This window comes from Thalia democratica, chromosome 8, assembly GCF_965202585.1.
Source record: "Thalia democratica chromosome 8, ktThaDemo2.hap1.1, whole genome shotgun sequence".
Lineage (NCBI taxonomy): Eukaryota > Metazoa > Chordata > Thaliacea > Salpida > Salpidae > Thalia > Thalia democratica.
The window spans coordinates 16,335,083-16,407,171 of record NC_139172.1 but is presented as its reverse complement, the minus strand read 5'-3'; the positions used below and the strand labels follow the sequence as shown (position 1 = coordinate 16,407,171).

The following is a 72,089-nucleotide window of genomic DNA, read 5'->3' as shown; positions in this document are numbered from 1 at the left end:
TTTTAAACAAAAATTTTAGTCAATTTTAGTAATGCCTATCCTTTTTAAGTTTACATACACAATACAAACATAAGTTCAGTAAATATTATTAATAAACTGCATTAGTAAAACTATATGTTTTATTTGTATGAAATAAGATAACTTATTTAGATTTACACTAAATTTAAAACAAAATTATTTTAAAGCAAAAGGAGACTACTTTTTTTACTGATGTATCTGTTATTGTGATTATTTATAGTTTCATTTATTTTCAGTTTTAACATAAACCTCTTAATTTTTACAAAATACAATTTATATGTTTTTTTTTGTGCCAGAGTTCTAATAAAAGCGTAGATAATTATAGATTAAAATTTTTTGAATCTTATATTATGAAATATTTTTTTAGAATAAACAAAAGTTTGAAACCTTTGTAATAGCTTCTGGTGTGCCATACGGATTGGGTGAATCAAGTTTTCATTTTCTTTTTAAAGTAAGTTTTTAGACAAACAAAATTGTACTAATAATTCTGAAAATTAAACGTAAATCATTTTCTTCTTGTTATAGTTCCTAAGTTGTTAACAAAATTAATAAATGTTTAGATTTAATGTTTTATTCTAACTTAAATGTTAAAATAAATCATAAAGCAAATTACGAGAACAATTTTTCCTTCTTAAATTTACGTCATGTGAATTTAATAAACATGTAACATTTTAACAGTTAAGTATTAAATATAATTTAAAACATTATAGCTTAAATTTGTAATAATAGGAAGCTTGGTTGGGAAACAAAAAGACTTTACCAGTTTTCGGAAAAGGAAGAAACATAATTCCTACTATTCATGTGAAAGATTTAGCAAGGTTATTTAGTTTATTTATTAAGGGTATAATAAAAGAAAAAAGTAGTAAAAAACAGAAAAGTTAAACAAATTTTTATGTTATAATCACTAGTTATATTACAATATTATCAATTGTTTTTTTTTACAATATTATAACATTTTTACTTGACACGTTTAAAACGAAGAAGAGTTTTGTCAAATTTTTATTAGCTCATAAATCTCACAATTTATATTTGTTTTGTACTTTAAGTAACTACTTTAAAAAAGTTCCTAATAACAAAATAGTTGTATTAACAGCGTAGTTTTAAATGTGTTGGATACAAGACCTCCAACAAACTACTTGGTTGCTGTTGATGATTCACAAACTTCACTTAAAAGACTTACGAAAGTAATTTTGTGTTATATTAATTTAATTGACCTTTATAACTACTCTCAGAGTTTTAAATCAACTTGAGTAAGAACTTACAACTTAAGATTTATCAAAATATTTAAGGTTACGCAAAAGACAATGAAAAAAGATTCAATTTAAAATGTTTGACTAACAATGAAACAATGTATTTACAAAAATAGAGAAAAACAATCTTTGATACCATGTTAAAAAACATATAATAAAATAATATTTATTACAGGCCATAAGTAAAAATCTTGGTAGTGGTGATATTGAAGTACTAGCAAAAAGCGATGCTCTTCTAGTTAAAGATCTACCAGTTAGCTAATTTTCTTTAGTTTCAAACAAAAGTTTTCTTTTCTTTTTTAAAATTATAGATAATTTTTAAACTTGTTTATCTAAGATAGGTAAAACTGTAGTAATTTTGGTTTTATGACCTGTGTAATTAGTTTATTTTCATTATTACTTAAAAGTTAATACATCTTTAAAAGTATGGGTCATAGTTTATCAGTATATGTGTTAACAATTCGTTTAAAAAGTTTAAGCTGATTAAAAAAATAGATTAAACGTTAATTTGAAAGTATTTTACATGACAAACAGTAAACTAGTTTAAATTTTTCTAATGAATAATCTAGTATTAGAAGTTTTATGATTATTTTGTATTACTTTTAAATATTAAAATAAACAGTATTAGTCAATGTAGTTGAAAATTCAACTATGTAACAACATTCTTTAAAACAGCAAAGTGTTTTGGACTCTTATTTGATGGATCTCCGCATTGAAGGCGTTTATGTGAAAGATAACATGAACATAAACTGGGTTTGTGAAACAGGAATTATTGACAACATAGGTACTGTCATTAAAGAATACAAAGAAACTAGAAAGCTTTTGGTATGGTTTCTGTTTTTGCTAAGTACAAGTCTTTATATTCTTAATAGTAGTGATTATTTGCTTTGTCATATACAATAGTACATATAATAGTAGCTTTAATAAATATTTTCTCATTCAATATTTATTCCTTCGGAAGTATAAGTTCTTTTTAGTTTTTAGTATTATATTTTAATTATGATCTTTTTCCTATCAGCCAATGAGAATAATGGTCGTAGGAGCACCGGCCAGTGGAAAAACAGCATTAAGCAAATTACTGTGCGAAAAATACAAACTGCATCATTTACATGTTAAAAAAATTATTGATGACACATTCACGAGATTAGAAGCTAGTCAGGCTAAACTTGATAGTGTTAGTTTGTGTTTTTACCGTTACAAATTGTAAAGTTTTCAACATATTTTATATAAATAATCTAAAAATAGTTATATGCACTAAACTCAGCTGAATCTTAAAATATAAAAACAAGCAACAGAATAGAAAAAAAAAACTGTTTTTTGTTTAATCTAGTTAAGTTCAAAAATTAGCAAAAGTTTAAAGTTTTTGCTACAAATATATATTGTAAAAATACTGTCGTTTATTGAGTTAACACTTAGAATATTTTGCCGGGGTTAAATTATTAAAGTAATTGAAAATTAAATCTAATTTAGTTTTTAAGATTAAGCATTTAAAATATACTAATTAAAACGTCCGTTTTTATAATATAAGATTTTAAAGAATCCAGCGTCTATAGTATAAAACATTTTTATTTGATTTTTTTGTCAAATAAAGTTATATTTGCCTAAATAGTAAACATAAATAAATTTAATTAACCATGGCTTCCAATTTTTGACCTACACAAAAATTTTTGAGGAAATAAGTTTGAGAGCATGTGTATTTCAGCCTATACAAACTAAAGTTACACTTAGTAGTGACTTTGAAATTAGTTCGGCATCCTCTAGTTTTATTTTGTACTATGTAAACTGTTTTGTACTAATTTTAACTACAAGGTAATTTTATTATGTTAAGCTTTCTTTTACGTACCATATGCTTATATACATACAAAATATATTTATGTTAATATTATTGTGGCAAAGGGTTATTTTTAAGATAGTGACAATTAGATGTGAAGTTGTGCATGTTTTAATGCAGGAAGCAGCGGGAGAGGGTGCTGAAAAATATGGAGAAGAAGAAGAGGAAGAGGAAGAAGATGTAGAAGACGACGGAGACAAGCTCCAAGAAGATGTTGAACTTCTTGAACAACTCGTTGAAAGCAAAAAAGATGGCAGAATTGATGATCAGCTTCTTATAAGAATATACAAAGACTATCTCAAGTCTATGAAATGTCAAAACCAGGGCTATGTTCTAGACGGATTTCCTAAAACTTATGAGCAAGCCAAAGAGTTATTTTCCCGTTCGTATAAATTTTTTCCTTGTTTTCAATAGATTATACATTTGAAATAAGTTTTTAATTAATCTTAATTCTTATATGTTGACACTCTAAGTTAGTGGTGGGCAACATTTTTAATCGGCAGGCCCGTTGCTCAAAAATTTAGTTTTTGGCGGGCCGGAGCATTTTAAATTAGTAATTTACCAGATGCGATTTTATAAAGGAGCATAATGCCTTTTTAGATCCGGATCCGGCCAGATCCTAGTTTGAAAATATTATCCGGATCCGAATGAATACTAATTTCTAATCGAGATCCGGATCCGGTCGGATTCTAATTTAAATAAAAGTTTTGGATTTGGCCGAAATATAATTTTATGGATACGGTTGATCACTTTTCTGAATCCTTCTAATTCACAAAAATTTGTTAAGTGTGATAAACTTAAAATGTATATTGAGATATGTCAGATGTTTATATAATGACTACAAATAGAGTTGACATGGTAATTGACAAAGGTAGGTATGTAAAATATCTGATTTTAACAAACACTTTGCTTGAGGTAATTTGATAGAAAGATATTTCAACTAACTTAGAACAACACAAAATATTAGAACAAAATGGTGTTTTTATCAGTAGACATTAAATTCAAAAGCCATTTTTAAACATGTTTTCTTAAGTTTTCAAAGTCATTTTGTTTTGTAAAAGTATGATACAAAGTTTTGTGAATATTTGATAATATTGACCTTTGCGGGCCGGTCATTTTCATCTCTGGGCCGGATTCCATTGAAAATTAAAAAACGGTCGGGGCTGTTATTTTAACTCCGTTCGTTGCCCACCCTTACTCTAAATGAAATTCAACCTGCTAATCTGAGATATTTAGATAATCTAAGATGCTAATTTGAGTTTTTATGAATATTTTTTTATATTTTTGTATTTTATTTTTTCTTCTGCCAATATCTGACAGTTAGTTTTAAGCTTATTGAGTTGATATATTAAAAAGATGAAACTGTCTCAGGTATTTAGATTTTTTTTAGAAAGATATATTTAAAAGCTTACAAGCTGTTATATCTTATGTTAATGTTATTAATAAAAACAGCTCCTCTTTCAAATAAAACTTAAAGAAAATTTAGTTTTTGTAAAACAATTTTCTACAACTTTATCATTTAAATATTAACCAACAATAAACTGTGGAAGTATACACCAATTAAGTAATTTTGTATTTAAGTTTGCTCTTTTTATAAGATTTATTTAACTTTTAGTTTTTATGCATTCAAAGACTATTTCAAGTTTTTTAATGTGTGTAAAGTAAAAAAGCTGTAAAATATAGCTAGTAGCTAATGTAAAGTCTAATTAAGATCAATTTGTAAAATATCATTATGAATTCCCTCCAATGTAACATTAAAAACACATACAAGTTTAACTTGTTAAAAACTAGATAGGCTACCCTTCTCCTTTTGATTCATGTTCCTTAAGATGACATTGAGAGTACTTATTCGTATTCCTTCTACTATTTATTTTTCGTGGATGTAATCTTTTGTAATTATTTACTATGTATTAATTGTAATCTTACTATAACAGATTTAAAACAAAACTAAAAGTCGACAGCTAAACTAAAAGCTCTAATTTTTACAATATTGCTTAGTACTTATTTCATAGTATTCTATAGTTTTTCCATTTATTTAAGTGGGTAAAACACAATAGCATAAATGTCTGCAATAAATTGTTTATTTTTCCGCTATGTGCAGCATAAAAGTTAGAAAACTTTAAAAACGTTGTTATTTTTATTTGTTAAATTATGACGTCACAGCAGCCGAAGGCGAAGAAGAGGAGGACGGAACTGATGGAGGAGAAACGAGATTCGACAAATCAATAATGCCGGAAGTTGTTCTCACTCTTCAAGCTACCAACGAGTTCCTCAAAGATCGTATTATGAATCTACCCGAGGAAAAAGTACAGGTTTAAGACTGAGAATATATGTGATAGTTTATAGTCTTTTTACTTTTCATTCACTTTTTCACTTACGTTAAAACACAAAGTTTAATAATTTAGGGTTTTTGAAATTCACTTTAACTATACTCTGTGTATTGATCTCTAACAGAAAATGATTTCTTTTGACTAAGATTTTTGAAGAAAATTATAAAGTCATTTCTTTTTGAAATAATTGCAAGTTTAAAAGTATAAACTTGTCAAAGCTGACATGTACTTTGATAATAAATACTTACTGTTAAGAAACTAGTTTTTATCAATTTAAAGACAGTTTTAGTTTTAACAAACTGCTATACTGAGTCAGAATTTATTTTATATTCATGAAACAATTTAAAGCAGTTAAAGAAAGGCAGTTAATGAAGTTTCAAACATAAACTTTTTATTTTAATATTTATTTTTCTTGTTTTAATATGCTACTTTTATTGATTAATAAGTTTCTAAATAGTATTTTGTTGTATTTAAATCACAGAAAATATTTAAAAAAATAAAGGAATACAAGCAGAATTATATATCAAAAAATATAGTAGATAACTATTAAACTTTATATATTTACATATTGGTCTAGATAAGAATGTTGGTTTAGATCAGGGATTTCTAAACCTTTTTTCAAAACGCCCCCTTTTAAAGAAATTAAAAAAATCTGTGTCCCCATCCAACAAAATTTCTCAAAAAACTATTATTAAAACCGCCTAAAACCTTTTTTTTTTTTGCTTTTCATCATCAACTCCAGAATAACTAGTGTAAGTTCAAATTATGACCTCATGGCCCTCTAAATTTCTGTAATGGCCCCAAGGGGGCCAATTGGCCCAGTTTTGGAAACCCTGTTTAGATCTTATTAATTTAACTATTGATTAATAAGTTTGGAAAAATTTTAAACTTAAGGTCATTATTTATTGAATAATTTTTTTTTGTAATATTTGGCAAATTTACTTTTCTCATAGAATTAGTTACTAAGTATACTTTTTTTTTGCATAATCAGTTTAGAAAAAGTTGAGAGTTATATATAATTTTTTTTTCTCTCTTAAACAATTTTTTTATTTTCTACCAGATTTCCTTTTTTTATCTTGTTCATACAATATTTTACTGATCAATAGGGAACCCATAATACTGAAGAAGAATTTACTCGAAGATTACAGGAATTTCGAACGATCAATGTTGAAGACGAGACTGTACTGAATTACTATGATGAGCTTGAAGTACACCCTATAACTATTAGTTGGTTTTATTTTTCCAGTTTATGAAAAGTCTTGCAAATTAAACTGAATTCATTTATAGTCCTAAGCTAAAACTAATATTTTATTTGATTCAAAATCTAATTAATGTGCTAAGTATAAACTTTAATTTTGCTTACAAGACTTATTTGTTATTACATATTTAGTTATACGCGCTTTTAATTTGCAAATAGATTCTATTTACTTGATTGGAAACATTACTCCACAAAACTAGAGCATTTTTCACACTTTAATTGTTTGTTTCATATTTGAATGGTGAGAACTTAAACCAAAAGACTAACATGCTTCTACTCGCTTTGTTATATACAGCTTTGATGTCACCGAGTCAGCTAGCTCTAAACTAGCTAATCTTGAAAATTTACTTTGAGTATTTCCGTTTAAATTTTTAAGTTTTTTTTTAAGCCTCTTCCATTTTTTAATTGAATTATTTAAAAAATAATCGATAGTGATACTAGTTGTATCCATTAGCTTGTTTTGTAATTCTTTAAGAACGTAAAACTCTAATAAGAAGCGTTTGAAAGTTTTTCGAAACTAAAACACAATACTTCACACGAACAGACATAAACGAGGCGATGGACGAGTCGTACTCCTCCGTCCTCACCCACGTCGGACACATCGTCGGAAGCCCCAGGAACTACGGGCCCACCAAGGAGGAGCTGGAAGAGGAGGAGATGCGCAGGTGCGAGGAGAAGATTCAGCGGGATATGGAGGAGAGCGCGAAGAGGGAGCAGATGATGAGGGAGGAAGAAGACAAGCTGAGAAAGAGAAAGTTGGAATGGGTGCGTTGTGTTGAATATACAAGATAACTTGTATTACTTGATTGTTTATGCTGATTTAAATGATGTTAGTCATTTTAAAACAATTTTTTTGTTACAAACTCTATCCTTCTACACCTCAGCACTTCATAATAAATAATATATTTAAAAGGCGGTGAAGTTGGAGGAAGTGAAGAGGCAGGAAAGGGAACAGTTGGAGGAGCAGTCGCTGCCGATGAGGAACTACCTGATGAGGCACGTCATGCCGACACTCACCTCCGCCCTCATCGACGTCTGCAAAGTTCGGCCCCAGGACCCCGTCGACTATCTTGTTCGTTTGTATTTATTAATATGAGCTTTAAATTTTTGTGTTTAGATAAAGTTTGTTTAGTTACAAATTAAAGCTTTTATGTTGAATTTTCAGAAGCTGTAATTAAAATTGTTTTTGTAAAATTTAACAGAATGTAATTTAAAAAAAGATTTATTAAAACCAATTGACAATCACAAGTTAATAATAGTTTTTTAAACCTATTTAATTAATCTATTTTTAAACATTACAACATTTAGTTAATTATTTTTAGTTTTCTAGATACAATGCTCTTAAATATTTTCATTAAACACGTATTGGAATTTACTAAACTCTCACATAGTTTATCAACTAATCCAAATAATTTAAATACTTATATGTTGACTTTAAGTGAGATGCGAATTTTAAAAAAATGCACATGATTTAGTATTATAATAAACGAAGCTAAAGTATATCAGTTTTAGATACTTTTATTATTTTTAAACTATTATTTTACAAAATTATCGTTTACAGGCGGAATTCTTATTTCAAAACAATCCAGACATAGAATAACTCAAATGAATGGTCGATGAAAATAAAATCTTAAAAACATACTTTTTCAAGAACTGCATTGATTTCAACTTACCACTGTAAACTGTCTTTTACTGTCTGTCTTTAGTTGTGCAAATTTTTCTACTTTTAATAAATTTACGCAAAAGCTTCATTAGTTTATTATGTTTGATAAAAAATTAAAGCACAAAATTATTCCACTTAAACCTTTTTTTACTGTTTGATTATCTACTTGAACTTTACATTTTAGATCAACAGAAATGATGTTTGGTAAACTTTTAGTAAATTAATGTCTTAAAAAATGAAGTAAAATATAACAAGTACTTTATGTGCAGTGCATGTTTTAATTTAAACTATAGTTATACAGATTGAAATTTTTATATTATTATTTGTTTGTTTATTAGGTATTTTGTATTGCTTTAAAATTACAAATTTATTTCATATCAACTAAAAATTAATTTCATCATATTCACGCATAAAAGAGTTGAATCAACTTTAAATTCTGAAAATAGCAAAGTATATTTTACTAGTTGTGGTTTAAAAACTGTTACCAAGGGGTACCTGACCATTAAAATTCAGATTTATGATTTGTTTTTAAAGATATATCTGTACTGTAAAAAGTTAATTATACAATTTTAAACTCCAAAACATTATAATAAATTTTAAAGGCTCTTTAGTAAACATATTGTAATTGGTGAAAATAGCAGAAGTTTAAATAAACTTCATTTACCAAATCAAAGGCTGAAAAGTAAATTATAATGATAAATTTCAAAACCCTTACTTACTTTTTAAGTGTCGGACCGGCTAAAGTTATAAAATTTGGAAGCAGGATCAAGTGCATTTATAATCAGGTGATTTTAAATTTGAAAAATTATCAATATTAAAGCTTAAAAAACCTTTACTATTCTAATTTTTAATTAACTAAACCATTTTAGCAGACTTATTCTTATATGAGACTAGTGGCGGTTCTTACATCTTCAATTTAATAGTTAAAAGTTCTCAAAAATTTTTATCAATATGCGTCTTTCTTCTACTATCTAGTCTACGTTGCAGAGATGTCGTCTCTGTGATCTTTGGCTATTGTATGATTGCGGTTTTTTAAGCTTTTGCATGCATTTACCACTAGTATTATTTTTATATGAAAGTTGTTTTGCACAAAAATCTAATTCAAAAAGATTATTATCACATTTTTTGTAACATTGCTTTTAAGTATTTTATTAAAATTTTCACGACAGTTAAAATACTGAGAAACCATATTTTGAATTGTATAAAATTGTGCAAACTAAACTTTACATTTTCCTTCATTCTTCTGTCTATAACATATTTTTGTTTAAATAACGTATCTTTCTTAACTCAAATCAACATATACTGGGGTTTATATTTAAAGAAAGGTCAATTTGAAAAAGTATTATATTAAATTTTTTAAAAACTACGCCAGCGTTAAAAATATATTTTCTGTAAAATTAGTTTCGTTAGTTTACTTTCTGGATTATAAGACTTTGTTTTTTATATTTTTATCTTTAAAGTTTACCATATTTGTTTTATTAAACTTTGAAACAGTCTTGGAAAGTTTTTTAATAAATGTTGAAAAACTGTATGAAATGCTCCAAACAAATTAAGTATACTTTAAAGTGAGATATCTACTAAATTTAAATACAAAAAATATTCTAATCCATAAATAATATTTAAAAGAATAAAATAGTAATAAGTATAAATAAAAAAAGAGTTGAATTTAAACATTATAGCAGAAGTGACATAAGTTAAAGGAAAAATGTCTTGGCCACGTTTTAAAACTAAAGTTTATCAGCAATGTTATAGTTCAGAAATCAAACAAGTTAAATTACTTTAAAAAAATAAATAGAACATTGTCACAGTTAATAAAAGCACTATTCTTTAAATGGGCCTTGCTTCAATAACCAACCCCAAGTTTTAATTTTTATTTGGTTATAAACCAAAAGTTAGTTATTTCACACAACAAAAACATTGTTGTAGATACAAAGATAAGGTTCAATGTTGAAGTTCGGCACATTAAAATATCAAAATATGTTTTTCTCAGTTTGTTGACAATCGTTAATCCTTCGGGCTAGTTTTCTATAAACTATTTATTTTCGAAAAATAAACTACTCATTATGTTTTTACAATTGAACAATTTTTTTGAAATTTTTTCAAGGTTTTCTAAATTTCTTTCAGACTCTTTGAAGAACAAATATTTGTCAAGTTTTTAGAATTAAATTTAAGGTAAAAAACTGTCTTAAATAAAATAAAAACATTGAAAAGATAGTGTTTTTCAATAAAAAAAACTTTAGTGATAAGTTGTTTTTTCTCTAATATAGATTTTTCACATCTAATCAAAACTACATTATTTTACATGTGTAAATTATTTAAAACTCTCTAGGTCTATTAGTGATTTTTGCTCGAAACTCTAGTTTTTTTTATAATTTGTCAAAGTCCACTTATTTTAGTAACCCTGTATTTTTAATAAATTTGTTAATTTCACGTAGATTGTATACAAATTTGTTGATTAACCAGATTTAAAGCTTATTTTATTAATAAGTTTGATCAGATTTGATTTAAAATATATAATTTTTGTACATATTGGTGCCAACTTACTTGTTGTATAAAAATTTATAAACATTTTTTATAAAAATTTGTTTGTTAAAGCTTTATATTTCCTTTCTTATTTTTGAATTACCAGTTTTATTATCGTTTACAGTTCCCTCTTAAACTAGAAAAATATTAAACGTTTAACAAGGTTTTAAGTTAATCGAAAAAATTGTTTAGCTCTTTTTATGCTAAGTGTATAAACCTTAAAGATTTCATTTTGTTAAAAACTTTTTAACTATAATTTAATTTTTATTATATGTGTTACTTTTGTGCTCTAAACTGTTTTTTATCTTTAAATAAAACCTTTTTTAAACCCAAAGTTAAGTTTTTAAACATTAATGCTTAAAAGCAGTTAAGATCTCAGTTAACATATAAAACTTAGTATTAAATAGAAATATCATATAAGTATAATAGAGTATAATACAGTACGTCTATTTTAAACTCTATACAAACTGTTTCTGTAGTTTTGAATGTCTTCGTTTACAAAATAACCATCAAAATAAATATTTAGAAAGTTTTTTGAATAATAAACTATGTGGACTTTTAAAACAATTAGGCTTTTATACTTTGAATATGAGTGGATCTTTCAATTAAGTTTTTTCGATCTTTTATTTTAAAATGAGCAATAAGTTTAAAGATATGGTTAGTTTTTAAGGAGTTATGTTATATAAAAACTAACGACTAAGTAATTTTACAAAATTTTCAAACAACAAATAAAAAGTTTAACGACAACTTGTAATTCAAAAACTTTAAAAAAATATTCTAATTATATTAGCGATTACTCCAATTTGTTTATGTATAATCAAGTGTTTCAAACAAACAAAAACACGTATGCTGTTTATATAGGAAATCAAATCAAAATTTATTTTTTGAACGCAAACTATGCTATTTTTTAGAGTTCTAAGGTAATCGATTTCTGTAATATATAAATAACAGTCGTTTGTGAAAAACTCATACATATATATATTAAATTTTTATTATAAATTTATTTATATTCTTAAATTGGCTTAATATTATTACATTAGTGAAAAGCCACTGACAACCATATAAAGATATAATTAATATCCGATTTCAGTAAAGCATAGCCTGTAAAACTAAATGAGTAAAACTAGTGATCTACCGGATCTTAAGATTATGATCCGTCTGAATCCAGTCTTTTTGGAATAGAATCCGGCCGGATCCTAATTTCAAAATAAGACTCGGATTGATCCTTACTTCAAGTTAAGATTTGGATCTGGCCGGATACTAATTTGAAAATAAAACTTGGATGAGGCCTAATCCTAATCCAAAAAGACTGGATCCAGCCGGATCATAATCTTAAGAACCGGTAGATCACTAGTTTTACTCATTTAGTTCTACAGGACTTTTGTATCCGGTAGATCACTTTAGATTTTTAAATTATAGTAAACTATTTATCAAAAGTTAAATGAAATGTCCAACTGTTTGAAAAAATATTAAAATTAAATAGGACGTAAACATAGGAGGTTATAAAAAAGCAAGCAGTTTAAAGTTTGTAACGAGTGTAAGTTAATGTAATGTCAATAATACTATTTTCTATTTGCGGCTTCCTTCGTGTTTAAATTCAGTTGTTTTATTTGATTAGCATTGATTATAAATTATAAAGCTAACTTCGAATACAACTTTAGAATTTTCAAGTTATTCTCATTGTTTGAGTAATAAAAAGGTATAAATTCATGCAATTATCTAAACGGCAAACAAATAACAGCAAACTTATTTGGTACTTTGTGTTTTTCAAAAACAGTTATAAATAAATTTCAGAATCTTAACGATTAATTTCATAAGTAGATTGTTGTAAAATACAAACGTTGTTGGATTTTAGAATTTCGACTAGTATTTGTTTTTTGTTATTGTTTAAAAGTAAGTTTATCGATTTAATGGGTTAAAAGAAAATTATGTTCGTATATTACTTTTTTAAAGTATTTATGACATTTTATACCTAAATTATTATTTAGCTTAGAAAACTTTTAATGTGTAAAAGTCTTTACCGCTTTTTAGCGTCTTACTAGTAAAAAAGACTGTTTGTTTGTTTGTTGTATCTTACAGTTTAAAAATAATAAAAATCTAAAGTTTATAATTGGTGGAACTTAAAGCAATACCGTCATCTTGCCAGCTTTTTATGGAAATATCTTTCTGCACCATCATCTTATGTGTATTCTGAAAGATAATTTTCTGAAGCCAGCAAATTGTATGAGCAATAGCGTTATCAATTGCTTCCATACACCAGCAAAAGGCTTTTATTTTTCCACCACAAATTGAAAAAACTAAAACTGTTTTATTTGTAGTATAAGAGTGTAGAGATATCTTTTATATTTATAGTTCGTTTTACTTATTTTCTAAGTTGCTTAAGTTATTTTAGAGTTGCTTAAGTTGCTTATATTTATTTTTTGTAATGGTAAAAGCGTAATCCAAAGTCCAATTTCAAAACTTTACAATATAATTGTAATTCTTATTCTTTTTTAGGCCTTTACTATAGATGATACTATATTTCAATTTATTGTGGCTCAGGTTATTTTCATTTGTCCTTTGCTTTATAATTATAAATACTTGCGAAAGTTTATGTTCTAATTCGTTTATGGTAACATTAAAAGTTTAATCTTAAGTTAAACTTAAAACATTTCAAATATGTTTAAGATTTGTTTTCTGCTTTAAGCATTTATCAATAGCGATAGTTTATTTATTCTACATAAGACAAATAATAAAAATATATGTTTTATGTTAGTGTTACTTACAAGCATACCAAATTTAAACTAAGTTATTGTGAATGTAATTCAATTTTTGCTCTTTTTAGCAAGGTGTTTGTTTTTTTTTCGCTTTTAAATTAAACTATTCTTCCAGTAAAATGGATTAATTTATTATCACATTAAAATCAATTTTTAAACTTTTTTCACTAAATAAGTAACAATATAATAGATACTTATTATTTTTAAACTTGTATTGTATTTAAATTAAAACAACTTGAATCTTTAGGATTACAATTATTAAAATTTTCGATTCGGATCCAGCCTGATCTAATTTTCAAAAAGATATTTGTATCCGGATTTGGCCGAAAACTAATTTCAAAATAAGATTCGCATTCGGATCCGGCCGGATTAAAAATTTTTGGATTCGGTAGATCATCAAGTAAAACTTCGGTATTAATATCTAAAGCAAAGTGTTGTATAACTTTGACTTTTATAGAACTTTTATAAAATTGGATAATAGTTTTTAGACTTGTTAAAACCCTGAAAATAAATAAATTGTACTTTTTTAGAAATTCTTAAACATTATAACACAGATTTATATATTTTACTACTAAAATATATGTTGTATTTAGATTCTGGTTTTCTTATTTTATTGTTAAAATTTTTAAAAACTAAAGTTTAAATATACAATAAATAAACATCTTTTGAAAGTAGCATTGAAATAATGCATTTACAATTACAATTTATATATCAAGCTTAAAATATGACGAAGAAAATTAATGTAATTTACGAACTTGAAAAATAGACTAGCATTAATAGGAGAACACTATCTAATGATAATTATGACTTTCTAAAAATATTGTTTTAGGTTTTGTAGTAACTTATATAAGTAACAAGTATGAACAAATAAAAATACTTTACTAACATATAGTAAAAAATCAGTAAATGGTTATGATAAAATCAACATTTTCTAAAAATTCTTTGTACAAAATTACAAGAGTTAGTCTTGAGCGATGCACCACACTAACCTTTATTAAATGAAAGATCAAACCCTCCAAAAAAAGATGTAAAAGCTGATTTTTTAGAAACATTTTTTGTCAAATCATTTTTTACAAAAGTTAATTTACCTTTTTCTAGCTTTTTTACGCTTAGGCACATTAGTTTCAGAAGAGATTATTTTAGCAGAGCCTGCAGTGAGATTTGACTTACTTTTTTCAGTCGTGTCAGTATTACTTATCTCAGTTGCAGCTTTATTTGACTTTATTGACTTATTTAATTCACTTAATGTTATTGATCCATTATCAATAAAATCTTTTATGTAGTCATTTGGTATAAAACTTTTTTCGGGTGGTTCAGATACACAGTCAGTGCCAATCTTTATGAAGTTAGATGGAATATCAAAATTTCTATGGCATGTATTGTAGACAGATATTCTTGGAATAAAGCTCATTTGTTTATATTTGTGAGTACCTGAGAACATTACAAACTATTTTTTTTAAGTATTATATATACGCTCTACTAAATTAGTTATACTAATTAGAGAAACAAGTATTAATTTAGAAATATTATAATTGTTAAAAACTATTTTTAACGTTTTAATGCATAAGTAATAGAGATACATAACTAATGAAACTAAAACTATTATACTTATTTCTTTTTTATTAAAAACGTATTTTGTGAAAAAAATAATGTTTAAACTTATAGGATGTTAAGTAAAAATTGGTCTATTTATTTCAAATAAACTATTTTTATTAAGGTAAACAAAAAATATAACAAGAACTTACAGAAATTGTGTACAACTTAGTTATTTAACACTACACACATAAATTTACACAGTAAATATTATTAAACTCTCTTCGAAAAATAAATACTACTGTAATATTATAAATTTTACCGTTAAATTAAATAAATAAATAAATTTTATACTGTAATTGATCTACTTTTATTCTAAGTTTCTTTTTAATTTTTTAAACATAGAATATATATTAAAAAAGCCCTCAAGGTGGGCTCTGTGCTGAAAAATTTAATTTATTAAGTTAATCAATTTAATTCTATATATATATATATATATAAAATAAGTAAAATACAACAAATTTTGAAGTATTTTATAGTCAATTAACTGTTGTTTTCGTTAGTTTTAGTTGTTTGATTAGTTAGATGGTAGATCGATTTTTATACTGAATATTTGTAATGTAGAATGTTCAATTCTTACGTCATATTGTTTTCGTTTTTTTTGTAAACTTTTGCATCTTTGTTTACCAAAGTGCTTTTTATTTTAAATTTGAACTGGCTGAAAATTAAGACAATCTTTTTTGTCTTTATGAAACTTATGTTCCAGTATTTTTAAAATCGTCATTTCAATAAATTATAAATATATATTTATTTATTTATCTAATTATATAAAAACTATAATTTATACAGCTGTTTCATACATGAATTATAATTTCATTAGTTTTAATTTAATTTGTCGAGCAATATCGACCAGAACTTTTTATATACCCTTTAATATATATAAAACAACGGGTGCACGACATTTTAAAACAAAGTAATTTAAATTCATCTACTTTTCAAAATCTAATAGTTCTGAGTATTTGTAAATTTTCTCGTTTAACAATTTAATTTTAAAATGTTTTTATACCATAATAATCTTTATTAATAATTTTAGGGGTAGGGAGTACTTGGGTGATGTTTGATGGACTTATTAGGACATATGATTCGGTTTTCGCTTCATTATAAAGAATCTAAAATAAATAAATTATAAAAGAAAAAAAAACGCTGCCTAAATAACTATTATCAACCCTAAAAATCACATATACAGTACACTACCGCTTAAGTACGCAAATTGAACCCAACCAAAAAGTGCGTACTTAGCACGGGTAGTGCGTACTTTTTGAAGACATAGTATAATATGAACTTTAGTTGTTTGTTTTCTTTCTTACAACTAGCCACCAAATAATTAAGCCAAATAAACAAGTCTTTTTATTTTAAATAATATTTAATACACAATTCTAATCTGCAAAACTTTTTATTAGACTTTAAAAAGATTTATTTTGTCTATAAAAAGTTTTTACATAATTAATACATACTATTAATATAGAAAGTCAATGTCAGTCAATGGTATAAAAAAGAATAATAAGCAATATTTTGTTTTGTTAGAAGTAAAGTACCAAACTACATTGTGTTTACCAAACATTTTGAAAACATCAATGTTTGTACATTTAAATTAAGTTATGACTTAACTATGTTGTATTTGTAAGTTTTTTTAGCTTTGTCATCAAGATTTATTAATTTAATAGCATTACAGCTCAAATATCATTATTCTTTTCACTTTTCTGCAACCACTACATAAGCATTTAGTTTATTAACATTTAACAACAGGACTGTCACAATTGGCCACTTAGACTACTCAGGATTACTCACCCTAGTTTAAAATTTGTGAAAGTCTTAGGCTAACTCAGCAGGTTGGCCATTCTACCTTTCTTGATAAGTGCGTACTTAAGGCGTGATGCGTACCAAAAAAAGTGCGTACTTAAGCGGTAGTCTACTGTATTGTTAATTTTCGACTTATATAGTAATAAAGTCAATTATACATGTGCTAGACTTGTAATTTATATCTTAAATGAAAGCTTATAATTATTGGCATAAATTAAAGACATTTCTACTGCTTTTGGTGTATTATAACGTCATCATTACACAAAACATGCAAATTTTGTCTATAAAATTGTACTTTTTTCTAATATAAAAAGCAAGCTCTTCTCCTGTTTCTACTTGTAGCTTATTTTGATTTTGAATTTAAAATGTGTGGAGTCAGTTAGCCCAAAAGATATACTGATGTAATGTCATTTGAATTAAATGTTGATATAGATATAAAATACATTTTAAATCACTTTCCATGTAGAAATTATGATTATTGAGAGTACCTGTCTAAGAGTAAAATAACTAGACCTATATATCATAAAAACTGCATGTAAATCTATTAAGATTAATGTAGTTTTATTGTTTTTATATAAAGAATTTTTATTTAATTGAACAATAAATATTTATTAGTATTAAGTTTATTTTTCAAGTTAGCTTTAAGTATGTTATTGTTTTCACATTACTATAAGTTTAAGTTTTTAAACTATTATACATTTAAATTAATTAAAACTTAACTTATTAGTTTTTTTGAATGTTTTAGTTCTCTTATTTAAAAACCTTGTATCAAATCCTTTTTAGTTTAAACTCATAGCAGTTTATAATTATTGTATTTACTTTATATAAATACTATTTACAATAGTAAGCACTTAGCAAGGTATTTTAAATAACAATAAAAAATAAAAATATTTAAATTTTATCTATATAATGTGTAAAAGCTTATACCTGCTAAGAGCTGTATTATACACATAATAAACTTCCATTTACTAGGCATTAAGTTGATATTAATAAATATTTAATTTATTGTTAATTAATGAAAAAATATCAACCTAAAGCATATTCATAGTAGAAAAATATTATAAGAAATCTGAATTGATAATAGATATGCTTAACTCTTTTTTTAAAATAATATCATATTGTTTCTTAGGACACCCTTTTTTCATTCGGAACTGTTTAAAGTGCTTTTTTTTTAAGTAATCAATTACTACTACTAAAAGGTTTTGTTTTATTTTGGTTTTTGATATAACATATCCTTCACCAAATGTTTTGGTCCAATGTAAATTGAATGCTTTTGAATATGCAGAAACACAGTCTTGCATCTTTTTCGATTTTGGCGTACAACAAATGCTAAAGATATTAATAGCAAAGTGAACAAAAGCATTTAGTGAAGGTTATGTTATATTAAAAACAAAAGTAAACCAAAACTTGTTAATTTCTAATAACGGAAAGTGATTTAAAATATATTTTATATCTATATCAACATGCATTTGAAATGCCATTACACCAGTACTATCTTTCTGTTTAATTGACTCCTAACATTTTACATTCAAAATCATAATAAACTACAAGTAAAAACAGGAGAAGAGTTTACTTTTTATATTAGAAAAAAAGTACAATTTTACAGACAAAATTTGCATATTTTGTGTAATAATGACGTCATAATACATCAAAAGCAGTTGAAATGTTTTTAATTTATGCTTATAATTATAAGCTTTCATTTAAGATATAAATTATAAGTCTAGGACATGTATAATTGACTTTATTACTATGTAAGTCGAAAAATGTGTAATTGTTGGGGTTGAAATTAGTTTTTTGGGCAGCTTTTCTTTTGCAATTTTTTTTAAAGATTCTTCTTAATGAAGCGAAAACACTACCGAATCATATGTCCTGATATGAATTTTACAATATGACCAAAAAATGTGATGTACTCCCTACCCCTATAAATTGTCAAAAGTTTAAGTGTTGGAACATGAAGTAATGCAACCATGAAAAATAACTACTCAAAATAAAATTAGTCATTTAAAAATATAATTTTTAACTTTCAACTAAAATTATATAATTATATCTCTTTAATCATGTTCACAACTATTTTTTTCTGATGCTGATATTAAAATAGCAAAAGACTGTCAGATTTTTAAATTTTTAATACATAAACTAAATGTCTTAGATTTTTTTAAAGTAAAATATACTGATACTTTATAGCCATAAATAGCAATAATGAGTAGACAATGTTGTTTCTTTTAAAGCACTTTGTATAATTATGTTCAAATAACTTTTACTAACCAGCTGTTGTTTTCAGTTTACTTTTCTTTAAAGTACATGGGCCTTGTTTCATTTCTTCAAATAATTCATTGGAAACAGCCATCAAGAAAACACTCTTCTTTTTTTCGACATTTTTACCGCCTTCCTTTGGAACATCAACAACAAAATTCTTTGAAACTCGGTCAAAGTAACTCATGAGACTACTTTATTTTATTTAAATCTATAAAAACTTTTATTTTGAATTTTTGTTTGCAACCATATCAATATACATAGATAGTGAAAACAGATCGAAAAATTTTTAGAACTTAATCAAACTTTCAATTAATTCTTTTAACCTAAGCCGGATAATACCTTCAAGAAAAATAAAATTGACTCTTATTTATAATATAAACTTATTATATTCTAACATTTTTTTTACTAAAAATAACATTGGAACTTATACAAAAGCTTAAAGTACAAACTACAAGCCAGTTTTTATAGAATTAAAAAATATTATTTAACTTTTGAGATATTGTAATTTTTATAAAAATCCAATACAAACGTGTGGACTGCAATTTTTTTGGGGTCAATTTTCTCAGATATTTAAAAAATCACTAAAAACATATCTTTTCCTTAATTTTTTGAGATAGAAACCTCAAATTTTCAGGAAACGTTCCTTTTATAGTTTAAAAGACTTTGAATGTTGGAATTTTTTAAATATTAAAAAATTAAAATTTTAGATGAAAAAAACAAAAAAATAGGTGGTTTTTTTATTATAAAATTTTTATTTTTCAAAGTTAAAAAAACTCCAGCATTCAATCTTTTCAAATTTAATAATACACTTTCTATGAAAATTTGAAGAAGATTGCTTAAAAAATGAAGTAGGAGATAGATTTTTAGTGAAATAGTCTTTTTTTGCGTTTTTAGTTTGTGCCTTCCATTAGGAACCTATTGAGGTAACCTACTTTGACTGCTCATAACTCAAAAAATACTTTGAATTTTTTTAAGCGGTTAAAAATGAATGATAGCTCAGATAAAACTCTATAAAATAAGATCAACTTGTAAAAATCAAGGTGGACCCCCATCCCCTATGCCCATAAGAGAAACTACTACAATTATACTTTTCTATTTTATTGACATTTATTTATTCAAAAAACTTATTTTGTAAACAGAGTTTTGCTCAACAAACTCGTCATTAGAAATAAATCAGAAAAAACACAAACATTAAATTGATAATTTTACTAGACATTAATTATTGGCCAGAATTTAATAATAAAACAAGTAACAAATTTAATATTAACAAATAAATTAAACTAAAAAACATTTTTTTTTTTTGTATACTTGATAGTCTAGATGTTTAGTAGTAATTTTGAAGTAGTAAATTTGGTCTACTACAAAAACCTTTTAAAATATAGATTACATATAATAGGACATATGCAATATTGAAACTTCTATTTACAACTTATTAAACAACTTACTTAATCAAAATAGATTACCTTTATATTATATAATTGTTTAATTTTAAACATTTTAATTTAAATGTAAAACAGTTTTTATATAAAAATAAATAATCAAACCAAAACAACAGGAATATAATTATAGGTGCTGTTTTATTTTTTTTATTTCAATTTTTGAGTTCACAGAACTAGAAAAATACTAATGAGAACAGTTAATAGAATAATTAAAGTTTAAATTTTCATTTAAATTTGTTAGTAAAGTTAAATTTTAATTTAGTTTTTTTTTTTTCTTATGATTAAGATCTTATGTGGCCCTAGTTTTGATGCCTAGATCCAGTGTTAGACAATAAACAAACTATAACAATATTAAACACTAATATACAAAGAACCAAAAAATTCAAAAAAAGCAAAGTTGGAAAACAGAATCCAATGAAGTTTCTTAAGAAATTATCTGCTAGAAGGCCCTGACTTTTTACAACATACTTTTTTTCTCGAACTATCATTATACTTATTTTTCATAAATTTTACAAATAGAGTTTTTATGAGAAGTTTATTTACTCAAAAATCTGGGTGTGCACAGGACTTCTCCTTAAATCATCTTCTATTCAAAGACTTTTAAGTCTTACAGAGCCACTGATTTAAATTTAAAATACTTTTTAAAATCATCTTTTACTTCCTTTTAATAGTAATTTATTAGTTGATGTTATCGCACTTTCTTCCCCATTGATTGTAAAATTACTTTTATGGAACAAAGTTTGCTTTAAAAAAGTTTTCGTTATCACTTTTAAAATTTATAAATTGAGAAATTATAAAATGAAAAAGAATTGAACACTGTTAAGTTAAGTGCAGAAGCAGCATTTAAATAATTTAACATAATAGAAAACAGCATCTTTAATATTGAGGTACCTAAAATTTTAAAGGCTTAATCTATTTTTTGGTCCCTTAAAATATTATAAAACAATATTATAACAATTTTTTGTGTAATTAAACATTGATCTAGTACTAAGAAGAAAGTAAAACCCAGGGAAACTAAGTGTTTTTTTTTTGTAAAAGTGTAATTACCAAGAAAGTAGGAGCACTGTGATTAGTTCAAACTTTTACCAGATAACATTGCTGTTATAAAGGGCTGTATTTTGAAAAGGACGTTACTCAAAGTTTTTAGATTTATAATTAAAACATTATAAGTAGGTTTTAACTTAATTATATTATATGATATAAAAAAATCAGCATTAGTGACTAAAATCTAGCTTGAGACAATTTGAATTTGGGAAAAAATAAGAGTGAAAAATTTAAAACAGCTAACTATTTGATAACTAAGAATAACTACAAAAAAATCACGATAATAACAACAAATATGATAATTCAAAGAAAATAAATCAATTTTCAAAAGAAAGTACATTTTTTTTAATGAAAAATTTAGGTCATTCCAAACTATTTTTAAATTAACAAAATGAATAAGCCTAAATTTTTCAAACAACATGATTAAATGTATAACAAGCTTTAGTTTGCCTGTTTTTTTTTAATTATTTCAAAATAGCCTGACTGGTAGCAACCCTGTATTTATCCAAATATTTGAAAAAAAATATTTAAGTTTATTGTTGTTTTTGTCATAAAATAAGATTACAGTGTAGCTTATACTACATAACCCATAGTAACTTAGTATTTGTTTTCAAACATGGAAAATTTACTAAATTTTAACTTTTTAATCTTTTATATCTGTGAAGTTTATCATTTCATATTTGTCTTTCAAAAGCTATCTATAAATTAAAAAGTAATAAACTGTCATATAATTTATTACAAAAATAAAAATTAATTCTACAATATTCAACTTAAAACTTCGAATATTTCTCAAAAGATACATTCAGGGTTGCCACTTGTTTTTTCAAAAATTTTTACAGGTTTTTAAAAGTAGACATTTTTGGGTCTAATTTTAGTTTAAAGTTAATTTTAAGGTAAGAAACTGTGTTAAATAATATAAAAACATTAAAAAGATATTGTGAAGCCATTTTAAATGTGTTTTTTAATAAAAAAAATTTTTGATGATGACAAAAACATTTTATCTATATGATAGATTTTTTGAGTTAAATTGAAATTTTACTACTGAACATGTTAAAGTTGTTAAAATTCCAGGTTTTTCAAGTTTTTTTTTTGCCTAAATTGTCATATTCCAGGTTTCCTAGTAAAGTGGCAACCCTGATATATTAATCCATAGTGAAAACATAACAAAAATTAGATTGTGCACATAATTTTTAAACAATCAATAAACAAATTGTCTTTAGTTATCTTTATTTATAAGTCTATATAAAGTTTTGTAGTGTGTAAAAGTTTTTTTTTCAGTAGTTTTGTGTTCTCTGCTTTTGACAGTTCTTAATCTTTTTCAAACATTAAGTAGTCTAAAACATCAGAATTATATATGTTTGGGTTGGGAAAACATTAGAAAAACATTACCATATGTTAAAAAGTACAAGAATGAATACTACATACATTAACTTGATATGAAAAAGTGTTTCAAATTTTTTTCTTAAGTTGCAAAATAATTTTCGAGATTATATCTTTAATGTAAAATAATGGTAAGTTTACAAATATTTTGCAACAACAGTACAACTAATAAAAAACAACAATTAAAAAACTTTTTTTTTGATCAAAAATAAAACTAAAATTCTTATCAAAATTATAACAGTAGTTTTAAAAACTTATGACAGTATTTCTTGAAAGCAAAGTACATTAAAACTTGTGTACTTAAAAAAAAATAATGTGTACACTAAGTTAGTTTTATTTTACAATTTAAAAAAATGAATAAATAGATATGATTGTAAAAAGTATCAAACTATGTTTGACCTAATTTTTTATAATAAATTTTATTTTTTCAAAGATCGCTATTTAGTTATCGTTTGAGAGCCAGAAATAAAATTACAAAAAATCACTCAATATGTAAAAGATAAATATAAAAACTTTCTTTGTCATAATTTATTTTTTCTAAAAAAGTATAGCAACTTTAGTTTATATTATATGAATTACAATTCAATAGAATACAAAATGTATTATCACACTATTTTATGCAGGTAAAGTAAATATACTATCAAGTTTACAATGAGCTTTAAAACTTCGAAGGTATTTTACATTTAATTTAAAAAAGTTTTTTTTTTAAGTAAATTTGTTTCAAAAAATTAGTTTTAAATTTAAAGCTTTTATTAAAACCTAAAGAAAGTTTAGTTATAAGCTATAACTAAATTTGTAGAAAAAGAGTCGTATTATTTGTAACTCTTTAGCATTAATAGTCAAACTTTCTACTATTTTGACGAAATATTTTTTTTTAGTTGTTTAAACATGTTATAATTATAACCTAAATTAAACTTAAAACATTCTAATCAAAAACCTTTCAACTTCTAAAACTTCCTCATTGCTGTTACTTTTAACTGCATCCAGTTAAGTTCTATGATATTAATTATAACAATAAAAAAATTACCTTTTAACTACAATTAAAAATAAATAGTCAAATATTAAAAAAAATAAATAAAATAATTTTAGTTTGGGAAAATTTAAATTTGCATTATTTCAAAACCCCAGTGGTTCGCAAATTGTTTATAAACAACTGGATAGTATTTTTATGATAAGAAGTACAAGTGAGTACATTTTAGTATGTTTTTCTACTTTATTAAAACCTACTTTTGTATGCTAGTATTATAATGCTTTGGTTTTGAGCGTCCTGTAAATTATAAATTATTATATAAAATATTAAACAAAAAACACGTATACTTTTATCACAAAACACTTACGTATCTGTTTACTTTATTTATAATTTGTTGTTTTTCATTAGCGTTTTTACTGAAGTCCTTTTTCTAAAATAAGTTAATTAATTATCGTGTTGTTTTTTCCTTACTTGACTACTTTGTTACTAAACTAGTTTGTTAGTTTATGCATGTTTATACAAAAGCTATTTGATTTTTAAACAGTTTTAACAAGTCATCATACATCAATTGAAATTTAAAGTTAGAGTTCGTAGCTTTAATTTTTTCAAAGTATTGTACTAGCAAGTTATAAAATAACCAAACTAATTTAGTAACTTGCGAATAATTTTCCTATATAAGTATTTAATAATTTATTTTAAATGAATTTAATTTAAAATCGATTGAGACATAGCTTACCAAACCGCTTCCAATGGGAGCTCTGTTCTTTTTCTTCTCGGCATTTCAAATTATGTAGTTTATCGCTAAATGAAATTTGTTTATAATTACAATTGTATTGGGTGTGCAATTACTTTTTTATAAAGTTTTTGGACTCGAAAAAATGAAAATACGTAATAATTTAAACTCATACTAAAATCTTTATTTAAATCAGGGGTCAGCAACACGTGGCCCGCGAGCATGTTTTTATTTTTCATGTGATGCGGCTTACGAAAGGTAATTCTGTGGCCATGTGCATTCTATTGTTACATTTTTTTACTAGCTTTATACTAGATAGAGTTGTCAAATATTTAGGTTGGTTTAATGTTTTTGAAGAACTAGAATGCTTTAATTTATTTTTTTTTTTGAAAATCAATCTAGCTTATAACTTTTATATTTCAATTAGTGATGTACCGGACCCACAATTTCAGGTCCGGCCGGACCCGGATCCGGACTTTTTTTTCAAACTAGAATCCGGCCGGAACCGGATCCGGACTTTTTTTTTAATTAGAATCCGGCTGGAACCGGATCCGGACTTTTTTTTCAAATTAGAGTCCGGCCGGAACCGGATCCGGACATTTTTATCAAATTAGAATTCGGCCGGATCCGGATATCAGACAAAAATGGCAATATCCGGCCGGACCCGGATAATGAGTCCGGTACATCACTAGAATAAACTAGCCTGAGTCAGAATGAGGTTTTTAAAAACTGAAAAAAAAGAACTTTAATCTAATAATAAGTACAACAGCTAACCACAAGGTTTACAAATTTAGGTGTTATCTACAATTAAAAATCTGAAATCAAGTTCTTTAACAAAATACACTAGAAAATTACAAAATATTGAAAACTGGATCAGCTCAAACTCATTCAAAATCTAAAAGAAAACTAGCCTGAGTTTTTATATAAAACTAAACTAGCCTGAGGCAGTCCAAGATTTTCTAAAATTCCCAAAAATTTTCAAACTAGCAGAGTTGCCACTGTTTAAGTCAATAAAACTAGCTAAAGTGAGTATAAACTAGTGATGTACCGGACCCACAATTTCGGGTCCGGCCGGACCCGGATCCGGACTTTTTTTTGAAATTAGAATCCGGCCGGAACCGGATCCGGACTTTTTTTAAAAATTAGAATCCGGCCGGAACCGGATCCGGACTTTTTTTAAAAATTAGAGTCCGGCCGGAACCGGATCCGGACTTTTTTTTCAAATTAGAATCCGGCCGGATCCGGATATCAGACAAAAATAGCAATATCCGGCCGGACCCGGACCCGGATAGTGAGTGCGGTACATCACTAGAATAAACTAGCCTGAGTCAGAATGAGGTTTTTAAAAACTGAAAATATAATAACTTTAATCTAATAATTAGTAGAACAGCTAGCCACAAGGTTTACAAATTTAGGTGTTATTTACATTTAAAAATCTGAAATCAAGTTCTTGAACAAAATACACTAGAAAGTTACAAAATATTTAAAACTGGATCAGCTCAAACCCATTCAAAATCTAAAAGAAAACTAGCCTGAGTTTTTATATGAAACTAAACTAGCCTGAGGCAGTCCAAGATTTTCTAAAACTCCCAAAAATTTTCAAACTAGCAGTGTTGCCACTGTTTAAGTCAATAAAACTAGCTAGAGTGAGTATAAAAAGCCTGAGTCAGAATGAGGTTTTTAAAAACTGAAAAAATTACTTTAATCTAATAATCAGTAGAACAGCTAGCAAAGGTTGACAATTTGGTAGTAAAGTTGTGGACTGATTGTGGTACATTTAACTTATTAGTACTACCCATCATAGTTAAATTCTACCTTATTTAACTAATATCTAACAAATACTAGATTATAACTGAGACTACTTTCTATGGTCAGACACGACAGTTTTGAGTGATGAATCTTTTATAGCCGTATTAACTCTAAATATTCTCTGAGCTCAACTTTAAACAATAAATAATGCAAGTATTCATTCCAAAGTTTTCAATTTTACAACATATGTAAAGAGTTACATTTCATGAAATGTTTATTTCATAGTTTAAATGTAAACAAATGTAAATTAGTCACGTATACAAAATGAGCCAATCACGGTAGGTGTTTAATTTTAACTGACGAAAATGACTCTTATTAATTTACACAGGGTATGCTCTTTTTTACTAAATAGATCCGGATCCGGACTTTTTTTTCAAACTAGAATCGGGCCGGAACCGGACCCGGACTTTTTTTTCAAATTAGAATCCGGCCGGAACCGGATCCGGACTTTTTTTTTAAATTAGAATCCGGCCGGATCCGGATATCAGACAAAAATGGCAATATCCGGCCGGACCCGGACCCGGATAGTGAGTCCGGTACATCACTAGTATAAACAAGCCTGAGTCAGAATGAGGTTTTTAAAAACTGAGAAATTATTTTAATCTAATAATCAATAGAACAGCTAGCAAAGGTTGACAATTTGGTAGTAAAGTTGTGGACTGATTGTGGTACACTTAACTTATTAGTACTACCCATCATAATTAAATCCTACCTTATTTAATTAATATCTAACAAATACTAAATTCTAACTGAGACTACTTTCTATAATCAGACACGACAGTTTTGAGTGATGAATATTTTATATAAAACACAACAAGAAATACTAGCATATACAAAGTTATTAATTACTTTGGTAACACTTTAAAAACTGGAAGCTATTTAAATCTATATCAAAAGACTTAAAACAAAAAACTAAAAATTAAATAAAACTTTTAGTAAACAAGAAATTGTAAAATGTTTAATAAAATATTAAACTATAAACCTGGCTTAAATATTTAAACAATTAAACACCTGTTGAAATATTCACTTTTAAGACAAAACACTACTTACAATAAGCATTCACAAAAACGTTCAAGATATTTTGTTGCTTCAAGCTACACATCAAACTAACTAACTGCTTACATATAAACTGCCTGTCATGTTCTGATGTTTTGTTGCATCAGTATTTAGTTTGAAACATTTTGTCATATGATTCTCATTGGCTCGTACATTCAACCGTATTAACTATAAATATTCTCTGAGCTCAACTTTAAACAATAAATAGTGCAAGTATTCATTCCAAAGTTTTCAATTTTACAACATATGCAAAGAGTTGCATTTCATGAAACGTTTATTTATAGTTTAATTGTAAACAAATGTAAATTAGTCACGTGTACAAAATGAGCCAATCACGGTAGGTGTTTAATTTTAACTGACGAAAATGACTCTTATTAATTTTCATAGGGTATGTTTTTGAAAAAATACTTTTCAGTATGCTCTTTTTTACTAACTAGATCTGGGTCCGGCCGGATCTCTGTTAGGATCCGGCCGGACCCGGATCCGGACTTTTTTTTCAAATTAGAGTCCGGCCGGAACCGGATCCGGACTTTTTTTTCAAATTAGAGTCCGGCCGGATCCGGATATCAGACAAAAATGGCAATATCCGGCCGGATCCGGACCCGGATAGTGAGTCCGGTACATCACTAATTTCAATTCTAAAGCTATTTTAAATAAATTCCTTATTTTGAAAAAGTTTTATAAGTTTTTATATCTTCTAGCCAAGTAGTTAAGTACTTATGGAATCACAATAATAATAGTAGTATTAGTACCTGATTAAAATTAGTTATTATAATTGGCCTTCATAAATTATATTTTAATTTTAAAAGTATTCAGGTTAGATAACTTAGTCTAACTTTCTTCTCTAAAAATGCGGCCCTGTTTGAAAAAATAACAGCTTACTGAAAAGTTTAAACATAATTTTTTGAAGTTAGCTTCACATTTTTTATAATACAGGTTAATTTTTTTAAAGTTTATTTATCTTTTTTAATTTGTTGGTTTGAAAGACTTAAGTTTTATCAGATATTGATAGTTATTTAACATTAAGTAGGAAAAGACTATGTTCGGGTTATAAAAGTTTTATTAAAAAGAGATTGATAAGACAATTAAAAAAAGTGGTTTAAAATTACTTTTTATGCTCGTTTGTTTTGGTGCTAGGTGATAGTTAAGCAGCTAAATAATTAAGGATAAAAATGTTAGTTCAATAGACAGATAGTAGGTTAATTAAGACAAAATCACAATTTAGCCTTTTAATAATAAGCCCTATATCTAAACTTAAAACTAAGACTGTCTCATGTATCAGACTGCTTAAAACTAAAACTAACTAGCTTTAAATATGTGCTTAAAACTAAAACTGCGGTCCGCGAAGATGTTTTAAATTCAAAATTTTGCCCGCGAGTACCTTCAGCCGATTCCTGTTTTAAACAAAAAATAACTTTTGTAAGTTTCCGTTGTGTTTCATTGTTTATTATGTTTTTTTTTTGCAATATATAATATTTTTTCAAAGCGATTTTAAAGCATTGTTTTTAAAATATAACTTTTTAATCAAAAAAAGCTCAGTACGAAAAAAAACATTTTTTTGTTTTCACTGGACTGGTGAGTACACAGTTATTAGAAAAAGAAACTTGTATTCTTTCTAAATATACTAAAAACCATAGAACCAATAACTAAGTTTTTAAGCTTGAAGGCTTATGCTTCACTCAGCAAATTAACATTTTCTGCCTATCTTATTCATCCCATGGTTATCTATTAACATTTCGCTAACAATGAAAAACTCACACATTTTACAAATATAAGCATGATATTCAACTATATAAGTGAATTGTTCGAAAGTTCTTAAAAGAAAAAGGTTGTAATAAGAATAAAATTAAATGTTGTTGAAACTAAATATCTAGAATCAAAAACATTTACAGAAGTGTGTATTTGATTACTTGTTGAGCTGTTTTTTGTTAAAATATTTATTATGTATATAGTTTAGTATCAAAAAGTATAAAAATACTAATAAGTATGTTTTATTACACAGTAAAAATTCAATAAATGTTTGTGATATATTAGAATACATTATGTTAACCTTTTAAAAGTCGATAAAAAGTTAAAGGAACAAAAATAACAAACTTTAAAAGCAATTTGTTTATTAGTAAGCTACTTTGAAAAACCTTATTATAAGAAAACTGTCAAAAAAATATGATTTGAATTTTGAAGATTTTTAGGAATATCGTATTGACTATTAAAAACAACTATTTAATTTTAGGAGTAGTATGTTATTACTTTTTGTCTTGTATTTAGTTTGCATGTGCTTTTGAGTTGCTAGCTATGAAGCTAGTTATAATGATTGTGCCAAACAACAGTGCAAAATTAAATGGTGAAAAAAAAAGCTGATTTCAGCAAAAAGTACAATGAATTCATTGAACAAGACAAAAAAGTGGGACTTTTAAATGGTGCATTTGAAAAAACTCCTTTATAATGTTTAAAACTAAAACAACGTAGCAATAGATGTAATAAAAAGTGTTTTTGTTTAAAACTTAAAGCGTAGCATTTATTATACAAAGGAAAAAGTTAACTTAAATCGATCAAGTTAATGAATAAATCGAAATTTTCATAGACTCACTGTTTTTTTTACTTTAAAAATAAATTAAACCAAATATATGTGTTAATTAAAAAAAATACATTTAATCAATTTTAGAGAAAAAAAAGTGTTTTACTTAGTTGCTAATTTTTCAAATTTAATAATATAGTTTTTTATAGTTTTAAGGAAGCTTGTTTTTGTGTTATTTAAGAGTTCAAAGTCAACTGATTAAAAAGTATTCTCAACAGATGTTGATTTTTTTTTGTAACAAAAAACCCACAAACTTTTTTTTTCAATATAAATACTTATTTGTTATTTAACATTTTGTTTTTAGTTTAATAATTTTATATAAGATAAAGAAACATTTGTAAAATACTGGCTACTATATTAAACTAACCCATTTTTCTAAAATAAATTATTTGAAACGCAACCCGGTTTATTATATTTAGATTTGTAACTTTGTTAATAACAAAAAATTATGGTGTTTAATTTTTCTACAAAAAAATCAAATTACATAAATAAACAAGGCGATAACTATTAGGACTTAAAATACTAATGTCAACTAATGAGTATTTATAATTGTTTTCTTTTTTTTTACATAAAACTTAATTTAACTTTTATGAAATATTTGAATTATAGTTAAATAAATTTTTTTTTTCACTCTTTTTTATGCTTCGATTTAAATAATTGTATAGTTTTTGTTGGATTAACAGTATTATAGTCTATTAAATGACAAAAAAATACGCTCAAAGTATTCGATCCTAGGACCTGGTCCACGAAGAACTTTTCGGTTATCAAGTTGCACACCATGAATACCTTTTAATGTCTTGTCCAGGACAACAGCTGTAACATGATTTATTACTTTAACAATTTCCACAATGTGCATATATACTAGAAAACTGTGTTTTGATTTTAGTGAAAATTAATAAAAAATATAGAACAAAATTTCTAAATAAAGTTATTATAAAATAAATAAAAGTTATTTATAAATAAAATATTGTGTAAAACGATTTTACCTATATAAAAAAGACGTAAAATTGGTTCTGATCAGCACTAAAACATGTTATGGTAATAAAAATGTTTTCAATGAAGTAGTTTTAAAAGTTAAAACAGTTTTAGATGAAGGACTTAATTGATCACTTTTATATTTAATAGTTCTTTAACCTAAATCTATCAAAAATCATAGCGAGCGACTTAAATTTTTAGATAAGACAAAAAATACAAATATATTTGAAATGAAACTTATTTCACAAAAAATCCTGTTTAGTTCGTGATACTAATCAAAAAATGGAAAGTTAAATAGTGATGACGAAAAACCGTATTAGGTGCTTAATTTGTTCCAAGAAATACTTTCATTAAACTTTATTTCTAGAATTACTTAATCTAAATTATTATTATACATAGTTCAAAAACTTTCACTTTGTTACCTTTAGCCTTTAGTTGAAGGATTTCGATAGTATTTTTGTTTAATTAATTTTTTATTTTTGCTCAGGAAGTTTGGTACTAGATATATTCTTCTAGATAATTTAAGTTTCTAAATATATTTTCTTTACTTGTAAGTAATAGCATTTTAGATTATAAACTTATACATTTTATATATATTAATTGTGATGTTTATGTTACAGTGGACTAAAATTGCATTAGACTGAAAATATGAAACAAAGTTTTGTTTGAAATTGATATTTATAAATAATTTAAAAAGTAAAACTTTAATAACCCAAGATTATTTATAATTCGAAACAAAATAGATAAACTCTATTAAGAAAAAATTAGTAATATCTAAAGTAGTAGCTTTTTAAAATGTTTTTGCTTTGTGCGTTTTTTATATTAAAATAGGTATACTCTGAACAAAAAAGCAGCACTTTTAACTTATATGTTTGATACTTTTGTGGTGCAACACGCTTGTAAGAGGTATAGAAGATATATATGTAAAACTGTTTTGTTCAAAAAGGAACAAGTGCAGTTTAACTTGTTAAACAAAACTTTGTAACATCTTTAGGAAAATTTAAACAAAGATACAAAATAAAATATTTTAATAATCTTTTGTTGACGGTCAAATTTAAATTTTGAAAGATATCTAAGTTTGACTTAAGCACAGACTTTCAAATAGCTTCGCGAAAGTTGGAAGATAATTTTTTTAAAGCTTGGACTATAGCTCTAAAATCATAAAAATTTTGACCAAAAATTTTCGAAGAAAAATTTGAAAGTGATTATTTTTTCTTTTTTAAGTTTCTGGCTCACTGTAAGTTTTTAATACATGCATTTTTAAACAATACTGAGTTTTTCCGAATCAGTTAAATAAATAATGCTTACAATTAATCATTAAAGAAAAATGCACACTTAGTTTACATTTCTATATTGTTATAGACTTTATTTTTAACACTAAAACTTCTTATTTAAAAATAGAAAAAGAATTTATTTAGAATTTTTTATTACTTTTATTTTTTTTAATATAAAATAGTGATACTGATCTTATTATCTCACATGCATTTCAGTTTTTACGCCCTATATAATAAAATTTGTTAATCAAGTTAACATAGACTACAAAACTTAATTTCATAACATTTATAAAATACGCATTTTTATAGTAACATTGCTTCATATAAAACAGTTTTTATAGATAAATATAAACATTAAAATGTTTTTACTCAATCAAAAAATAAATGTAAAAATTTTCAAAAACATCATGTTCTAAAAATGTGTGAATTAAAAAAAACAAAAGGTATCTTTAATTTACTAAATCGTTAAATAAAAATAAAAAACAAAAATAGTTGATAGCTTGAAATTCTCTACAAAGTGTTTTTAATCTTATACAAAACACCTTGCTAGCATTTACTATTAATTGTTTAACACATTTAAATTTTTTTTTATATTAGTTTATTAATTTAATATTTTTATTAAAATAATTTGCTTTATACTTAGAATTTTTTTTCATATAAACTATAATAAAACAAAGACTTAAATAAAAAATTAAGTAACTTAGCAATGCTCTTATATTAAATTGAAAATACTTATACTCTTTTAGCAAACTTATTCCAGTGCAATAACTTATCAGAAAATAAATTTCACGTCTTTTCTTCAATATATGATTTAAAAATTCAAAAAAGGATGGAGGTCAATACTCACTCAACTTCACTGATTTTTATTCTTATGTTTGTAAATACTGTGTTTAGAAGCTATACGGCTCAAGGTAATATTAGCTTTGAAAACTTAAGATCAGTTAAATAACAAATACTTAAATTTTAATGTATTAATTATTTAATACAAAGTATGACACCATTTATATTAAACAGCTTTTAATACAAAAAGTAGAATTTTTTTTTCACAATCCATATAAATAGTTTTTCATTTTAAACATTTAGCAAATTAATTGCAGTAAATGTTTAATTTGTCTAAACTATCTAAAACCTTGATTGTAGTTTAGTATAGAAATAAAAGTATATTTTTAAGTTTTAATAAAAAGAAGAAATACAAAGTTTTATAACATCTTTAAGTGAAAACCCAATTGAAGTACCGACAATCTTTTTTTTATATAAATTAAAATATTTTTTTAAATACATGATTCGCTAGTAGTAAAATATTTTTTTAAATAGTTAACAATTTACTCAGACTACTTAACACTTTGTCATTGTAGTGTCAAACTCGGCTATAAATTTCCCAGGCTTCGAGTGGGCAGACGATGGATCGAAACCTTGTCGTGCTGAGGACGGCATGATAAGCTGCATGAGCAAAGTGGCAAATGTGACGATGTGCGTTCCTAGGTTGTTCATGAGGATCCATTGCGATTTGCGAGCAGTTGATAGTTTGAAGTGTCTCGATAATGAGCTACATGGGTATGACAGCAGCATTAACATTCAGATGTAAGTTGATTTAAGCAAGGTGACAAAAATATAAAATTCAATTATTTACGTTGCTTAATAGTGCAGTTAATAATTCTTTACACAAGCACTCGTACCCTGCTGATTTTATATATACCAGATCCGAAGTTTGTAGCTGTAAATTAGTCACAAGGTATTTTTGTTTTAAGGTGAAAGATATTTAGATGTTAAAATATAATATATTTTTAATACTTTTAAGAGTTTATAAAATTTTAAAAGAATAATGAAAAAAATATAAAAGTTGCTATAAAAACTATATAAGAATCAGATTTTGAAAACTACCAATGTATGAAACACTAGTAAAAAACATAATTGTTTCAGCTCTTATTTTATTCTTGTTAATAAAAACTGTGACTTTTGTTTTAACTTTGACAAGTTTATGTTTGTAAATAACAAGTATAGATTAAACTGTTAATAAAATAAAAGGGTTAATGAACAACAAATTGCTTACAGACACAACTCTGTTTATTATTTAACTATTTTTTACAACAATGATCCTGTCCCGCAGTTGTGAAAGGCGAGATACATACTTGGGTCTACCATTTGTGAACCGATATTTACCCTGCCATCCACACGAGTTTCAGTGCAAGCATACCAAAAGGTGCATTCCTGTAACAAAAGTCAGAGACGGAATAACTGACTGCAAAAATTCTGCTGTTAGCTAAGAAATATAATATAATATAATGTCATTGGCTATTAAAGTGTTTTGTGTACTAGAAAACTAACAAATTACAAAACATTTATGTTAGTTTTTATAAATTGAATTAGTTAAGTAGAGTGAATTTTAATACTTTAGTTTAGTAGTGTTTTTGTTTAAATACATTTAATAAAATAAATGAACAAAAAACTAAAGACTTTATATGTTTTCCTAGTTAACTTTCAATCGCAAACTAGTCAGTATACTATTAAGCATAAGTTAGTTTTTGAAATAGGTTTTGTTTTACAAAAAGTAATAAAACTTGTATACAAACAAATTTTAATAAAATCAGCACAAAACGAAATATCTTAATGCTTCAAATAAATCTGTAACAAATTAAACTTAATAGTAAATAAACTAACTTTTAGTCATTTTTTATATTTTTATACTTAATGTTTAGAAAACTTAATTTTTAGTAAAGATTAATTTTTATTCTGTAAATTTAGTGGTAGTTTAGCTTAACTATTGTGTTAAACATTTCTTTTACTTGTTTAAGAACAAATATTTGCTGTTAGTTTTTTTTATTTAGTATATATTTAAAGTTTTAAAAATCATTATCTATCAAGCATTAGCTTGTAACAAAAAATCATAAATGAAATTCGAAAAAAACAATTTTTGTTTGTTCTTCCGAAAATGAAAACTTGTAGCGGTTTATCAACAAAATAATTTTATACTAATATTTTGAGTTTTTTTTTTCTATTTTCTATTAAACTTAAGTAGTTTTAAATAATATTCATTATGTCGTAAAAATATAAATAAACTTTGTTTACGTTTTTATATAGTTTTCTTTATTAAACTAAACTAATTTTGTGAACTGCGTGAATAATTATGCACAGAATGTGGTTTAAGCTACATAACTAAAACTTGGCTTTAACCACTGACTTAAAGAATAAATTTAAAAGTATCTTTAAGAGTTGATGTAAAAAAATATTTTAGTTTTTGATAGTAAAAAGTATAGATTGAAAAAGTAAAAACAAAAAACTTTATAAATTTAGTTTTAAAACAGGCTTGATAATAAAATAATTATAGGTAAAATATGTAGAAACTAAACCAAAGAACTGAAAATTAAATTTATCTAGTAATAAATAGTTAAAGACAGTATTATTGTTATAATTAAACCAAAAAATTATTTAGCTAGAAGACTTTACTGACGAGTCATCATTTGTAAATTGCGATGACAAATTGTTTTTTACCTGCAAGACGACAAAAAAGTGCATTTCAAGACGACTGGTCAACGATGGCAAGCCGGGCGATTGTCATGACAACTCGGACGAGGGGGCGACGATGAAGTGCAACGATAGGGAGTTTGAATGTTTTCAAACGGGTCAGTGCATTCCGCGCAGGTTCGTGAACGACGGTTTTCCTGATTGGTCAGTTTAACATTTGTTTTTTTAATTCTGCTGCTGTTACAAGAATATTATTTTAATTTGAAAACTAACTTACTTAAAATCTAACCTACCAATCATAAAAACTGACAGCAATAAACTTAAAGTATACCTGTCCAGCTAAAATGGCCGACGTTTTTAAAACTGTAGCTAAAACCAAAAGTAACTTATTAAACCAAAGTATTATACAACAACAAATTTAAACTTTAAAATTACACATCAGCTACAACAAGGACGACGAGGGAAAGCGGAACATGACTTGCCGTGACGTCATCGAGTTTCCGTGCACGTCGTCCAACAGATGCATCCCGATCGAGCGCGTAAACGACCACGTCGAAGACTGCCCTTTGGGAGAAGACGAAAAAGTTTTGAAGGCGGGGAAATGCCCGGAGAATTTTTTTGGGTGCTCTGACGGCTTGAGGTGCTTGCCGAACCACCTGCGGTGCGACGGAGTCCAGAACTGCCGCGACGGAAGCGACGAAACGGAGGAAGTTTGCGGAGTGGCGACCATGTGGAGGTGGAGCAGGAACAGCTCCGTTCTCGTTCCTTGGAGCTCGATGATGAGGAAGCTGGATTTCGACGCAGTAGGCAGCGTTTACGGTGTCGTGTTCAAACCAGAGTTTTCTTTCAGCGTCGGCTTCAAGTGCCTACAGCGGCTCACGGTTCAGGACTACTTGCAAAACAGGGTGGTGGTAACAAGGGCCGCGGTGCCTCAGGTCTACTTGGAAAAAGGGATTCCCGTTTGCGCCGACCAATCAGACGCTTGCTACGGCGAAGGTGGTGGTTTCGAGTGCGCGAAATGCCTCGACGGCGTCGTCATTTCTAAGCTGCAAGTTTGCGACGGAGTTTTCGACTGCACCGACCTTTCAGACGAGTGTTCTTGCGCAAACTCGAACGCAAAAGATTTTTGCAATGAAAACCTGCCGGTCACCGACCCCCAACTCACGTTCACGAAAGCGTGCGGGACCGGCATGGTGGAAGAAATTGTAGGGGCTGACGTTTGTGAAACAAAAGTTGTCGAGCATAAAAGTTATACTTGCGCTAACAGTACTTCAGATAAAGGAAGTTATTGCGACGGTAAAATTGACTGCATTTTGATGGACGACGAGTGCCAAGTGGATTGCTACTTGAAAAAATCCGAAGCTGACCCCACCAAGTGGCGAGAGATTGTTTCAAGCTGTTTCAAATTTCTCCTCGCCAAAAAAAACCGATTAGGTTTCGAGTTCACATTGAAGCACGCCGTGAACGAATCTGGCAACAAAGAGCTGGCGGATGTGAGCGAAGTGGGCAGCAACGGTCTTTGTTACAGCAACGTGACGTTATCGTTCGCTCCCAACAATCCCTCAAAGAGCCTGTTTGTTTTCAAGCACACTCTCTTGTCCGGTCCGGTTGACATGTCGGGCCACGGCGGGAGAAAAGGCTGCGAGGAAGAGCGGCCGAGGTACAGCCACGACCTCAATCACCTGTGTCGGGTGAGAGGGGTGGAGTGCCCGTGGCAGCACGAGTGCGGTCCCGGCGAGTGGGTGCCGGCCAATAAGGTTTGTGACCACAAGCAGGACTGCGTCGACTGGTCGGACGAGACGCGTTGTAGTGGTGAAACTCATTTCTACTGTGAAAGCGGATTTCGGAAGTTTGTTCCGCGGCACGAAATGGTCCAAGGGCTGGTCAGGTGTGAAGACAAAAGAACGACCAGTGTTAGCACGAATCAAACAGCTACAGTTGTACGCGGGTCTGTAATTTACACTACAGGTATGACAAATACAGCAGAAGAAAATGTATATAAAACAACGATCAAAAATTTAATCACAAATCAAACAAGAAAACTTAATGCTAACGGACTAAACGCTACTTTAAAAATGAAACAACATTTAGTTGAAGGCGTTGCTTATCGATTTTTTCTTTATCTTTTTATTATCCTTGTGTCTTCTATGAGTATTTTACTTATAAAAAGTAATTTCAATTCGACTAGAAAACTCTTTCCCAGCCAGTCGTATAAAATATTCAAAGTTATTTCGTTTTTAAATGTGACAATTGCAAATTTGATTTTCGGAGTTGCATTATTAATACTGGGCATTAAAACTATCTACTACGGAAATGAATATACACAATATGACACCTTATGGAGGTCTAGCGCTGCTTGTTCTTGTGTTGGTGTTATGTTTGTAGTCTCTGAAATTGCAGCTACAAACCTGACTGCTGTGGTTTTGGGGTGGACGTTTTATGTCAGGCTGCGACCCGAGACACAATTAAAACTAAACGCGAGAATATTCGCGGCCCAGGTAATTTTTTCTTGGCTAATTGCTCTTTTCTTTGCACTCGTGCCCATTGTGATGCCTAAAAACTTTTACACGGGAGAAATAAGTATTACACTTCCTAAGATTTCTTTGAATGATAGGTTTTTAAACAAAAACACTTCTTACACAAACTACAGCACTTTAACTTACTCCGATTATTACAATCGAAACAATTTGTGCTTTCCTTCATGGTTCGCTCACTCACGATCCGAGTCTTTTGCACTGACACTCGCTGTGATGCTTTACATTTTTCTAGTTATCATAGTTTTCATGACAACCAGCTTTTTATATAATCTTGTTATAAAACACACCAACATTAAAAACAGTTTTGGTGTAAAACGCGTAGTTTTTATATATTTTATACAAATTATAAGTTGGATTGCAGTTCTTACGACTTATGTTTTGAGTATTATAACTCCTTTTAAAAATCAAACGAGCTACTTTGCTATAATGTTGTTAGTAGTTCCATTAAAGACTTTAATCAATAGTCTTATTGCGATAAAAGTTGATTTGATATTTAAAAGACGAAATAGTAATAATGAAAAAAATGACGACGTAATTGAAACTGAAATGAACACGCTAGATGACAACATAGGTGACATCATAGATATTCGTTACACTGTGGAAACATCAGAGTGAATTAATTTCATTTTTGTTCATTTTGTAAATCTTTTAAAATTTTCAACCTTAATCATTAATAATAATATTTTCTTAGTGAAGTATATAGTTCAAGTAAACGTTTTAATACCATATCTAGAGTCTGTTTCTTTTTAAATTTAAAACAGTATAATTAAAAATTTGAAAGTTTTAATAGCATATCTTTATATAAATAAATATACGATCACTAGCTTAACGATTTTCGTTAGAGAAATAGTGGAATTTTTTTGAATTGTTTTACTTTTTGAATCTCGTTCAGTATTTTCCTTTCTACTAGTCTATAAAAAATCTTTGTTAAATATAAAGTTGTTTTAAAATAAATATTACTTTTTTTCGAGTAAATAAACTTTTATATATAATTTATTTAAAGTTTTACATTATTTCTTTAAAACTTTAATTTTTAAATTAAATTAAACCTAAAACATACTAATGTAAGATGTTTATCAAATTAGCACTTTATTAAATTGTTGAACTTGTTTGTTGTATATTAGTAAGTGATAGTAAAAATATGAAAAATAATTAAAATGTAATATTAAATTACCATAAGCTTTACCTTAAGTTAAATAACGCTAATTTAAAAAAGTTCTAAAACTAAAGTTTTATTAATTTTTTTAACTAGTTCGTTGTAATTATATAAAATACTATTGTATACTATAGAAAAAATATTAAAAGTAAACAACATTTAAATTTAAGCTACCTTAAGCTTAATCATAACTAATACCTTATTTATCAGTGCATACCACAATAACATCGGGAGAGACAACAATAAAATCTATCTTTAACTTGAATTATGAAAGAATTAGTTAGTAAACATTTACTAATTAGGTTCACAAATAAATATCTTTTTTTTAAGATTGCACTAAAATTGATACCATATATTGCTGTACATAAAACATATATAATCTAAGGTAAATTTTTAACAAAAGTCTGCCAAGCTCAATCACAGAAAACGACACATTTTAGGGGAAAACGTCAGATTCATACAAAATCCAACCCATTCTTACAAACTAACTACTAAGGTTTTCATATTCTAATATAATAAAACCAGATCATTCTTTTTCTTAAAAGCTTATGAATTGGTATGGTAGCTTTTAATTACATAAAAGAAAAAATATTTCTTCAGAAAGTTTGTTCGACATATTTGTTTTAAGTCTAAATCAACAATAGCAAATATAAATATTTTAAATGCTCACAATATTCAATTTACCAGATTTATCATATTTCTCAAAACCATATTGTGACTTTTTGTTTACTATTCGACACAAACTTATAACTAATATGAATGTTTTAAATTCTAATTTACAGAATAGAGTCATGTGAATGTTTATAAGATGTTTAAGTTTAGTGCAAAAAGTTTATAAATATGCTAATCTGTCCAAAGTTGCTCAGAAAAAAAATAAACTGTTTTAAAAATAAGTAAAAACAGAATGCTTAACTGTTTCAATGATAAGTTTAAATCTTTTTATTGAGATAAATGGTTCTTTAATAAATTTGCTAGTATCAAATAAGTTTTTTTCAAATCGCTGCAGTGATTTAACTTATTTACTAGTTAGTATTATTACTATGCCTAACCTAAATTTAAATTGTGACTTACAACTTTTTTACGTAAAAAACTATTCTTTCAGCTAAAAACGAGCGTATGTTTGAGTGAAAACTTTCATGAGCTTTGTAAGCATGTAAGTTTAATAAGTAAAAAAAGTTACTTAAACTTTACACAAATTTAAGCTTATAATCTAAGGTCTTTACTTTTTATTGGGTAGTACAAACAAATTTATTGTAATTTTTTTGATTTCTCTTATTAATAATATGACTAAATCAATGACAAACTTAACTTAGGGTCAGTAACTTTCAATAAAGAGTTTTTTTAGGCCATTTTTCAAGCTGTTCTACATAAAAGCAAAGTTTTTTTTTTTAATATGTCAAGTTTTAATTTCCTTAAAATCAGTAACTAAAATACTTCGAAGAAACCTCTTTTTTTGTATAAATATCATTAGTATAGTTTATTTTTAAAGCATCTTTCAATTGGATGTAAGTAAATTAATTACTAGCACTTGGAGTAGGGTTAAATAAGTTTCTATATTTAGTATAACTTCTTTGTATAAAATTTTGGTTTTTAGTTGATTTTTAACATTCGTTATTTATATTTTGTTGGTTTAACAAAATTTTTATACTTTATTTAAAATTTAGTAAAAAAACTAAAACACCAGTAATTAACGTTTCGAATTTATTGGAATACTGATAAAGTTAAAAGATACCAAAAGCACATAGATACTGGACAGAAAACGACTAACACACTATATTATCGTCTGCATTTAAAAGCTTTCCTCACATTATTCAGTCATTTATCGAAACTCGAAGCAATCCTCTTCGCCTTTGACATGGTTATGATTTCAGGCTCAAACTGATTAGAAGAAACTCGATTTTATCTAAACCACCTGAACCTTAATGACTTTGATTTCATCTTTTTTCCATTTCATTCTTGCGAAGTGTTCAATCTATTGCTATCGGATGTGTTCACTGAGCTACAGCTTTCAATCTCTGGTTGAAAGTAGCTTTCAATATCAGGGTTTTTGGTGATAAAAAACTCACTGTCATCAGACAAACTTTCGTAGTCTGGTGTCAATTATCTTTCGAGTGAGCTAAAACTAAAAACTTCTTCGATTTAATTATCTTTTCCAGGTAATTTATCAATAATTAGTTTTTCGGTTTCAAGTTTTATTGCCTCATTTTTCTTTACAGAAAAAAGTGCATCATTGTCTCCCCTGTCAAAAATATTTTGCTTCAATAGCTTAGTAGAAACTTTAGTGCTTAATTGAGATTCAATACTCATTAGACAGTTTTTGATTAATCAATAGAAACAATGTTCTCGACCTTGTTGTGTTCGTTTTCAGGAATTTTGTACTTCACTTCATTGTTTTCAATGAAGTCTAAAACCGCATTAAAACTATCATCATTATTTCTAACAACCTTAAAGTTATTCGTTATAAGGAGTTATTTATTATTGAAGAAACATGTAAAAACTCAGAGTTATTTTTAAAACTAGACTTAGTTTTGTTTAAGTTGCAAAGTTAAATTTAACAACTACAAAAATTATAAACGACACACATTTATTTTCAATAGAATAAGTTATTTATATAAATATTTTATTTGAATCTTTGTTACATATTACAAACAACATTTTGAAAGTTAAATTAAAGTTAATAAACGACGCATCAACAATGCAAATTTAACAAACAATTAAACGTTAAAAGTAAAACAAATTTCCTTCTTATACAATTAACCCTCTTCTTGTGACTTTATAAAATCTATTGAAACTTTTTAGCTAATTCTCAGTTTAAAAAAATAGCATGATTATTTGATATAAAAAAATCAAATTGAAGGAGCTTGATTTTAATCGGTGGAACACCACAATATAAATGTTTCTTTTAAGAGTCAGTTTAAGTTATACTACCTAGAATATTTTTAAAATAAATTTCATAGATATACACATAGTCTTAAAGAATAATTAAAAGTTTTATGAAGTTGAAAACTAAACTAGTGTTTCAAAAATTTACATTTTCAACACCGTAATACAACGGTTTTAAAACAACTTTCAGTAAAATTTTACTGTTATTAGTTAACACATCTTGGTTTTCACTTTTTCTCTTATAAACTTAAATAAGCAATCAATGGCAAAAATAAAATTAGTTAAAAAAATTCTATATAATCAAAAATAAAAAGTGAGCATGACATTATTGATTTGTTCTAGTCTAAACTAAGTGAAATTTTTCAAAATATTTTTTGCACCATAAGTTTTTACACCAAATTTGTATATTTATCTATAATTTGTTATAACTAAAGCTGTAAATTTTGCAAGAAGTTTGTTTATGTTTAATTGATAGTTTATTAGTCAATAGTTTGAAACAACATTATTTTCATTTCATTATTTAGAAGCAATTCAAATTTTTTCATTTATTACAGCCAGCCAAATTGCATGTTGGGCATCTTGAGGTGTTGACTTTGGATCTTTCTGTTTGAAAAGAAAAAAAAAATTAGCTAAAGCAAAGCATACTTATTATTTTATCGTTATAAGTTTATAAACATGGTTGCCACAGATCAGGCTGAGAAAATTTCCCGACTTTTCCTGACTTTTCAATAAACTTTTCCTGACTTTTCTAAATTAAGCTCTTGACTAAGCCCTATTGTAAAATACATAATCAAACACTTATTACAGTATAAAGTTTCAATCTAATTCTAATACAGGTTAAAACAACAGCTTTTTTGCTGATTCCATCATCAAACTTCCATTATATCACTTGAACCATCTGTGTATGATTGATGTATTTGCAATAAACAGCTCTATCAGCAAAATACTTGTATTATTACCTTATAAACAGAGCTTGTCTGAAAAAAGACACAATTTTTTAGTATTTCCTAACGTAAATGTATCTAAATAAACGAAAAGATGTAAGGAACTTCTACAATTAAAACCTTAAATTTTAACGAACTTTCATAACTAAAATCTTAAAACAGTAACGAACTTTTACAATTAAAACCTTAGAACAATAAAGAGCTTGATCAAACACTGTTTTTAATTATATGTACTAAAATTCATTTTCTCCGTTTCTTTATTAGCACTTCAACCTCTTCATCTAAAGAAGATATGGTTTCCTTCATCTGGTCTGCATCCCGCTTAATTTTCTTGGCAGTTAAAACTTTTTGCCTCATTTTATTTAAATCGTTCTCATCTGCTGCTCCTACACGAAGAGAATCTTTTCTCTAAATCTAGCCACAATTTGTGGGCTTCATTTCTTTTCTTTTTGCACTCATTAATTTTTACCTTTAATTTTGCAATCTAATAGAAAAACTTTGCAGTTTTATAAAGGACCATTTATTAACTTACACCAGATGAAGACATTGGAAATTAAATAGTTTTGTAAATTTTTAGGAAAATTTTGCAATTTATTTTGAATTTATAGGAATTTTAATTAATTTTTCACCATTTGAAGGCTTCGAAAAAAAAAGGAATTTTGTAAACTTAAACTGACAAAATTTAATTTTTTTTTTGTCAAATTTCCTGACTTTTCCTGACTTTTGTCATTTTTTTAGTTTTTCCTGACTTTTCTTGACCTCGTGGCAACCCTGTATAAAAATAAATAAAAGAAATCAGCGTACCAAAATCATTTTAATATATGTTTGTAAATATCTAATCAGTATAGTGACTTTAACTAGTTAAATTTTAAAAAGTTTAAATACAACAAAAAATAAATAAAATAAACAGATAAAACAAACTTTTAGTTCTGCTAAAACGAGATTACTCAAAAGGGAAACTTTTTCTTCTTTTTTGATAAGTTGACAAGCTTTCCTAAAGTTGAAAAAAATAATTTTTAGACAAGCAATATTAAAAAAATAACAACAGCAAAAATTTAACTATCAATTAAAGCATAAATAAAGCATAATAAAACATGCACTGACTTATTAATTATCAAATCATCTTCAGTATTTCTTAAATGAAGTTCTTTTTCAGCTCTTTTTCCGGCTTTTATAATACTGAAAAACATATATTATTTAATTAATTATATACTGTTACTAAAAAAACATAAAAAATAACAGTAAATTATGTTTTATAATGTTCTTTAACTGTTTTAAAATTAATTGACTAAAGGTTTAGAAAATATTTAAAATGTTTTATAAATGATATTTAAAAAAAATAATTCATCTTCTGGATGTGATTAAAGTGTTCTGGTGTATGACTCGATAACCGAAAGGTTTTTTCGTGCACCACGACCTTGGACCAAACTTTTTGAGCGTTTTTTGTCGTTCAATAAACAATATATATGTATATATTATATATATTAAAGGTTTTATACAAAATTCTGATCGATAGTGCTCGACAAATCAAATTGGAGCTTAATATTTATTTAATTATATAAAAACTATAATTCAAACAGCTGTTTCACACATTGAAATGTAAAATTTCATGTGATCGTCAGTAAGTTACAGTTTACAATAAACTGTAACTTACTGACGATCACATGAAATTTTACATTTCAATGTGTGAAACAGCTGTTTGAATTATAGTTTTTATATAATTAAATAAATATATATTATATATATATATATATAATATATATATAATATAAACAATATATTATATATATATATACATTTACATGTTTTAAACTTTTTTTATGAACATAACAAAACTTAAAAGTATCAATTACAAATTTATAAATAGTTTACTTTTATCAATAATAATATTAAAAGGCCTGCTATCAGCCGGGATCGGCTATGCGTAATTGTACATAGAGAATAATAATAAATGATGATAATAAATAATAAAAAAACACAGTATAATAAAAGAAAAATGCAATAAATAAAAGAAACAGATAATAAATAAAAATACAAATAAATAAAATTCATTCTGCATCTCATTTTTCTTTATCTTCTTCGGTTTCAAAAACTATTCTTTTTCCCTTACTTTCGGTTTTCTGTGTACAGTAGATCTCCATTAGGTGCGGTCATTTGCAAGCAACTCCAACTCATCAATTCTTGTATTCAAGCATTTTAGCTTGCGCTTGCATACGTCCTTAAAACCGTAATTTTGGACGACCTCGGTTGCGTTTGCCAACGACCAACTCGCCATACAAAAGAGACTTTAGGATTCGCTCAGCACCCATCCTCAGAACATGACCGAGCCAGGAAAGCCTTTTATCAATACTAAGACATAAATAAACTAAACTTTGCCTGACTTTTGTTCAAACTTTATTTCTTAAAAGTATACTTTTTAGCTTAAAAAATTAAACTCAAAAATATAACAAAACATCCCTGAAGTATTTTTGTATGTTTGCTCAATACTCAACCGTTTATTAATGTACTTGATAAGTAATGAACAAAAGAGCCAAGGTTAGAGATTACTGCAAGACCTTTAAACCAAAAACTCGTGAATTAAAAAATCAAATTGTAAGTATACACATAGTTGGCAGTTTTAAAAGAAATGTATAGAATAAAACTCAAACTAAAATTTTAGCTTTAATTATGTAATTACAAAAAGAGTGTATGCTGCATATAGATGGTAGCTTTTATCTTAAGTTGTTAAAGATACTAATTATTGAAACTAAATGAATAATTTTTTTTTCTAATACTTGGGGTGCAGATATTTCAAGTTACTGATCCGGTGTTTTAAAAAATTCTATATACATCATATTATATTGCCATTGTACCTGTTTTGATAGAAGGGTCAAATAAGTCTAAAAGATTGTTTAATAACCATTCAGACCAAAATTAATTGAAGTAGAGTGATATATATAGAGTGATTAAAACTATTTTTAAGGTCAACTACTTATGTATGTACCACTTTAGGCATCTTAGTTTTTTAAGAAGCTATTTAAGGCCGAATGAGGAGTGGGCTTAGATGTAATATAGTATAGAAGTAGTTAAATAAAAAAAGAGTATACAATGTGTTTTTACAATCATAGTGAAATAAATTAAAATATAAAAAAATAAACTTAAGCATAGAAAGAAAAACATTCTCATTAATAAACTCGAAAACGTAATTTTTATACCGAAAAATTTTTAAACATTTTTTTATTAAATCAATGCATAATTTTACTAAGAATTTATTAAACATCACAACAGTAACCTGTCCAGTTTTAGTTTAGTAGCTGTGACATATTTGTTGCTATCTTCAATAACGTCTTCTAACTTTTTGCAATCCGTTCTCGGTAACGAACACACCTCAAAACAAATTAAAAAATATTGATTTGATTGTTATAGAAACTCTAAGAAGTCCTTACATTTTAAAAAAAGGATAAATATTATTTTAATTTTTTCATTCTTTAAAAATTACTTTTAAAGTATATTCAGCACTGGAGAGCTCTTTGAGCAAAATTTAGTTTAGTTATTATAGGTGAAAATTTTATTGAAATAATTTATATGGTGAATATGGTGAAAATTTTATTAAGATATTAAATAATTTGTGCATGCATTTTCAGTTTTATTTTTTTCTTTTTTTAAAAGCTAGATAGATTATTAGTAGTTTAAATTTTTTATGGTTGTATCGTAACTAAAACTTTGTGGTATTTTAAAATCAATTTAACACTTTAATACAACCCTTCTTGTACTTTTTTCTTATTTAGCATTTTTTATAAAAATCTATTTTGTTGAGCATGATAACATAACTATCTTAACCGGGTAGGTGTCAAAAATGCACGAAGAGACACTGTTTCACAAAGACGCTTTTGCACGAAGGATCACTTTAGCACGAAGACATTTTTGCACAGGTTGAAATTTTTTTAAATATTCTATTTTATCTTCTAACTTATTATTTTTTTTATTTTTATTTTATCTTATTTTTACTATCACTGTTACCCTTACTTAACCCTTACCCTCAGTCGGTAACTTTTTTTTTCTTTTTTTTTAGCTTTTTTTTATAAAGTTGTGTTTTATTTATTCTTTATATCTTATTATATATTTTTAATCATTTTTAGTAGGTTTTTTTCAATTTTTACTATCATTGGTATCCCTAACTCTTACCCTCGGTCGGTATTTTTTTTTTCTTTTTTGTATTTTTAAGTTGATTTTTTATTAGGTTATCTTTAACAATTTATTATTATTTATTTTTATAACTTTTTGTTTTTTTTTCTACTATCACTGTGACTCCTAACCCCTTACCCTGGTCGGTACCTAATTATTTTGTTCTTTTTTTCCTTATTCTCTTATAATTTTCTTTTTATTTTATTTATTTTTCTACTCCCTTGCAAAAAATGACCCTTCATGCATATTTGACCTATCTTCGTGAATATTTGAACCATTCCCATCTTAACCATATCAACAATTTTTACAACTCAAAATATTTTTTTAAGCTTTACCCCTATCATTATGTTTTTATTTTTTTAAAGAATAATACATTACATGGTTGCCACTCATTTTTTCAAATTTTTTCCAGGTGTTCCAAATTTCTTCCAGGTTTTTAAAAGTACACATTTTTGGGTCTATTTTTAGTTTGAAATTAAGTTTAAGGTTAAAAACTGTGTTAAATAGTATAAAAACATTGAAAAGATACTGTAAAGCTACTTTAAATATGTTTTTTAATAAAAATAAATTCTTATGAATACAAACATTTTCTATTTATATGATAGATTTTTTGAGTCAAATCGAAATTTTACTACTGAACATGAAAATTGTTAAAACTCCAGGTTTTTCCGGGTTTTTTAATGATTTTTGTTCAAAACTTCCTAAATTCCAGGTTTTTTTGCCTAAATTGTAAAATTCCAGGTTTTTTCCTGGATTCCAGGTAAAGTGGCAACCCCGACATTATTATTTAACCATAGGAACTACCTATTTCATGTCAAATTAATTTCTAACTCTATAATATTCAACTTTATAATGTTTTGTTTTTTAAATGCTCCTAATTTCAATGCCTTACTATATACTACAGTTCAATTGTCTCTCTTCACCTGTTTATAGCTTATAGTATTTTAAAAAAGTTTTCTTCAAGGTTTTATAGCATCAATATTTTTCTTAATACTTTTTTGGTTTTTTTAAGTTTTAATGTTCTCAACATATAACTTAATTCACATAAATTTTATATAATTTATCTTTTTTACCATTGTTATTTTATTACAGATTTATAATTTGAAAATCCGCTTTGCAGTGAAACAGTGTAATTGTGATTCTTAAAATAATAAAATTTTAAAACTTAGTTTGCCAAATAAGCTTTTGTAGAATGATAAATATAATTCAAGAAAAATAAGTAATAATAGTTTATATATTGTTCCTACAGTAATATACGACTGTTTTCTTGTACTATTTATAAAGCTAAGTTTCAGAACTTAGTATTTTTACAGTTGATGTTGTTAACTGTTTCTTAGCAATTAACACTGGTCTCACAGGATGGCTATTTTTGTGAGTTTTAACCATTACATACAATTTACCAGGCTGGTCACCTCGTGAAATTTTATGGTAAGTATTGTTGTAAAATTCAATTAAGTCTTTTTAACAAATTAGATTCAGATCGGTAGAATTAGATTTACTATAATTATTAAAAATTACAAGCATTAACAACTGAAAGTATAAGAATTTATACTACTTATCAAAACCGATTTCTGATTTTTGTACGAGACCAAAAATTTATTTATAACTTAAAGTGTTTGATCTTATTTGAAATATCTTATTAATATTACGTTTTAAATTGGCAAAAGTAAATTCCTGCCCTTGTTTTACAAAATTTGTACCAACCCTACACATGTTATCGTTAGAAATTGTACATATAGCAATAACAGTTACTTGTGTTCTGGTGACCAGCATACCAGGTCTTATCATCTGATGGATGCCAATTTGTCGGAAATACTCGACGAGCAACGGTGTTCTGCCTTCAATGTTGAACTTGCATGAAGAGTATTTCATTTCTTTTGGGTCCAAAGCAGACGACTAAAGTTTATTTTAAGTTTTAACATACTTTAAGACAAGAAAAAATATCGAAAAGTCAAGAAAATTTTTGAGACAAATTTAGTTAACCTTAGTAGATTTTAATTTAGCTAATAATAGATATTATAATATTCTTTATACACACTATTCAAAATAACTAAATATTAAAACGTAATATTTATAAAAATTGTAGATTAAATTATTCTAAATGAACAGTATGCCTAGATTGTTAAGTTCTAAATTAGCTTTTAAAAGTAATCAGATCATAAAAATCAATAATTACCTCCTTTTTAGAGTATCTTGATGGTTTTCGTTTCTGTAGACAAAAATATATATATACAAAAACAAAGCTTTAAGAAATGTAAATATTTAAACTAACTTTTTTGGAATTGTATGGTTTTTCTAATGTGAAAGTCTTTTTATTACTGTAATTAACAAGACACATTAATAATATATACTACAACTGCTTTATTTTTTTCAAACAAAAAAATAGATAAAATCTATTAAGGTAGGTGAACAGTATAAAAAACCACTATTTAATTACAATATAATTAATTTTATTGACTATCAAAATTATTTTCAAGGTAATTTTGAATCTAAATTTAAAACAAAAGTAGTGTATACTGATATTAAACTTATGTCAGTCATACTTTATGTACTTTTGTATAATTTAACTTAAAAATAATTTGAATAATAGTTTTTGTCTTTAGTGTAGAGCTTAATTCAGTCTACTTTTGAGCTTAACAATGTTTTTGGTGCTAGTTTAAAGTGCAAGATTTTTAGAAGTTAAATACAGGTTACATAAAAATTAGAATTTTTTTATTTTAAAAACATAATAAAGATTTTAATTTTTGAGACAAGAAAAAACCGAAATTGAGTCGCTTAAACTAATTTAATATATAAATTGACATAGTATATAGTTTTGTAATGATATTAACATCTCATTTTCGTATTTAAAAAGCGAATGTTGTGGAGTGTTTTGCGCAGATATTTGTGACGTGCTTCTAGTATTAAAAAAACAAACATATTTTTATAAAAAAACAAACATTTTTTTTATATAAGGAGTAAAACTTCCTTTGAATTAATATAAAATCAGCGCGTTTTCTTAAAAGAGTGAGTTCTAAAAACCATCCGTCACTAAACATTGTTAAACTGTGGGAAGTAACGTCGTAGAGAATCTATTCACTCAAGATATTAAATCAATAGTTGCTATCGACGCATAAGGGACTAAGAGTTCGGAAATTCACTACGATTGTTGGGTGATAGTTAGTATAATTCGAAGAAACTGTTAGTCTTGTAACTATTGTATTATTTTTTAATCACGTGTTGTAGTTTTTGCATGCACTTATTTCTCTTATAATTTTGTAAATAAATTTCACAACTAAAAAAGAAATATATTTTAGCTTAAACCTACTTTATTAAAATCATATATGTCGAAACATCATAATAAGAATAAGGATAATTATAAACCGTTGTCTTTACAACAAATCACCACGCGCTCCAATAAGAAGAAAATGGATACCAGGGCAGATAAAGCAGCTCACAGTGGAGACCACGCCGGGACTCGAACCCGGAATCTTCTGATTAGGAATCTTTAAGCAGTCAACAAAATAAATGCACACAAACAACAATGACGATATCAATCTTAATAATTCTCATCAAGCAGAGATGATGAATGATAATGCTGAATTTTATCCGTCAAACAGCATTCAACAACAATTTAGAAAATCAAGCGAAGTTAAGCAGCTAACAAATGAAGAAGAGTTAAGAGTTTTGCAAAAGCAAATAAAAAAACTAAATAATAGATTAAAGCAGTCTAGATCACCACATTTCGAACGTGCGATGCTAGAAAAACGCGAACCTTTTTACGATGATTACGAAAGTAATGATACTAGTTTTGATAATTTTAGCGATACATTTAAGGCGCAAAGACTAATTAAGAAGTTTAAAAGGTTAGACTTTATAAGAAACCCTCGTGATATTATTAGTTTTTTCGAGGAGGAAATGTTTAATGAAAATATTTCTAGTAATACAGAAAAGTATAAATTTTTAACTGGGTTTTGGCCGAGAGAAGAGTTGTCAGACTATTATAAAATGACAGAACGAGGTGAAAGAAACTACAGTTCTTTAAGAAACTTTTTTATTAATAGGGACAATCAATTAGCTGAAATTTTAGATAAAATTCCAATTTGGGATGATTGTACAAACTTTAATAAAATATTTGCTACAGCCGTAAGTTGGGCCAAATGTCGAGAACAGGACAGAATTAAGTTTTTTCTTGCATACTTAATGCCCTTTTCGATCAAAGATAAGATTAGGGAACATTTTGATGAAAGCTTAGAACTTTTTAAAAGAAAAGGACAAGCTATATGGAATGCTTATAAAGAAAACGCGTTAATACCTAAGCAAGTTAATTACAATAGACTACAGCAGTATGAGCAAAGTCAGCATAGGTCTAAAATAAATTACCATAAGCGAGTTCGTCCTAATTATCAACAAAATTTTCATTTTAGAGATAATGGTATTAATCATAATTACAATTATCGTCAACATAACCAAGATAGAGATAGTTTTAAACCAAGAAAATCATACAATGGTAATAGTAGTAATAATGTTAACATAGCACAGTGTTTGTCATGTCATCAACACTTACCTCCAAAAACATCTAATACAAGCAAAGAGTTTCAAACAACCAAAGAAAAAGCTCAGGTAACCAAAAACACTATAGCATTTGGAGTAACTGGTCAAGTAGTATGGTTTAATGTTCGCAAAGGTTACGGTTTTATTCAACGTGATGATCGGAACAGCGATATTTTTGTTCATTATACAGCTATCATCAAAAACAACCCTAACAAATTATTAAGGTCTCTTGCACAAGGAGAAAAAGTCCAGTTTGATATTGTTGTAGGTAAAAATAACATGTCAGAAGCCGCAAACGTGACAGGTCCTAATGGTAAAACAGTTCAAGGGTCTAAGTATGCTGTAGATAAAAATTCAAACTACAATCAAAAACTTCAACAAAATATATTTAACGCAAACCATCATTCTCGTAACCTCCAACAGCAAAAAATAAAAGCTAGTAGAGCTTATAAGCAAGCTTTTGCTTTTAAAGCAAAACAAGGTAAACTTATCAAAGAAAAACATCAGAAACAACAGCAGAAAAATATCAGTTACAATAAAAAGTATGATAGCAAGCCAAAATATCAAGTGCCAACAGTGCAGCTTAAAAGTTATAAACAAGATTCAGGTTATTACGATTCTTCAAAAACAAAATCACAAACTAGCGTATCAAGCAACATATTAGCTAAAGAGAAAAACAATTTGGCAGTACTTAATTCCTTTGACAAAAAAGAAATTATAACACAGAATAAAAAAGAGTCAGAATTACTAATAGCAGGTCTAAAACTTTTAACATTTATCATAAAGCCTTTTGAAGATAAAATATAAGTATTTTCACAAAACTAACGAAACGGATTTTAATAAAGGTAAATAATTGTAATTTTTTATTAACATGAACATCTATTTTAATATTTTTTAAACTCAGGTAATTTTTTTAAGAAGTTAAAATGAAAGAAACTATTAAGTGTATTTATTTTGTATTCATTTCTGATACAATTTCTGAATTGTAAAGTTTATAGCTTTTTTACTTTTAATGATGTGTTACAAAGTTTTTTATATTATAAATTACAGTTTAGTAATTGAACTATTAATTAAAAGCTATCAAATAGCAATTATAAAATAGAAAAGTTTAATATGCCTATTTTTTTATATTAAAAATTTAGTAACTACATTTTTTTCTAATTTTAAAACAAAACTAAATTACCAGATTTTTTTAGCTCGTAAAATAATCAAGTTCAAGTTTAAAGCTTTCAAATTCGACTCGTGATAAACTTTTCCTATAAATTTTGAATTTAAAAGTACTTTCAACTCCCATTTAGTTTTGACTGTTAACGATCGAAAAAAAGCACTCGCTAAATTTTTCTCTTTAAAATTTCTATAATGCTCAGAAATTGCTCGTGTTGCTTTTTGAGATATTTTATACTTGAATCCTTTAAAAGTTTGTGCATGAAAATACTACTTATTGTTTTGTAAAATATTTTAAAGAAAATGTTTTCTGTTTTGTTTATTAAAGTTTGCGAGTTGAATATTAAGAACATATGTTTTCTAAGTTAAAAACAAAATTAAAGTTTTTCATGTTTTTTTAAACTATTAATTTTTTTTTAATGCATCTTTAAATGCTTAATTTTTGTTTTGTTTTGTATAAAAAAATGGTTTGAAAGTAAATACTGAAAGTTTCGTTATTGTCGTTTGGCCTAATTACATAGTAGTTTTTACTAAACTTTCTTGAAAGAATATCTCAACTTTTTTTTTGAGCCGCGTATTTTTTGGAATGAATTCAATCAAACGAATACTACAATGATGGGAAATGAAAAGATGAATATTTTCTATGTCAAAAAGTGATTTCGATGAATTTTTGAATTTGAAGTTAAGAGAAGAACAAGCGAATTAAAACAATTCGTTACTGCTAAATAAACCACCGTAGAAGAAGAAATCGGAAGAGAAACGCCGGAATAGAAGATGCCCGAGGACAACAGGCACAAGGACAAGAACCCCAAGGATAAGAAGCCTGAGGACAACTAAATGACTATCATTGTTACTTTGTTGTGTTTTATCTTAGTTTTTGTAAATTATGTAATTTTTAAGATAGTTATTCAGTTTCTTTTTCTTACTTTTTTTTGACGCGGCCTTTTAACAATTATAAAAAAGTTTAAAGTTAAGTAGGATTTTAAGGATTTTAATTATTTAAAACCAGGCTTTAAACGTTAAAATTGAAAATTTAAAAAGAAACAATGTAATGATATTAACATCTCATTTTCGTATTTAAAAAGCGAATGTTGTGGAGTGTTTTGCGCAGATATTTGTGACGTGCTTCTAGTATTAAAAAAACAAACATATTTTTATAAAAAAACAAACATTTTTTTTATATAAGGAGTAAAACTTCCTTTGAATTAATATAAAATCAGCGCGTTTTCTTAAAAGAGTGAGTTCTAAAAACCATCCGTCACTAAACATTGTTAAACTGTGGGAAGTAACGTCGTAGAGAATCTATTCACTCAAGATATTAAATCAATAGTTGCTATCGACGCATAAGGGACTAAGAGTTCGGAAATTCACTACGATTGTTGGGTGATAGTTAGTATAATTCGAAGAAACTGTTAGTCTTGTAACTATTGTATTATTTTTTAATCACGTGTTGTAGTTTTTGCATGCACTTATTTCTCTTATAATTTTGTAAATAAATTTCACAACTAAAAAAGAAATATATTTTAGCTTAAACCTACTTTATTAAAATCATATATGTCGAAACATCATAATAAGAATAAGGATAATTATAAACCGTTGTCTTTACAACAAATCACCACGCGCTCCAATAAGAAGAAAATGGATACCAGGGCAGATAAAGCAGCTCACAGTTTTGAAACTTTGTTATTACTACAAACCAGCCATAGTGTAAATTTCTGTAGTAAACTATCACAGGATTAAAATACATCATGGACAATTAAGTGAAATATTAAAAAATAAATTGAATTAACTTTAAAAAAGGTGTGTATATTTTTAATTAACCTGAAAGTGAAAACTAGCTAAAATTAAAAAAAAAACTTTAGAACGGATTGTAACTTTTTGAAGCAAAAAAGCAAGCTCGAGTAACCAAAAATTACCTGAGTCAGCCTGTGTTCAAAATAAAATTGAAAAAAAAGTATTCGGAGCAAAAAATCCGAAGAAAAAAGTTAATCAAACCGAATAACAAAAAATTCATAACAATAAAAGACGTATAATCTAAAAAAAAACTCAAATTTATTAAATAACAAAAAATTTCAAAGTTATTAAAATTAGCCTGATGTTTAGAAAAAATATATAAACTAGCCAAAATTTTGTAAAATATCTTAATATTTCAAACAACCTCAAAAAAGTTTTAACTAGCCTGAGTTGGCCTGAACCAGCCTGAGTTTTTTGAAAATTTCATACTAGCCTGAATTTTTGGTTACCGTGTTTATAGACTTTCTTGACCACATTTAATGCAAAACCAGTGTTTTTATACCGGCTAATAACTAAAAAACAAACTTATAAACAATAAACACTTCAAACTTTCTTTTGTTGCTCAGGTTTTTTGTATGCGATAAAAAGACTGTACGAAAATTTTTTAACACCTACTATGATGACTTACAAAAAAAATTTAACAAAGTATAAATTTTAGTAGCTTAAAAGCAGTACTATTTTATTATTAGTCAATAAATTATAAAAAACGATAAAATAATTCATTCTAAGTGTTATAGAGTAAATTTTGTTATTTTTGAAAACCTATTAAATAAAATTTTGATTGTTTGTCTCCTTATATGCATACAAGTTGAGAAATTTTTTATGCTCAATTTAGAAATAAAATACAGTATTTTATTATTAGTAGTAATTTAAAAAAAAACATTAACAAAAAGTTATATATAAGTTAATAAATTAAACGTCATCATACTATTTAAAAAATTTGATCGCTCTGAAATATTTTATTAAGTATAAGAGAAATTAGTAAAACTTATTATAAACAAGTTTACCTTTTTGAACCTAGACGTATAGAAGATTTTTTGTTTGCAGATCCCGTAGAACTTTTCATAGACTTTTCTGAGGTTTTTTCTGAAAGTTAGTATTAATCATTACAACTTTACCATACTTTATGCCAAAGTAATTCTTTTACGCAAAGTCGATAAATTTCAAGTAATAAATTAATATTTCATATTATAAACTAATTTATCTAGTAATTCTAGTGTAAGAAAAATATTTAATTACTCTAAACAAAAACCGGAGTCATATTAGTTTTTTTTCAAGTTTTAATCTTGTTCTATATAAAAATATAAATTACTGGAAACTGTTTCTTCTTCCACTTGTATCAGTTTAACTGGTTGCAAGGCTTTCATGTCCCAGCTTTGATTAAGCCTTGGGTACGGCCTGATACCGTCAATCCATGAAGATGCAACTACATATATCGCGCTGATAAACTTATTGCTATCAAACTGCTTGCTTGACTGAGGGAAGCAGTGAGAAAAGGCACAATAAATACATCTTGATAATATATCGCTATACTCCTAAAAGTTATTAAGGAAATTTAAAGTGAAAAAAAAACTTTTATTCAACTATTAGATAACACCAAAAAACATTTGTACTCAATTTTTTTAGAACAACAAAAAAAGTTATGACCAGGTTTTTATATATCAGCAGAATTTAAAATATTAAGTAGGAAAACTAAATTACTTTACATAAAAAACGTTTTAGATTTATAGAGTACTTATGATGTAGACTTGTTCTTCTACACAAAACAGCATGTAAAAACGTTCAAACTACTTTAGTAATATGACTACTTCAGATGTTCTCAAACATGAGACTACAGCCGGGACAGGGTAGCCACTGATTTTTTATAAATTTCTTCCAGGTTTTCAGAGTTTTTGGGTCTATTTTTAGTTTAAAATCAAGTTTAAAGTAAAAAACTGTGTTAAATAGTATAACAACATTGAAAAGATACTTTTAAATTATTTTAAATGTGTTTTTAGTAAAAAAAAATTGATGAGAAATTTGTTTTATCTATATGATAGAAAGTTGTGTCTAATCGAAATTTCACTACTTAACATGTAAAAATCGTTAAAATTGCAGGTTTTTCCAAGCTTTTTTAGCCTGAATTGTTAAATTCCAGGTTTTTTTAGGATTCCAGGTTTATCACAAGTTTATAAAAACTAAGCAGATAAGATTTTTTTTAGTACATCAATAATATAAAACACTACAACTTTGATATTGTATGTTTCTTAAACTCTTCAATATTGCTTGTAGAAAAAAAAAACATATAGGTGATAAGATATAACCTTCAAAAACTAAAAGTAACTTACAAAATCACACCCACTGTGTCTAAAATACATCGGTATATATAAAAAGTAAAGGATAATTTATAAAATTAAAATGCATCAAACTTCAATGCATGAAAAGCGCGGGTATAAAACGCTAAATCTATTTAATACTAACAAAGCTTTATTGCAAGATATTTATAAAACATTAGGTTTATTTTTTAAGCAACCTTTTAAATATCAAAACCAAACAAAACAATTTTAAAATACAAAGTGTGCTAAATAAATAAAAAAATCCTAGCAACTTCAACGAAACAAAACAATCGTTTATAAACTAACTTGGAAAAATATATTCCAATACCTTTTTGGGGCAGGAAGCGTGTACAAGGCGCCAAAGCTCAGTGCGATTCGTGAAAACAACTTTCCTTGGACCGCCTCATTTGACTGCAAATAGCTTCAGGTTGTTTACTTTTTTATTTTTACATAACAAATCGTTTGAAACTAAAGTTTTAAACTGCTCAACTACATAACACTGGTATCAGATCAAAACTAATTTATTCATGTAAATTTGATCAATTCTAAATAATCAACAAAATTTATGCAACTATTTTTTCTGTATAAATGAAATAAATAAAACATAAAATGTTATAATTATATACTTTTCTGTAAATATCTATGATGATAAAAAGGTTGTCTAGAAAACTAAAACTAAATTACTCTTATAGTTCTAAGCATTGTTTTTACTTTTCCAAGTTAAATTTATTGGAAACAACTCATACAACTCTAACATCAACATAAGCTCTACTTCAATTTATTATTTAAAAAAATAAAAAAATAAAAATCTAAAACATTGAGTTTTAAAAAAATTATATAAAATCTGAAATACAATTAGACATGTAAAAATACTGATACAACTTTATTTAAAATATTTATATAATAAATAATAATTGTGTTGAGTCGTAGAAATATCTTATTTATAAAAAAACACAAAAGAAAAGGTATATTTTTTTATAAAAAAGCTTTATTTATAATTAGTTTTTAAATATGTTTGACACATCAATAACTTTTGAAAGTTTACTTTACTTACAAAAACAGTTTTAATAAACAACGAATATAACGATTTGAAATTAAAACTTACCACAAACTTTTCTAAGAAGTACCACCAGAAGAAGTCTAGTAACAAATTCTGATGAAAGTCAGTGTCTAGCTGCTCAGTTAAAAATTTCTTGTACGTGGGCTGTTTTGAACAAAAATCATGTTTTATTTTTCTTAATAATATTAACATAAAATTACAAAGTTGTTTTAAATGTTTATTAAGAACTGAAAGAATCATTTGTTATTTTTAGCTTTAAAAAAAAATAGTTTAAAACCATTTTAAGCTTTTATTAGGATACAATTACTTTATTATAAAAGAATATAAGCATATACTTTCTCATCTCATTTTATCCGTGTCATTTATTTTTATATAAACTTTAAAGCTAAAGTAATCATCAAAACTTATTAAGTAAACGAAAGGAAATAAAACTAAATATGACAATGTTTGTTTATTTTTTACAAAAGTTTAAATCAGATATAACATAAACGTACTTTTATCTTAAATTGCAAAAAGATGGGCAGGGCCCTTTCAAAAATTTAAATAGCTTCTCTAGTAAGTTTAACTGTTTTTGACTAACATTTTACTCAGACATTTAAGATCGGTCAGTCTTTACAAAAAATTAGGAAGTTAAAGTATTTAAAGCACTTGACATTCAAAAAAAAGTTAACTAACTATAATTTTTATTATAAAACCTTCTTTAAAGATAAACATACCTATTATTTTTATCTTATTTTTTACTTAAGAAATTTAAAGCATATAAATTTATAATTGTTTAATGATAAACAATAAAATCATCTAATTAAATTTTTGTAAAAACACTTTGTTACTTTAAATTAGTGACCTAACGATTTTTTTTGCTAAGACCCGGCTCCAGCCAGATCTAGATTTGTTAAAAATTTGAATCAATGTAAGATCAATCAAAGTTTTTAAAAGAAACACAATGTATATTAGTAAAAAAAAGTAATTACAACAAGTTTCCAACAATCTTCTAAAAACACACTAGCTCTAAGCAAATCATCAAGCACAAACAAATCTACAGTTACATGGTTGCCACTGATCAAGCTGAGAAAAATTTCCTGACTTTTCCTGACTTTTTACAAAAATTTTCCTGACTTTTCTTAATCAAACTCTTAAATTAAACTTATTCTAAAATACATAACCTAACACTTGAAACTATATAAAGCTTTCAATCTAATTTTTATATAGGTTAAAAACAACAGTTGTTTGCTGAATTCTATCATCAAACTTCCAGTACATCACTTAAACCATCTGTATATGATTGATGTTTGTAATAAACAGCTCTATCAGCAAAATACTTGTACAATCACCTTATAAACACAGCTTGTCTGAAAAAAGACACAGTTTTTTAGCATTTCCTAGCATAAATGTATCTAGATAAACAAACGACATATAACGAACTTTTACAATTAAAACCCTAAATCAATAAGGAACTTTCACAACCTAAACCTTAAAACAATAATGAACTTTTACATTTAAAACATTAAAACAATAAAGAACTAAATCAAATACTGTTTTTTTAAATGTATGTACTAAAATTTATTTTCTCCGTTTTTTATTAGCACTTCAACCTCTTCATCTAATGAAGATATGGTTTCCTTCATCTGGTCTTAATTCCGCTTCAGTATACACATTAACTTGTTACATAAAATACTAAACTAACTGCTTAGTTATAAAAGCTCAGTTATTTACTTAAATAAAAAACACTTTGAATCTAAAATTATGCTAGATAAACTTTTGTTTATATATCACAATTTCAATATGGAAGTGTCCTTGCTACAGATCATCAATACTAAAAAGCTTACAAAATTTGCTTGTTCAAGTAGGGTACTTGATCAATATGTTAATAGAAAATTTTTGCAGTTTTATAAAGGATATTTTACTAATTTATGAAGGCATTGGAAATAATACTAAATATTTTTGTAAATTTCTAGGAAAACTTTGAAATTTTTTTCTGACTTTAAAGGACTTTTAATTAATTTTTAAAATTTTAAGGCTTTGTAAAACAAGGAATTTTGTAAATTTAAACTGACAAAATCTAACTTTTTTTTTAATTTTATGAAACTTCCTGACTTTTCCTGACTTTTGTCATTTTTTTTAATTTTTCCTGACTTTTCCTGATTTCCTGACTTTTCCTGACCGAGTGGCAACCCTGTCAGTATAAGACAGTTCTGCAAACAATCATTGAACTCTCTTATAAAGGTTTGCAAACATTTATAAATCTTTTCTCGCTGCTATTGAAATTCTTAAAATCTTCAATGAAAAATATAAAGACAACTTTTTACTTGCAGCTTCTTAATTTTTTTTTCCTTTATTGCTTCAAAAAGAGTAAGTTGATTGATTTATGGAAAACTTGATTGCCTTGTTTTCATGAAAAATAAACACCTTTTTTTTCTTTACTCGTTTAAATTATAACAAAGTTTCTCTTATGCCTAAGTGAATTAACCTTTGTATAAAATATTCTATAACAAGTTTGATTGAATTAAAATCCCTAAACCAGAACTTACTTATCTAATATCTTTTAATCCAAATAACAGAGTATAAACAAATGATAAAGTTATTTTAGGACTTTTGTAATTCAATTTTACTTACTTTCAATAGTTAGAACTAAACGGATTCGGCCATATATTGATTTAAAACTAAGACCTGATCCACTAGGAAAGTAGTTCGCGGATCCGGTGGATTACTATTTTAAGTGCACTTTTTGAGAAAATTACAACAAACCTAAAAAAAAACTTTAAGCTAGTCTGCCCTAGCCTAACTAAACACAGTAAGTCACACTTTTGGTAAACATATAAAGAAAATACTTAGTAAATATTAAAACATATCTATACAACCTTATTGTGTAAATGAGTAAGTGTGCAGATAACTTTGCAGTTTATTGTAGATACTTTGACACTGTGTGGCAATGGTGTAAATACGTCCACTTCAAAACCTGGATACTGCTGCAACTCCACTAACTGTGGCTTGTTAAACTACAAACATTTGATGATTGTATATATAGTGCGTATAAAAGCATCAACATTGATAATTATACAATACAGGAAATAATTATTAAATATTGTATATATATTTAAGTTCAATTATCAATTATATACATAATTTTTAATTGAAAGCTTATAGTTTTTAGTATGTTAGAAAAACTAACTTTAAAAACAGTTAAGTTTGAAAAAAGTGTTCTAACTAGTACTTATATACAGAATTTAACATCATGACTTTAAAAGCCTTATAACTATGGTTTAAACATAGAGCTGCTATATCTATATATTACAAATTTACTCACAACAGTTTTTTTCTTCCTCATAACTGGTGCTTTCACTTGATTAACTGAAATTTAAATGAAAAAATCTCAAACTGTAAATATACTTAAACTTATTTAGACTTAAACATATAAGAAATTTTTAGATTTGAAATCAGCATAATGCATAGTAACAAAAAATTATTTTTTTAACTGCTATTCTTCATTTTAAAGTTGAATTTGCTTCACATTGCAATTCCTTATTAATATAACATTTAATCAGACATATAATAGTAGATGCAGATGACTCTACATCACAGATAAACATTACAAGCTACTCTGCTATTTTGCAGTCTGACATGAAGTTTACTGCTTAAATTCTTACCAACACTGGCTACAGAAAACAACTTTTTCATGTTGATAAAATTACAACTTGCTAAGTATAGTTAAAAGTATTTGTATCAATATTTAAGAAAATAGTTATTATAAAGATTAGTATCATTAAAAATCAACAAAGATGTACTGCACATTTGAATTAATTTCATCTTTACAGAAAGTTAAAATAACTTCAAAACTAAAACTTAAAGGTATTTTTACAACTAGACTAAAACCAAGAAAAATAGTTATGAGATATATAATTCAAACTTTGTAAACAAGTTTTTCTATAACAGTAAAAGTGTAATTAAACAGTAAAATGAATTGAAATGAATTGAAATAAAATAAAATTCTATTTGAATAAGATTTATTTAAACACTGATGAGGTCTTTGACCGAAACTTAGTTTGTAAAATAAGTTCTTGAAAGAATAAATTCATAAAATAAAAACTTTCATAAAAAAACTTAACATAACATAACAGTTACTTAATTAAGAAAATTTATGTTGCAAAATATTGATTTTTAGGAGAAAATTGTTATTGATAAAAGGGTAGTATTGTTAGGTTTTAATTTAAGGTTGCTTGTAATAAATGAGTTTATTTTCTTACTAAATAGTCCATGTACTAATGATTTTTTTAGAATCTAATAAAATATTTAAGTGTGTATCTTAATAGTTTTTCTTAATATTTGATGTCTGTTGGCATTGGCATAAAGTAACTAAAGTGCAGCGTGATTGCTTTAATGGTAATCAAGTAAGAGCACTTGATTTGTGTAAAAACAAAGTCTTTGTGGAACACAAGGTTTCCAAAACTCCTTTTCATAAGCCCTCTTTTTCTAGAAAACTAAAAATGATCGCCCAACTTATTACCAACACCAGAACATTAAATACAAATTTCAAATTTCTTGTCAAATTTATATCAGACATTTTTTTTTATCTTCATTTTTAATCCCAGAATATCTAGTGTAAGTTGCACAGTCCTTTTATTAGTCAGGGCCTCCCCCCCCCCCCTTTGCAGCTTATTGCCCTCTAACTTGCTTATGTGGCTAACTTTTAGAAACCCAGGTCTAGCAAAATACTGGTCATGCGCATAATTTTTGGCCACTTAAATTTCAAAGTTTTTAAAATATAAAAGTCTTTTTATTGAATTTTCTTTTTAATTTTACAAAACTTGTTTATTGGTGGTGCTCTCACAGGCATACATGAAAAAAAAGATAACTAGTAAAGCAAACAATCAGACTGTACTTTAACGACACTATGCCAACAGACATCCAACATTAAGTAAAATTTTCAAAGATGCACAGTAAATTATTTTGTTAGATTCAACAAAAATCACCAGAACATGAACATTAAACAACTTAGTATGAAATTAATTATGCCTGACGTCGTATATAATCAAGATAAATTTCTTTTTTTTCTAGCATAAAATTAGTTTTTTTTTATAATTTGTTACAAATTTACTCCAATACTATTTTTTTAAGGCTAAATAAACATGCTATAAGTTAGTTGTCCTTAAGACTTAAACAGCATAACCAAAAAGATGTAATTTGGTAAGATATATTAAATAAATTTTATAGTTGAAAATAAAATTAAATTCATTACCTATAAAAAATATTATTATCTTCAACTAAAAAAAATTTTCATTTTTTAAATTTTAGACCAATAATACCCTAGTTTTAGATTTAAATACTTACTTTTGAGAAAGGTTTCATATTTTGCTCCAAAGTTATCTGCGTCTTGACACTTATCTGAATAATATAAAAGATGTAAAATAACTTTTTTAATAAATAAATTTAAACATATATTACTTTCAACATAAAAGAAGAAACTTGATTGTAGAACATAAAAACAAGATTTTTTTTCATAAATTATCCTTTACAAAAAGTATGCCACAAAAAAATCATTTGTGCTACACTTTTTTTATTAATTTCTTTTTAAATAAAGTAACTTATCTAAATAGTAATAAAAGTGCAAATAAACTTCTCTACTTTATTATCAAATTTCATTAAAAAAAAAATGACCCTGTAAAATAATAATAAAATAGTAAATTGCACTTAGCAATGTTTTTTATGTAATAAAAATTGAAACCTATTATTAATTTTGATAATTACTTATCCATTTAAAAAAAAAATAATTTATCATAAACTCTTGATCTTTTTTCAATCAATTTGATAAATATAAATCCTGAGACTTTTACTAAACACTAAAACATTTATTTAGACACTTTATATAAACTTGTAGATAACTAAAACTGAAGTAAGAGAAATATTTTTTACGAACCATTAAAAACGTAACTAAGTTGTAAGGTTTTGCATAAGCTTTATTTAAGAAATTTCAGAAGATTCTTAAAGTTAGTATACATTTTCTGGGAACGGGTCACTTTTGCACCAGCGTCACTTTTGAACGGCGTCACTTTTGCTCAGTTGTCACTTTAGCAGAAAGGGAAATTTTTGCACAGAGGGTCACTTTTGCACAAGGTGACACTTTTGCACGGCGACTCTTTTGCACAGTCTTCTTTTGTGCAAGGCGTCATCTTTACACAGCAACATTTTTTCAAAATAACAATTTTTTATGGCAGCATTGTTGCAAAACTATACTTTTGCACAACATCACATTTTTATGGTGACATTTTGCACAGCAACATTTTGGCACAATGACTTTTTTGCACGGATCATCACTTTTGCATGCAGGCAGATTAAAAGTTTTTTTGCTAATACCAAATCTGTAACATAAAAAGAAACAGAAAAAAATTAAAGATTTAAAATCTTAATCAGAAAAGTTTATGTTAGAAACAAACTAACGAAAAAAAAATACTTAGTAACAAAGATAAAAAAAATACTTTAAGTGTAAGTAAAATGTTCTAGTTTATTTTGATTTTAATACATTAATTAACAATTATGCCTTTTTATATATTTTTCTATACGATTACAAGTTTATTGTCCATATAATGGACCTAGGCATCAAAACCTAGACCACTTAAATTGAAATACTAACACATAAACAACAAATAAAATTAACACAAAAAGTTTATTTATTAAAACAAAGATAAAAACATAATTTGATATAAAATTTATAGGTTAACATAAAAAGCAAAATTTTAAACACAATCTTATATTTATTTACGTTTTGATGTAGAACAATCAACATCAACAATTTAAATGCATTGACTAACAACAAAACTAAAAATCTAGCGCTCCAAGGACATTAACAATAGACTGGCCAGATGAATAATCATTAGTTTTTTTTTGCTATTTTCTCTCAGTGAGTAATTAGTTCTATAAGGTTCAAAAATTGACTTTATATTAATTGTAGTTTCACCGTTAACTAGTTTAAAAAAAGTAATGAGATCAAATACAAGTTTCCTGTATTCTAATGATTTAATATTATGTTTAGTTAGTCTATCAAGGTAAGACATATCAAAAACATTAAAATTTTCACAGTTCATATGCATATCCGTGAAAATATACCGCCGTGCAAAAGTGACGCTTTGCAAAAATATTGCCATGCAAATGTAACATTGTGCAAAATTTTTCACGTGTAAAAATGTTGTTGTGCAAAAATGACCCTGCTTGCAAAAGTGATGACCGTGAAAAAGTGACCCTGCATGGAAAGGTGACCCTCTTTGCAAAAGAGTCGCTGTGCAAAAATTTCTCTTAGTGCTAAAACAACAACCTTGGCAAAGTGAAGCCATGCAAAAGTGATTATGCGTGCAAAAGTGACCCTCTGTGCAAAAGAGTTGCCGTGCAAAAGTGTACCCTTGTGTAAAAGTGTCCCTTTGTGTTAAAGTGACAACCGTGCTAAAGTGACGACCATGCTAAAGTAACAACCATGCAAAAGTGACCATGCGTGCAAAAGTGACACCCACCCATACTTTCTGTTTATGTTTGTTTACTTTGCCTAATAACTAATTCTGTTTTACCTTAATAATATTATATTTGAGTATCTGATGGATTTATTGTTTTAAAAACAATTTGCAACTTAAAATAACTATATTTTTTATTTTAATAAACTTATTTAAAGTCATTAATTTTTACGAAAATTGCCTTATACTAAAAGCTTTTCGAATTATATCTCAATTCGTTGTTGAAAATAGACAATTAGCTTTAAATGGAAAAATAGCTCTATTGACAATACATTTAACTTGCTTTTGTCCCTAACTTTAGTCTGAATAGCTTGCTTTTTTATTTATAACTTTATGAAATTATATTGTAATCAGTTTAAATTTAACTTAATTCAAAATAATTTTACATATAATTTATTTGTTTAAAAAAATTAAGATATAATTCAAAAAGGTTTAAATATTAAATATATTTATTGAAACTAAAAATACAGCCATTTTAAGTTACAAATGGTTTTTTTATGTATTATAACAGGTTTGCCACTTGTTTTTTCCGATTTTTTTACAGGTTTTAAAAAATAAAAGTACTTATTTTTGGGTCTATTTTTAGTTTAAAGTTAAGTAAGAAACTGTGTAAATAGTATAAAAAATTGAAAAGATACTGTAAAACTACTTTTTTAATTTTTTTTTTTTTTTTTTTTAATTTTAATGATAACAATTTAATTATTTATATGATAGATTTTTAAAGTCCAATCGAAATTTTACTACTGAACATGTGAAAATTGTTGAAATTTGGGTTTTTCCAGTTTTCTTTTGCCTAAATTATCAAATTCCATGTTTTTCCAGGTATCCAGGTAAAGTGGCAACCCTGTTATAAGTATTGAAAAAGAGTTGAATTTTAAGTGATAAATTCAATACAATGCAATTATACTATTAATGTATTTTTTTAAACAGTAGTTATGAAAAGGCTTAAACACACATAAAACTAATAAACAGCTATTACATACAAACTAAAAATATATAAATGCTTGGATATACATAATGTAGGTTAATTTTTGATAAAAATTTATAAAAAAGAGAAATTACTAACTCAATATTTGTCAATTATAAAGGTTATGACGAATAAGTTATTAATAATAATAAAAATTAATAAATTAAAATATTTTTTTCTAATTTTTTTTATTACTTGTAAAACAAAAGAATTTGCTTAAAATTTATTTTATTTTAAGTAACACAAAAAGTTATGATTTTTTGATCCTTTTTAGTACTTAACTTAACATAGAATAAAATTAAACATTAAAAGATTATTTTTTTGGAAAACCAATAAACCAAGCAATAAGTCAAAAATAAAAACTTTTTATTATTTGTTTATTGAAATGTTAGTTTATAAGTAAATACTTTTAAATTAGAATTAACATCTATAAACATGCAAGTGCATAAAATACATATTAAAACTATTTTTTAAACTAACAATTTTCTGTATTTTTTTGTTTTATGTTATCAATCGTAAGCGAACAGTTTTCCTCGTACAAATGTGATTGCAAATTACAAATTCTTTCATTTATGCTAGTAATAGTTCCCTTCAAAATTGCTGCAAAAAGAAGCAATGTTTATCAACGATTTTTTAAAAATATATGTTTTAAATTTAAACAATATACTTCAGTTTTTATTTAAAAAACAAATATTATATAATGAGTAATAACATAATGTACCTTCTGGCTTTTTTAAAATTGTTTCAATTTCTTCTTTTTTACTTTTTTCATTTTCTTTGCAGTTATCATTATAATCTTGACGAAATGGAGTTAAAGGTGATGCTATTCTGCGAATATCCATAAGTGGGTTAATATAAATAAAAATAGTTACTTGTTTTAACAAGAACTAGAAATAATTAAAAACTCACAATCTAAATACTTTGCAAAAGTTTACAAAAAAAAAGTGTAAAATCAATAAAATTGACTACTAGTTTTTCAAAACCATTGTAACAAGATAGATTCTGGACAACTTTATTAAAACAACTACATATCTTAAACTTTAAAAAAACACATGATGTCAAATAACATGATGAAACGCTGTTAGTCGGAATAAAGTTTTAACACAAAAACATCTGTGGTATATATTCCGATAAGCTTAGCTTATCAGGATCTTTAGAATTTAACTCCTTTTAGTGTTACATCTTTTAATATATTTAATGTACATTTCAATTTAAGATTTGTTTAATAACTTTTTAAAAATTATGAGTTACTTTTCTTATTTTTTAAGAAAGCAGTTAATAAGGCTATTACTCTTCAAAGAATTAAAACTAGTCAATTTTTTATAAATTAAAATATTTTAGCTGAAATCTATAAGCATGTCAAAACACATTTTTTATAGAATTTACTCAAAAAGCTTGCTAACAAATACATGACTATTAAAAAAAAATAATAGATTATTAACTATATAAAAAATCATTTTAAAATGTTTCTTAAATACAAAACTAAAATAAAAACTCTAAAAAATTAAAGTATATTATTTTAAAATATATTAATTAGAAGCTTTAAAACTCAAGAGACAGATTTTTTAAATTAATTACCTAGCATAATTTCGCACCAATATTGAGCTGAAACTATATAGCTAGCCATAGTTTCATAATCATAAAAATGACGTTTTAAACAATAACTTATTATTAATACTATATCAACACGGTATTTTTTAACTAATGATGTCTGACTCCTTTTAACCATCTTTATAAAACTATAAAAGTTAGTAAATATAGAATAAAAACTCTTACTAATTGTTGAAATCTCTCCTAACATTAATTTAAAGAAACATTTTTTTTCAATTGTAGTAAGAACAAGCTTAATACATGAAACTTAAAGTGATATTATTGATTTATGTTGTAAAATAAAAGCGATTAAATATCTAGGTTATAGTAGTTTATGATAAATAAATTTAGTCCTATTTATATATTTATATAGATTGTTTAAAACAAAGTATCGTTTTAGATAAAAAGTATTAAAATTATGGTTAAAAAGACATCTAATGTAAATATAAATATATGGCTAACTATAAAATTTCAGTTTGACAGTGGTTCAACATCATGCTAGGTATTTTTTTAATACTGCAATAAACATTTCTTTAAAATTTGAAGTATTTGTCTAAAACAGATCGATTTTAAGCTAGTTTTATTTGTTAAAGGTTTTGTTTATTATAAATATAAATCAATCACTCTACCCTTTGCAACAACAAACATGTTTTTTAGTTTTCACCTCATATAAAGAACCTATTGACTCCCCAAATTTGACCAGCTATATTTCCAAAATAAGGTTGAATATTTAACAGTTGTAAAAATAATCTTTTAGCCAAGTTAAAACTATACAAATTAACATCAAATTGTAAAAAAAGTGATTTACCCCTTCTATTGTCTTAAAATACAACTGAGTTCTACACTTTAACAAATATTAGTTTTTAAAAGTATTATTATGTTGAAAAAGTGTTGCTTTTTTGTAATCACCATACTTCTCAATGACTTTTTAAAGACTGTTTTGAGCTATTTCATTTTTAACTGTTATTTTATTACATTAACTAAATATAAAATATACAATAATTTGATAAACAATAAGTGTACTATATTTTATTGAAACTAAGTTAAACACAACTTTAAAATATGCTTAATAACTCAACAAGAAAAACCTGACTTTACTCTTCAACACTGAACTAACTACCTTCATTATGATATGCTAACATGCATTGGCTTAATAAAATTGATAAACTTTTGTTACATGCTTTATTGTTTACTTTTATGCTTTAGTTACCAAGGAAATAAAAGTAACAGTCAAAGCAGGTTAACTGCAGTAGTACTGTTTAAGAACCTTGCTCATTTGATTTAAGCAAAAAAAAAAAAGTACCTGACTCACATTTAAATTTGAAATCCTTTCCTTACCCATTTATTGCTTACTGAACAAAAAAAAAGAACTCAAAATATTTTGGCATAGGATCTGGTGTACAAAAAAACCTTTCGGTTATCGACTCGTATCGTACCCCGCTTGGATTCAGCAAAAGCTTTAAAGTCATTGTCCAGGATTTAAGTTAAAAGTTTAAAGCTAAACGCCTGACCCTTACATCTAACGCAAATGAACCTTACCTAAAAAATAAATAAAGAGTACTCTTATGAGTAGTTAAATAATAATTTGAGATTAAGTTAACATAAAATAAACAAAAACAATTTAAAGCACTTTAAGTTTTAGCACTTACATTTCCACTATCAGAGACAAGGCTAAAAATCTAAAATATGTTTTGCACGATGTTCGAAAACAAAATAAAACTAGTTGAAACTTATTACTTCACTGATAAAAAAAAACATTTAAATAAATACAATGAGTTCAAATTATATTTTAAAAATGAAATTGTAGAAAAAAAACTTTCTCATAGTGTTATTGCAAAGTTGTCGTTATCTTTCTAGACGTCACTGCTTAAAAATAAAGCTTAACTTAAAAAAATAGTTTGGAATATTTAAAAAGTTATATAATCATTTATTATATTAACAGTTATATAAAATATTTTTTTACATATACAATATTATACATATATCTAAGACAGGACTCATTCAAAAACATTTCTGTTAAAAAAAACAACAAATAAAATCGATTTCGGCTAACGCTTATTATCTATTTTTGTTAGCAACTAATTTCAAAATTAAATTTTAAGTAAATAAATAGTTAGAGGTTTCATCAGAAAAAACAATCAATCAACACAAATTAGCATAATAGAGGAAAAATGTTTCTGATGAAACCTCTAACTATTTATTTACTCAAAATTTAATCTTAAAATTAGTTGCTAACAAAAGTAGTTGATAAGCGTCAGACAAAATCAATTTTATTTGTTATTTGCTTTAATAAAATGTTTTTGAATGATTCCTGTCTTAATGTATAATATATGTAGTACTAAAAAGTTACATATAAATTAATAAAAGGATTAAAGTTAAAAAGATTTACCATACAAAACAATTTAAAATTATTTTACTCATACTCTTCATTGTCGTCGAACTTGTGTCTTAATTTTTGACCATAAAAAAAGATAAATATAAAATAAGTAGCTTTTAAGTATTTTATTTCTGTACTGTCTAATAAAGAGATTAACTAATTGCTTTAAGAAGATAAAAATTGAAATAACTTTTAATAATCAACTTTTTTTTTAATAACTAAAAAACACATATTTTGTATAACTTATTCATTTTTTTTAATAACTTTTTTTGAACTCGGTTAAACTATTAAACAAATTAAAATGAGAGAAACGTTGTTTGTTTTGATTTTTTATCATAAAACATTATAAATAATTTATATTTTGGTATTTACAAAATTGTGTACACTTTAAAAAAATTTAATAGAATTTATTTTTTCTAAAATTATAAAAAAACTAAAACTTATACTGCATACTTTTATAGACACTAGTCAATAAACTAGCACCGTTATTTTTAAATAAAAATAAGTTCTTTCCCTAAAACTTTTAAAGATTTTTTCAATAAAAGTCATTATGCTATGTTGCTAGTGCTAACAATACGATTTTAGAAAAATCTAACTGCTTAAATATTTTTCAACAGAAGAGAACAGAAAATAAAAAGAAAGTGTACCAAATACTAGCTTTAAAGTACAACAAACAATTAATTTAAAGCAAATGACACTTTTTAAGTTTTTTTAAATTCTTATAATATGATTTTTTCTATTAATTCAAGAAGAATTTCCTAAAACTAAACATAAAGCTAATTGACCAAAAAATGAAAGAGATGATAGATTTCTAGTGATTTTTGAAAATTTAGAGAAAATTGGCAACAAAAAGTTTTTCTTCCAAATGTTTATATTGGATATTTTTACACAACTGAGGATATCTCAAAAGTTAATAATAATATTTATTCTCTAAAAACTTTATTACAGTATATAATTATAGCCTTCATATAAGTTATAATTTTAACTTTTTTAAAACCAAAAAAAATGTTGGACTTCCCTATGCCCTTAAACCATAAGTATTTGATTGTCTGCTTCCACAACTTTTTAGTAAATATTTCTGGTTGAAAACCAAAACCTTATCTATGGCAAATTCATT

General features: G+C 26.1%; 3 protein-coding genes across 4 annotated transcripts in view; 2 read left to right on the top strand and 1 right to left on the bottom strand.

The window, feature by feature from the left end:
- The window catches only part of LOC145841849 (adenylate kinase 7-like), a 10,858-nt gene extending 2,465 nt beyond the window's left edge, over positions 1 to 8,393 (top strand). The window contains exons 5-16 of one of the 2 annotated variants that reach the window (XM_082949133.1): positions 386 to 469; positions 748 to 836; positions 1,112 to 1,202; positions 1,444 to 1,521; positions 1,944 to 2,093; positions 2,287 to 2,442; positions 3,220 to 3,481; positions 5,266 to 5,411; positions 6,536 to 6,656; positions 7,232 to 7,452; positions 7,601 to 7,759; positions 8,249 to 8,393. In XM_082949133.1, coding sequence (XP_082805259.1) covers positions 386 to 469; positions 748 to 836; positions 1,112 to 1,202; positions 1,444 to 1,521; positions 1,944 to 2,093; positions 2,287 to 2,442; positions 3,220 to 3,481; positions 5,266 to 5,411; positions 6,536 to 6,656; positions 7,232 to 7,452; positions 7,601 to 7,759; positions 8,249 to 8,287 — 1,596 coding nt within the window. In that variant the 3' untranslated portion in view covers positions 8,288 to 8,393. Of the gene's footprint in view, positions 1 to 385; positions 470 to 747; positions 837 to 1,111; positions 1,203 to 1,443; positions 1,522 to 1,943; positions 2,094 to 2,286; positions 2,443 to 3,219; positions 3,482 to 5,262; positions 5,412 to 6,535; positions 6,657 to 7,231; positions 7,453 to 7,600; positions 7,760 to 8,248 lie in introns of both variants that reach the window. The other variant, XM_082949132.1, reaches the window with a different exon arrangement.
- Positions 8,394 to 33,321: 24,928 nt separating this feature from the next.
- LOC145842934 (uncharacterized) lies at positions 33,322 to 39,147 on the top strand. Its single transcript, XM_082950408.1, has 5 exons — positions 33,322 to 33,444; positions 33,916 to 34,114; positions 34,641 to 34,788; positions 35,964 to 36,199; positions 36,438 to 39,147. Exons 1-5 carry the CDS (start codon positions 33,363 to 33,365, stop codon positions 39,145 to 39,147), a joined length of 3,375 nt encoding a protein of 1,124 aa, XP_082806534.1. The 5' UTR covers positions 33,322 to 33,362.
- Positions 39,148 to 42,969: 3,822 nt separating this feature from the next.
- LOC145842556 (uncharacterized) lies at positions 42,970 to 67,829 on the bottom strand. The gene is made up of 16 exons (XM_082950016.1): positions 67,727 to 67,829; positions 67,486 to 67,605; positions 63,871 to 63,924; positions 61,850 to 61,893; positions 61,404 to 61,541; positions 58,591 to 58,689; positions 57,792 to 57,896; positions 56,483 to 56,705; positions 56,178 to 56,256; positions 49,952 to 49,997; positions 49,856 to 49,888; positions 49,432 to 49,575; positions 46,787 to 46,881; positions 44,620 to 44,694; positions 44,437 to 44,509; positions 42,970 to 43,174 (listed from the first exon to the last, which is right to left on the bottom strand). The coding sequence occupies exons 4-16, from the start codon at positions 61,868 to 61,870 to the stop codon at positions 43,103 to 43,105; spliced, it is 1,203 nt and encodes a 400-aa protein (XP_082806142.1). The 5' UTR covers positions 61,871 to 61,893; positions 63,871 to 63,924; positions 67,486 to 67,605; positions 67,727 to 67,829; the 3' UTR covers positions 42,970 to 43,102.
- Between the last annotated feature and the right edge of the window lie 4,260 nt (positions 67,830 to 72,089).

Bases quoted from the DNA above. Each gene is read 5' to 3' on its own strand.
- LOC145842934 (XM_082950408.1), top strand. From the start codon at position 33,363: ATGGAGGTCAATACTCACTCAACTTCACTGATTTTTATTCTTATGTTT. The intron at 33,445-33,915 runs GTAATATTAGCT...TAAATTTCCCAG, and splicing joins TAGAAGCTATACGGCTCAAG to GCTTCGAGTGGGCAGACGAT. The intron at 34,789-35,963 runs GTTAGCTAAGAA...AAAATTATTTAG, and splicing joins CTGACTGCAAAAATTCTGCT to CTAGAAGACTTTACTGACGA.
- LOC145842556 (XM_082950016.1), bottom strand. From the start codon at position 61,870: ATGAGGAAGAAAAAAACTGTT. The intron at 46,882-49,431 runs GTAACTGTTATT...ATTTGTTTTGAG, and splicing joins TGCTGGTCACCAGAACACAA to GTGTGTTCGTTACCGAGAAC. The intron at 44,510-44,619 runs GTCAGTGCATGT...TTTCAACTTTAG, and splicing joins GATGATTTGATAATTAATAA to GAAAGCTTGTCAACTTATCA.